The 57,383-nt window shown below is 38.6% G+C and overlaps 4 protein-coding genes and 1 long non-coding RNA gene across 6 annotated transcripts; 3 read left to right on the forward strand and 2 right to left on the reverse strand.

The window, feature by feature from the left end:
* Positions 1-9,804: 9,804 nt before the first annotated feature.
* kcna10a (potassium voltage-gated channel, shaker-related subfamily, member 10a) lies at positions 9,805-12,090 on the forward strand. Its single transcript, XM_077711613.1, has one exon. It carries the CDS (start codon positions 9,832-9,834, stop codon positions 11,563-11,565), a length of 1,734 nt encoding a protein of 577 aa, XP_077567739.1. The 5' UTR covers positions 9,805-9,831; the 3' UTR covers positions 11,566-12,090.
* Positions 12,091-14,954: 2,864 nt separating this feature from the next.
* On the reverse strand, positions 14,955-22,955 carry LOC144192397 (uncharacterized). Its single transcript, XM_077711516.1, has 17 exons — positions 22,811-22,955; positions 22,613-22,718; positions 21,908-22,072; positions 21,735-21,842; positions 21,145-21,237; positions 20,076-20,218; positions 19,559-19,659; positions 19,308-19,465; positions 17,765-17,905; positions 17,445-17,677; positions 17,309-17,374; positions 17,026-17,235; positions 16,774-16,834; positions 16,463-16,693; positions 16,264-16,378; positions 15,245-15,367; positions 14,955-15,124 (listed from the first exon to the last, which is right to left on the reverse strand). The coding sequence occupies exons 1-17, from the start codon at positions 22,853-22,855 to the stop codon at positions 14,971-14,973; spliced, it is 2,253 nt and encodes a 750-aa protein (XP_077567642.1). The 5' UTR covers positions 22,856-22,955; the 3' UTR covers positions 14,955-14,970.
* Positions 17,041-21,305, forward strand: LOC144192774 (uncharacterized). The gene is made up of 3 exons (XR_013325461.1): positions 17,041-17,888; positions 19,305-19,400; positions 20,092-21,305. It is a non-coding gene; the product is annotated as an uncharacterized LOC144192774 (long non-coding RNA).
* A 27-nt stretch (positions 22,956-22,982) lies between the features above and the next one.
* On the forward strand, positions 22,983-25,294 carry ube2t (ubiquitin-conjugating enzyme E2T (putative)). Its single transcript, XM_077711626.1, has 7 exons — positions 22,983-23,184; positions 23,416-23,525; positions 23,765-23,834; positions 23,929-24,034; positions 24,115-24,213; positions 24,627-24,710; positions 24,981-25,294. Exons 2-7 carry the CDS (start codon positions 23,417-23,419, stop codon positions 25,095-25,097), a joined length of 585 nt encoding a protein of 194 aa, XP_077567752.1. The 5' UTR covers positions 22,983-23,184; position 23,416; the 3' UTR covers positions 25,098-25,294.
* lgr6 (leucine-rich repeat containing G protein-coupled receptor 6) lies at positions 24,880-55,518 on the reverse strand. Of its 2 annotated transcripts, XM_077711370.1 has the most exons (18): positions 54,830-55,518; positions 42,014-42,085; positions 37,504-37,575; positions 36,504-36,575; positions 34,032-34,247; positions 33,851-33,922; positions 32,892-32,960; positions 32,359-32,430; positions 32,173-32,244; positions 31,747-31,815; positions 31,065-31,136; positions 30,142-30,207; positions 29,988-30,059; positions 29,257-29,328; positions 28,969-29,094; positions 28,661-28,815; positions 28,096-28,176; positions 24,880-28,006 (listed from the first exon to the last, which is right to left on the reverse strand). In XM_077711370.1, exons 1-18 carry the CDS (start codon positions 55,048-55,050, stop codon positions 26,760-26,762), a joined length of 2,898 nt encoding a protein of 965 aa, XP_077567496.1. In that variant the 5' UTR covers positions 55,051-55,518; the 3' UTR covers positions 24,880-26,759. The 2 variants fall into 2 exon arrangements, with proteins under 2 accessions (XP_077567496.1, XP_077567516.1); XM_077711390.1 differs by lacking the exons at positions 36,504-36,575; positions 37,504-37,575; positions 42,014-42,085; positions 54,830-55,518 and adding an exon at positions 35,421-35,520.
* Positions 55,519-57,383: the final 1,865 nt, after the last annotated feature.

A 57,383-nucleotide genomic window follows, 5' to 3' on the forward strand; every position in this document is an offset into this window, starting at 1 on the left:
TGACTAATCTAGTATTAATTACTAGTAGGCAGTGACCAATGAGGGCTGGACAATGGAGGGTGTCACCCCAACACTCTCAGCACATTCGTTGCAATAAGACTAAATAACAATAACATTGTGTGTGTGTGTATTTAGACATTATGTATAAATATATTTCCTCATGTAATTGGGTGTATATATACATATGTGTATGTGTATATGTGACACTTTGATGGGCAATTTAGACTATTCAATCAACATAGAATGCATGATTTTGGGATGTGGGAGGAAAGCAGAAAATCTTGAGAAAACCCTCTAAGGCACACACACATCAATTTTTTTTATCACCATTATACCTATATATAAAAACAATTAAAACACCTTTTTAAATCATTAGTAATTTTTTGGACTGCTTATTGTTACAATAAAAAGAAACAAACCAATGGTACTAAATGTTTAAACTTAAAATTGATTGCAAAATACTAAATGATGTACAGTACATGAGCCTTCCTATGTCCTGCTGTATATTAAATTGTGATTTATTCAATTACATGACTGAAAAAAGGCCACCATATCATTGTAAATGTAATGTAGTGATCAAATGTGCTAGTGAGGTGGTAAATGCTGATTTCCAGTATAACCACATTCATGCAGCTTTTCAATGAAGTGTCAATTTCTTTAAAGCAAAGCTGGTTCCCCAGGAGAAACCTGGCCTATTTATAAGTGCCCACGCAGAGGGAAAAAAAAAGAAGAGGGGAGGGGGATTGTCATGAATTCTGTTGCAACGGTGGAAGCCCCCCTGACTGTTGTGTTCTATTTATAGCAAATACGGCTCCCTGTTGACAGGGAATGCCTCCTCTATGCTTAAAATGGACCAAAGGCTGCTTCAATCTGACATTTGCTTCTGCATTCTAATATATTGTTCAAAAGAATACTATATGCAAACAGGTTGCACTGATAAATGAGGGTGGGAAATACAAATATGTAGTGTTAGAATAGAAAAGGGTATGTCATCATATGACAGTAGAAAAAAAAACCTAAGACGATTTCTTAAGAATGTTGATACCAGTATACTACAAAAATAACAATTACATTAATATAAACAATAATACTAATGATAATAATATTGCTCTGTAGTAGTTAGGCTTTTAATGAGAGCCAGAATAGCTCTTGTGTGGTCAGCTATTTGTTCTGAAAATGTACACCACCAGTAAATTTTGTATTTTCCATAAAAGGTCAAATCTTTATTTCTCAAATTAGTTGGAGAAATTAATAAAATTATTATTATTATTATTATAAATTGTAGCTTACAGATTCTTTAGCTTTTTCATAAGTCTTTCCTCAAGGTTGCCTGCTCCGTAAATGTTATAGTAATTCACATTTTATTGGATCATGAGGTCACCAGTGGAATAAATCAAGAATAAATCATTCCATTTTTTTACGCCTGATCTCTGCTGCTCCCAAACGGCCAAGAAGGGCTATGCACATGTATTATTTGTTGAACGTGATCTACTAAGTGCCATTACATTTCTTTAAATGCCAGGTTTCTTATTTTAATAAATTAGGAGTAGTATCACATATAATTTCAATTTCATAAAGCACAGAAAATCCAGGGGCATGTTAGATATACGTGTACTATAATAAAAAAGCTATTTGTAAGAATAACAACACCTTTTCTCCTTGGCAGATAAGCACTTGGCAATGGAGAAATATGCTCCCTGTTGCATCAGAAAAAGACAAGCTAACAAACTATCTTGACATTAGCAATGACATTGTGAATATACAGCATAGTATTTTATTGCAAAAATTAAATGAGGGCGTGATGCTACCTACAGTCTTCTCACCTAAGAGTTTCAAATTGCAGCGAGGTTAAGGTATGAGAGAAACTCGATTTTAAAATAAGCATACATGAAAAATATTATATAAGCGTATATAAATTGTACAGTGTTGTACTTTTTGTTGCCAACAGGAACAGCTGGCCTGCTTAGTTCAGTCTGGAGGTCTGGGTGTGAACTTGTGCTAGGTCAGATATGTAAAGAGCTTGACCCATAACATAAAATTTGAAACTTCTCACAATGCCTTTCTTTTTTTCTTTTAAGATACAGGATACAGGGTAGCATTATTTGTGGAGGTGTTAAAAAAAATGAGTGTGAGGTATCAGCGATGAATTCATTTTATAGTTTAGATCAGCGGATGTCATCATTTTTAGTTCAACATGGGCTATTTGATACATTGCTTTGATTGGCCGATAAAAATGCATGTGACTTTATTATTAAACAATGAATCATATGACATTTAAAAAAATTCAGATACTGTTTACAACTAAAATAGAGATATATAACCCTTGCATAGAGTATTTCCATTTCAAAAGCAAAAAAAATGGTTCCACTTTCTGCTTTGTGTCCATGTTCAAATCATTAAGTTGTTGTTTGATGGAAGTGAATAATTTTTATTTAAATAATGTGAAGATAGGTCATGAATTTTTAGCCACCACAGGGTAGGGCCTACCCGGTAGGCCCTCCAATTCGTAGACTTCTGCTAGCAAACACCAGCAGAGTGCAGCATCTCCTAAATATATGGGACCCTGAGATCATCTCAGATCATCCCTGAGAATCGGCCAGCAAAAATAAGGGATTGAATATGTGCCACAAATCAATAAGTAGATCTTACTGATGCAAACAGTTTATGAAAACCTTCTAAAATCAGAACTGTGAACATATTGGAATGTAGAAAAACAACCTCATTGTAACCTTTTAGATTTTCTCAATAGGACATTGTGACAAATTACGCAAGTAAATCCCCGGCAATGTGAAATATTATTACGAATTACTCTGGTGGATTCATTCATTTGTTCATCATCTGTACCGTGCAACCTGGAGCCAATCCCAGTTGATTTTGGGCCAAAGGCAGACTATACTCTAGACCGGTCGCCAGTCAGCCACAGGGGACACAGAGGCAGACAAACATTCGCACTCACAATCATACCACCACCAAGCAGGAATCGATCCCACACTTGCCCGCACCAAAATCAGACGAGTTCACCACTACACTATCATTTAGCTACTTAAAAGGATTTAAAGATTATTTATTTCAATAGATATAATTTCTCTTTTACTGAGTTGTATTATATAGTGACAATTATAACATTTAAATGTTCTTTAACTGGAAAATCCAAGGTGCAAATTGCAGTTCTAGGTTTGTAGAAATGTAGTTAACAGCATTTAGGGTCTAAATGTAAACAAGAGAATTGCATGAATAATTATGAACGATTGATTGAGCGTGACAGTTTTACTGGTCCAGCAAGTGTATTGCAAAGTTTGTATTGCAGAATGACTACCGTATTTTCACGACTATAAGGCGCACTTAAAAGTCTTACATTTTCTCCAAAATAGACAGTGCCCCTTATAATACAGTGCACCTTATAATACAGTGCGCCTTAGTAATACAGTGCGCCTTATATATGGAAAATGTCTTTCATTGAGGGTGCGCCTTATAATGCGGTGCGCCTTATAGTCGCGAAAATACGGAAATAGTTTGAAGAATTGCTGTTGTGTAGAGCAGACTGCAAAATTATTGCAGTAAAATCAATCACATTTTGGATCGTGTGAGTTTTAACATAAAGCAAAGTTCTTTTGGAACCAGTCGTCCAATTATGCAACATATGTTTCTATTTATGAGAAAGGAGGCCTGCACTTACAGAGTCTCCATGAGAAATTGGCAAATGGGGGCAATTTTTATTAAATATGTTCAGATATCTGCTCAGATAATTTAATGAATTTGATTGTTTTTTAGCATCTAGGAAAAACTGTCAACCGTTTTGATGATAATTGAACCCACAGGACTGCCATGAGATACAACAAATGCAATTGTAGCTTTGATTTTTATTTACATGCATATATTATCTGTCAAAATCCCTTCATTAGTTTAACCTGGAGAACAACTACAAAGACATTGTAGAAAGCCCGTCATTGCAAGCTACACTATAAGTGGGTAGACTATTTCATAAGATATATTCAAGAACTAGGGTAAGTAAAGGTACAAAGTAAATGGTCCGTCTTACACAAACTGAAAAAAAAATCAAATACTCAGAACAACTTGTCCTTAGAAATCACAAGACTAAAGAGGAAGACTGGAAACCTAACTTCTTTTCATCAACTGGAGCTTCATTCATTAGCATTAAAAGCGTAGAGAAGCCTAAAGTCCTCCTGCAGGACATTCCCCCCTTTTTCTCAGAATTATTGCCTAATTTCCATTGTTGTATTTCAAGTGGTGACCTTATTATCACAGAGCTGACGTAACATGTTCCTACTCCAAAGGGATGTCATGGTAAAAGTACTGTTCTTAGATGGAGAATTATTACCATTTATGGTTATCATTTCTTTAGAATGACAAAATAAATTAGAAATACAATTTTTCACCTTAACCGTAGATGAGAACCAAAGAGTCATTATGATGGAGTGCAGCCAAGAGAGCATGAGGGAGCTTACGACAACCTTTTTCTTTTTAATCCCCTTCCGCTCTTCCTCTCTTTCTCCCCTACTCTCAGTTTGCGACCCCATCCCATCTTTAGCCTCTGCAGCCCCCCGCTCTATCGCTCTCTCTCTCTCTGACTTGTTTTAATCTGCTGCACAGTTGTTGTTGTTTTCTTTTTTTTTCATGTGGCGAAGACAAGCAAGGAATTGGCCAAATAAAACGTAATAATGTTGTTGTTATATCACGATGACATCTGGCCCCTGATTGACCTACAACGGCCGGCGGGGGGTGAAGTTGTGCCGTTGGTGCAACAATGCAAGCTGTGGATGTGCTGGCTGGGTCCAGTGTGCATTCAACATGCCTCCGGTTGGGCCTGGAGAGCCTGGAGAACCGCGCCTAGGCTAGGAGGGTCAGGCACTTTTAAAGGTGGCAATTGAGGTAAGGCCATTCTGTGATTTTTTTATTTATTTATTTATTTTTTTCCCATCCTCACAAATTTTCTGCATAAGTGAAACATGTGGTACACTGTGCAATACTTTGAAGAGCAATTTCAAGAAACTTGGATAACACTACACCCATGCACAAGTGATTTATTATTACCTAATCTTGATCACAATAATGTCCTTTTATTGCAATTTATACACAACTTTTTGTGTGCTTTTTTTTCTTTCAGGTGTTGTTGATTTTTATTATCATGTTTCCTTTATTATTATTGGGGGTATTTTATGACAAGGAAAATGTTTTTTTTTTTTTTTTTATTGCTACATTTTTATGGCGAGATCATTTGAAAAAGCTACTTTACTTACCCAGCCGCACGATGACCTAGTGGTTTTCACGTCTGCATCATAATGCTGAGATAAAGGCTTCAATCCAGGACTTTGCATGTTCTCCCAATTTCTGTGTGGTTAGGGTTATTTGCTACCAAAAACCAATAAATACGTCTTTTAGGTTTTTAAATTTATTTTTGTGGGGAAAGCTACATTGAGGCTTACCAGGGGTGGAAATTAGTGGCGGTGCTACCGTATGCCCCCAGTTTTGTGGCATGGTGGGTCATAAGAGCTTCCAAAATTAACATAAAATGATCTTCAGAGCGATAAATTTGTGTTTTAGAATTGAATCCTCTATTTAAAAACTCACTAAAACATACCCCAGCTTGTCCACTCATGAAACGTGAAAATCAATCCAATCAGCAGATTATTAAAGAGTACCCACACTTGCGGAGAAGAGTCCAAAATAGACAAAATACAGTAGTATGATCATTTTAAATGCTATGAAAAAAAATACTTTAGTGCCACTATAAGTCCAAGAAACATGGGTGTGTTTTCCTAAAATGAGCTAAAAGTTACATTCAGGTTTTGTTGTTGTTGTTTTATTAATTTTATTTTGAAATTTATATTATTGAACATTAGAAAATATGACCTAAAAAAACACAGGTGGCGAGGTAAAAGAGTTCATATTTAGTCCGATTTTACTATTTGTGTGCGTCTATGTGTGTGTGTTATTGCTTTATACATGATTGTGTGGCACCTGGGATTAGTGTAAAAGTCATTCCAGATGGCTATATTTTCCCTGTCTGGCACAAAAAGTGGGCTTCTGGAAAATAATGTAACATTTCTGTAAATAAGACAGGGTTAATCGCCTTTGGGGAGGTGGAATGAGGGTAGGAATTGTGTTTTCCCAGTCAATTAAGTCTGTTCAGAATAAAATATTGGACTTTATGGCTTGTAAATGTTTCCTTTTAATGGACTGGCAAATGATAGTAATCAATTGGGGTTTGTATTCTTAAAAACTGCACAAAAAGGAAGTGATGGGAATAAAAATAACTGGTTTACAATAAATTCAATTACACAAAATTTAGCACAATGATATTTCTATTCCCATATCATTTGCATGTCCAAATTATGGACATGAAGAAGATGAGTAGGCGTCTTCTATTTGATACTTTAAGATGTTTTTCCAACCATTTCTCAGACGGTTGTTTCTGTGTCTGAGTGAGTGCATATTTTGTGTGTATGTATGCATGATTATGAGTGTGTGCGGACATGTGTGAAAAGGCCAAAGACGGATTTTGGACCCAGCTGCCGTGCACAAGAACTTGGCCTGGAGCCTTTAGACACACCCCTGTCAGCTTGCATCTTATAAATGCCTCGGGGAGACTGCACATGAACAACATATGTGCTCTACACTGTATTGGGGGAAACATTGATGTTCTGCATATTATCCATGAAACCTAACAAAGTATTTCTCAAATGGATGCTATGAATGAATTCCCCTTTAAACGTGGATGTGGATCTGTTGTGGTGCTTCACTGTCAACTTTTTACCCACAGGATATTGATTTAGTCCGTACTGCTTGTCCTCACAAGGGCCGTGGGGGGTGTTGGAGCCTATGCCAGCCAACAATGGGCAGGAGGCGGGGGTCGCATGAATCGTTTGCCAGCCAAGAAGAAGGGGCAAGGAGATGGACAACCCTTCACTCATTCCCAGGGGCAACTAAGAGTGCTCAACCAGCCTAGCATGCATGATTTTTCAGATGTGGGCAGAAACCCGAAAACTCGGAGAAAGCTTACGTAGGTTGGGGGAGAACATGCAAACTCCACACAGCAATGTCAAAACCCACCAGGGGTTTAACCATCAATCCCATAGGTTTCTGCATGTGGTCCGTACCAGAATCAACCCTGCAGCACCAGATAACATCCCTAGAGGGACAATTTCACCTTGCTCAGCCAAGCAGATGTAGCAACCTGCCTCAAAAGAGCTTGCCTCAGTGAGTTTCACCCTGTGGCCCTCACACCAGCTTTCACAAAATCTATGGAGCGACTGGTCAGCCAGCACATTTGAACTTGCTTCCCTGCAAACCTGGTCCTCCTACTTACAAGATGCCATTTCCACTACACTCTAACCCAGGGGTGTGCAAACCAGTCCCGTGGGTGCAGTTTTTTGTTCCAATTGATCCAGCACAGATACTTTGACTAATGAGATTTCTGCAGAAAACAAGAAGCACCTGACTGCAATCCACTGATTGCACTTGAAGGACACCAGTTTGGTGAAAAGGTGTCCTCATCATGGGGTGGAATGAAAGCCTGTAACTACCGTGGCCCTTTGTGGAATAGTTTGCCCACCTCTGCTCTAACTCCGTGCTGTCACACCTGTGGTGAAAGAACACATTTTCCTGGATTCTCTTCATTGACTTCAGCTCGGTTTTCAACGCGGTCATCCCATATTAGCTGACGGAAAAGCTGAGATAGTTCTAGGTCACTATTAGTAGTCCATATAATTGAATGGGTAACTATACCCATCTCTGTGAGTATAAATAAAAGCCCCCCCAGGGCGTTGTCTTAACCTCCTAACATCCTGCTGTTCAGCTTGCTCATCCATGACTGCAGTTCCAGGCTTAGCACCAAGAACATCATGAAGTTCCCACAAAATGAAAATACTGTTGATTTGTGATTTTAATTGAGAATCTAAGCTGTAATGATTTAAGTTAACATTGAAGTGTTTGTCTTATGAGCATGGTCAGAGAACTAATTGACATATCTCATTGTACTACTGAATTTTGATTGATTCTGATGTCTTCTAGCTGCTAAAACATTGACACTAAACAACTGTTCAACTGGTGGTGTTTACTCTGAAAAATAAATCTTTTCAGAGCATGTGTGTGTTGAGGCGTGTTTGTGTGTGTGTGTGTGTGTGTGTGTGTGCGTGTTGAGGTGTGTTGAGCACTACTATTTGTGTTTATCTGTGACTATCTCTGATGACTAGCTGGCATCTGTGTTGATCTGACAGAAGAGATCCCCCAGCTTATGGCATGGTGCTGCCCAGCCTGCATTAATCCCAAAAATCTTATCCAAAAATATCACCTCTACCAACTAATGTCCAAAGACAAACAACCTAACAAAAACTGGAGCGTGCACATCAAGGTCAACCACACAAGCAAATATGTGAGGCATTTTTTTTGATGGGCAAATACCTTACCTCTGCATGCACTAAACTGTACTTTATTACAAACAGTGTGGGACTCATATTGATAAATAGTTTCTACCACAAGCATTACTACCCGATTTTGGTCCATACATAAGTGTCAGTGCTTCCCTGGTCAACCTCTGTTATTATCCTATGAAGATGATCTTATTCCTACTCCCGAGATGGGAAAGAATATGTACTGTAAACTGTTTTAGATAACAAGTTGCAATTTTGGACCTATATACAATACGCACATCTGCTTTGCCACAGAAGAGTTGGCTTGAGCTAAGCTAGATCTGGGTGAACATCTGTTCATGTTAACACACATCTGGTGAAGTCACAGGGGTTAGTTCACTAAAATGTGATATCTCTCAGAGCAGCATGGGATACCATATTTAGGGTTGATGCTGTATCTCCCTCTATGTGAACTCACATGAAGTGCAGGCTATTATCTTTGGGCTTTCTGTCTTATCAACTTGCCATGTATTAATAGAATGGCAAGAATAGACAGAGCGGCAGGCCTTCGCATGTCCTCCATGTGACACCTGTTTTAAGCTTTCGCGACATAAGTTCAAGGTCATGCTGTTTCTTCACACCTAAATTCTCATCCATATGGCAGTGTACCTTTGTCTGGCAACCTGACATGTTATGGCCCTTTTTCATTTTCTGTTCTCTTAACCTTCATACCCCAGCAAACCTTTAAAGAATTGAATGGATGGATGATCACATTATCAGCTGTCATCAGTGAAATTTTCATGAGCTGTTATAATAACAAAAGCAATATCTAAACAGGGTTTGATACTGTGATGTATCAAACGGACTAGGACACACACTGTTTAAAAGGCCATTGAGGTTGTTTAGGCATGGTCCTGTTACGTGGGGAGTCGGCTTCCTTGCATGCCAATGTGTTTTACAGTTTCCACAGTGGTATGCCACTGAGGTTTGTGCATTAAGGAATCTGACATTTGATCGTTGAAAAGCTCTGCTGTTGCCATTGAGAGCTGCGCTTTCTAATTGTTCGAACAATGTGGCGCAGTATGACGGAGAGTCTTCCGCATCCCTTGTTAAATTGCGCAAAGCTTAGAGGTCACTATAAATATAATCGGAAGTAATGAATTGATATTTTAAAAAAGGAATGGTCGGACAAAAAAGGAAGGAAGATATGTGAGGTGACTACATGTACCCACCACATGCACATTAGCAATAATAACACGAAAGGATTAAATGGTCATTCTGAAGTTTGTTACATTTATATTGAACAGACTAACTTACCGGGCTTTCCATTCCGCAGGCTTGGAAGAGAAGACGTCTGTATGATTGCCTAGCAGATTTGACGTTATCTGCTGACAGATCCACTCATCTAGCATCTGCTTATTTGAGCCCAGATCCTGTTGTTCTGCTTTGCTGAACTGGAACCATGGACATGGCACTCGTAGACTTTGGAAGCCTAGATGACCTTGACGTTGGCCTTGAGGATGAGGACACTTACAAGGATGAGACCATGGCTCTTACTGTGGACATCCAATCCCCAGATCACGACATGGCAGGCAGCACCTATCTACTGCGAGCGCCGCCTATTGCGACATGTACCCCATCCAGTCCGGTTCCCTCGTGCATGTGGGAATCCACCTCCTCAACACCCCTGCCATTTTTACAAACACTGGAAGTTCCCCACTCCCCAATGCTCACTCCAAGCCTAGAGGGCAGAAGTAGTCGCTCTAGCATGCTCTCCAACTGGAAGTTGCTCCTTAACAGTGAATGCACGAAGGAAAGCGAGACAATCTTCAGCCAACTTGCCAAGGAGTGTTGTGAAGACATTTTTGTCGATAAGAGAGGGCTGGACGATGGTGACCAGAAAGTCATTATTAACATCGCCGGTCTTCGCTTTGAAACTCAGCTCAAAACATTGGACCAATTTCCTGATACACTACTGGGAGACCCTCAGAAGAGGATGGACTATTTTGATCCAATGAGGAACGAATATTTCTTTGATCGGAACCGACCTAGCTTTGACGGGATTTTGTATTACTACCAGTCTGGCGGCAAGGTCAGACGTCCAGCAAATGTTCCTCTGGACGTGTTTGCTGATGAAATCCTATTTTACGAACTTGGGACTGAAGCCATGGAGCAATTTCGCGATGAAGAAGGATTCCTTCGGGATGTTGACATACCCCTGCCCGATAATGACGTCTCCAGACAATTCTGGCTGCTATTCGAGTATCCAGAAAGCTCCAATGCAGCTCGGTGTGTTGCACTGGTGTCTGTGCTAGTCATCGTCATATCCATTCTGATTTTTTGTGTTGAAACCCTTCCGATATTTCGAGATGATAATGACATTGTCGTGCCCCAGGCCATAATGCCTCGCAACCTATCGAGACTTTCCGCTTCTGTGGCTCCACCTGATGTCATCGGTTTTTCTGATCCGTTTTTTGTTGTTGAGACGGCCTGTATTGGCTGGTTCTTCTTTGAGCTATGTGCAAGATTTTTGGTCTGCCCAAGCAAAAGAGATTTTTTCCACAATCTTATGAATATTATCGATATCATATCCATCATCCCTTATTTTGTCACCGTAGTGACGGAAATTATCACAAAGCCAGAAGAGAGCTCTGGACAGAATATGTCCCTGGCTATTCTTCGGATTATACGCCTGGTCCGAGTGTTTCGTATTTTTAAACTGTCCCGCCACTCCAAGGGGCTGCAAATCCTCGGGCAGACCCTCAAGGCCAGCATGCGAGAACTTGGTCTACTCATCTTCTTCCTCTTTATCGGGGTTATCCTTTTCTCCAGCGCTATATACTTTGCTGAGGTAGACGAGCCTAACACACAGTTTGTCAGCATTCCCGACGGTTTCTGGTGGGCAGTGGTGACCATGACAACCGTAGGCTATGGGGACATGTACCCCATCACTTTAGGCGGCAAAATGGTTGGGACTTTGTGCGCCATTGCAGGTGTACTGACCATTGCTCTACCCGTTCCTGTCATTGTCTCCAATTTTAACTATTTCTATCACAGGGAAAATGAAGCTGAGGACAAGCTGTCCTTGGAAAATGCTGTTGAGCGAGCCATAATGGTGGACATGGGTATAAAACAAAGGAGCACAACCTCACTAAATAAAGCCAATGGAATTTTGGCCGTTGACAGAGAAATATAAACTGACGCCGTATTTAGAGATATTATAGTAATAGATCATAGTGCACATTTACTGCATCAACTAAATAATGGTTGGACTAAATGACTTCCTATTATCCAATGTCATCTCTGATTAACATTGTGTATTTGGGTCTGATTTTATGCATTACATTCGTTAGATCAAGCTATGTATTGGAATAGAAATTCACCATTTCATCCTCTTAGTTGTTGCAAACAAGGGATAATGATAAATGCAATAGTCTGAAAGTCAATTGGGAAGAACTACAAAGTAGTAGTGCTTTTTCCGCCCGAATGTTGCAATACAGCGCTTTCCTCCTCACTTCATATCAGTTATTTTAATTGTATTTTTTTCAACGTTGAGCGTTGAAATCATTATACTTAGTGTTAAATTGTGTTAATTTTTTTCTGTTGATACAAATATACAATAAAGACTATTTAGCAGGTAGATTTTCAACCTAGAAAAGTTTCAATACCATGTACAAAAATAAAATCTCAAAACATTCAATAAACTGAATCATACTTTGTAGTTAAAGCATACCTTTTCTTTCTTCATTAACTCATTCATTATTTTTTATCATCAGTATTGCAGCCATTTTTTTTAATTGTGAAAAACAATCATTTCATAGGATAGCCTCCACCACCCCCGCGACCCTTATGAGGATAAGCGAAATTGAAAATTAATGAGCGGAAAGACTGGTCAACCTTTGTAAATTGAATCCTTTCAATTTTGCAATATAGCAAGAGAAACACAGGTCAGCGTTAAAGAAAAAAAAAAGAATCAAGAAAACCCACTGGTAATTCCAATAAAATAATTACCAAGAATTTGACACCGATTATAATTAAAGGGCAATGCATTAAAAGGAAATTCATAGTTGAGAGCGTTGTGGGACACTACCGGAACATATTTTCACTCCTTCGTTACTAGCAAAATATCCTCAGGCAGTGCAGGTCACAATGTGGTGCAGAAAGTATGACGATGATCTGTTTTTCTAGTACGTTGCCTCATTTCTGAGGAATTGGAGACATTGTTGTTAGAAATGCGTTGTAAATGAAGAGAGTGGTGTAAGTGATACTTACTATATAGGCATTGGGACTTATTTCTAAATATATAATACATGTTGAGGTAAGATTAAGATCTCACAAATGACAATAACAAATTTGTGTTGGAGCAACATATGTGACCTTGTAATTGGTCACTCGTGAAAACATTTGCTAAATCGTTCAGCCTATGCTAGAGTTCAGCCAGGTTTGGCCACATGGCTCAATATTCGTCAAGCCAAGAAATCCATAAGCACGCAAGAAAAAAAACAAACTCATTCACTAAAATATAAATGGCGTTCTCCAGTAAAGGCTCACATCTGTTTCACTCTACTGATTGCGTCAACTGGATTAACAGGCATTATCTCCATCGGGCCTAACAGATTGCCCAACTTCAAGACAGATAAATCAACAGTCATGGAAGGTCGTGAGCATTTTGAGATTCCCAATGGTAGACATTTTTAACAACCTGTTTTTTAGAGTTTGTATTGTTTTATGTTTTTGTTGTTTTGTGGTGTTTATTATTTTGTTTGTTTTTTAGGTAACACGGTGATCAAGTGGTTAGCTTGTCAGCGTCACAGTTCTAGAGTCAAGGGTTCGATTCCAGGTTGGTCCTCACTGTGTGGAGTTTGCATGGGTTTTCTCTGGGTACAATGGTTTTCTCCCTTTTCCCAAGTAACATGCAGGGTAGGCTGGTTGACACGGAATATACATGGAAATACACGGTAACTCTTGTTTATTATCTTTTATCATTATTATTATTTTCAATGTTCCTTCACACAATGTACCGCCAGATATAAATTCTGACTGAGCAGTAATGATATGTATTTACAGCCTCTGTCTGGTTTTAAAAGCAGCTGCTTTGTGGCCAGATCAATGGCTTTGTGCAGAAGAGCAGGAAGTTTTTAATTCATTAGGAAGGGATTTTTGTTTTGGCTGTTGTTTCCTTGTGTGTATATTTGTGCGTGTATTATCCGTATCATCCACCCACACGCTTTATATAAGAGGATCTGCGAGCAGGTAATAGGCCATCTGTATAACATGGGGATAGATATCAAACAGACTGCTGCAAATCGGTGCCAACATACTCATCCATCAGACAAGGATAAAAAAAGGAGGATTGGAGCAGAATATTTTTGGCGGTAACGTGTAGGAAAAGCTATTAATTCTGAATGTATGAAGAGGATGGGGGGAGGCTGGATAGTGCTTTGCCATTCTAGAACAATTATTTTCAAAGTCACGTCTCATTGAAGTCCTCTTTTCACCATAAACTGGTTAGTGGATATGGAATTCATATATGACTTCTCAAAATACAATTAACACACTAGTTCGCAATGGAATTAACCAATGTTTGTAAGTTTAATATTTGCAATGTGATTTAATGTTTTCATTCATTCAGTCATTACACAAGACGCTTATCCTCGCAAGGGTCATGGGGGTGATGGAGCGTATCCCAACCACCCGAAATTGGTTACCAGTCAATCACAGGGCAGATCGAAACTAACAACCATGCACCCACACATTCACACGTGTGCAAATTTTTGGAAAATGGGAGTATCCGTACAAAATCCAAACACAAATTATACAACAAAAAGGGATTGGGACCATTTGTGTTTCAGTGCAATTGGTTTATTGATTATTATCAGGTCTTACATGACATCGCAAATCCAACTGCCCATATATAACAGGAAGCCACAACATTAGTATAACACATAGAAGTTCAAAAAAATATTTCACCAGGAACTGACGGATGGAGTTTTGAATTTACTGTAGTTATTTAGAGTGCATTCTGTTTACCTTAATGCTTAAATTGACCAGCGAGTTGCTTGTCAGTAAACAATGGTTAATGGTATGTTGTATTTTGAGAATCAAAAATCAAAGCATTTACAACGATGAATTGAGTGGATTCAGTCATATACCTATTCACAATGCGATCATGACTTAAAGGACACAAGTTAAAGAATAAATGTATTTGAGAGAACATAACGAGAAATATCGATATTGCAAATTATGTACAATGTAATAATTAAATGAAGTATTCCTTCAAAACAGTTGCATAAAAAGCTTGTGTTATGACTATGTGAGCACATATTCATTCATTCATTCATTTTCGGAACCACTTTATCCTCGCTAGGTTCACGGAGGTTACTGGAACCTATCCCAGCTGACTTCGGGCCAGAAGCGGTGGCCAGCCGATCGCAGGGTACGTGGAGACGGAGAACCCTTCACGCTCAAATTCATACCTAGGGGCAATTTAGAGTGTTCAATCAGTCTACCATGCATGTTTTTGGAAACTGGGAAGAAACCGGATTACCCGGAGAAAAGTCACACAGGTCCAAGGACAACATAGTGACAATCTTCTGGCATTTTACAACCCCCGCAATGGAGGTATGGCTCGCAGACCTCCACATCTGACAGTTTCAGATTGAGCAGGAGAAGGAAACTTGCGATTTGGAGGGCGACTTTGCTTTTGTAGGACCTCATTTTGAGTTTGTTTCAATGGCTCCATAACAGACAATACACTGTGAGGCAGATAAGAGCAGATAGAATACAATAAAACACATCGGTACAGACTGAAATTCAGAAAAAAATGATCCCTAAAAACTGCCCAAGCGAATCATTCAATCAATAAAATGGCTAACCTGGCCTTCAGGTTCTTCTTGAAGGTACTGATCATTATGCCAAAAAAGAAGACTGCCAACTGTCTCAAGCCGCACCAGGTCCAAAAAGCTCGTTCTGGAGCCTTTTTGAGCAACACTTCAACACTGTCGGGGACAGAAAGTGGAGAGCACTAGTTAAAGAAAGTGGATCAATGTGGACCAATGCTGAAAGATGCTGTTGTTGTTTTGATTTACAAAAGGCAATTCATACATCACATAGTAACGACTCAAGTTTAAGATAGGTTCTACATACTAGCACATACCCGGGGGGCTCTGGTTAATGTGACAGCAGTCTTATGTAATTCCCCTTTATTTTATGACATTATGTTCTCAAATTGTGGCTGTTCTTGAGGGCCTGTCTCATGATCGAACATAGGCAAAATAATTTACTGTACATAGTCCGGGTAATACTTTAGGACTCTCTGTCTTCTGAGGTCTTTTTATAATTGATTATGGCCTGAAAACTGTGTGGGACAAATGAGGTCAAAGGCACAACCAGAGCTCGTTTCCTTCATTCATTCATTTTTTGAACTGCTTCTCCTCACAAGAGTTGTGGGGGGTGCTGGACCATATCCCAGACAAATTCAGGCACCAGGCGAGGGACACCCTGAATTTTAGTGTTCAAATAGCCTACCCTACATGTTTTTTAGATGTGTGAGGAAACCGGAGTACCCAAAGAAAACCCATACAAGCCCAGGGAGAACATGTAAACTCCACACCATGAGGACCCGCCTGGGACCAAACCCTCGACACTAGAACTGTGACTCTGACGAGCTAACCACTCTTCCAACGGGCTGCCTGGTAAATTAATATAATTATATTAATTTAACCTTTATTCTAATAAATTTATACTCTAAAGTTAGTGTCCTTCATGCAGTACTTTTTATTAGTTTGTTCTTAAGGGTGCTATTTTAAAAAAAGCATTCCTCTACTTTTAAGTTTTGTCACATTCTGGTGAATATGGTAATTGTTGTGAAATGTAAAGGTGTTCAATTTCTTACATTTGCGTCGTCTCAACCAAAATCTGGAATAACAACATCACAGGGAGCATCAGGTAGGTAAAAGATCCAGAGGGCCCCAGCATGCTCCAATACATTGTCACCTGGCCCATCATAACTGCATGAAAAAGAATTAAAACAAATGAACGCCTTGACTGGAATGACTGTTTATGTACGTGTAAGGAAAAGATGGAATACATACTATTCTTTGCAGAGTCAAAAGTGAGAGGCAGTTCTGTAACCGTCAGTTTTGCAGTTGAAGTTTGATGTTCATCAGAAGCCATCATCTGCCTGCTTTTGCTGTCTTGAAGGGTCGTAATTTCATCATCATTTTTATTCTCTGGAGATGTCTCTAGCAATGTTGGTATTTTTGTGCAAGAATACTTGTCAAATCCTTGGGACATCTTAAACATTTTCATGTTCGAGGCGAGTTCTGAAAATGAGAGGGGAAGGGGGCTTTTACATAGGACTCAAATTTGTGTTTGCTTCCAAACCAAGGTGTAGCTGACCCACCATTGCGGAGAAGAAATTGATAAGCATCTTTGTAGCCACTGTGATAGGCTTGTTCCACAGTCTGAATGAAGAAGAGGAGATTTGTATTACGTGTTAATAGTTTAACATTAACTGCAGGGCATGAATTTAAATCAGAAGGTTCAAAAGGAAGAAAACTATTGTGTTGATTAGTCACATTGGTAAAATAAAAAAGAAAAAAAATCAACTCATCACTGCTTTGAGCAACAACAAAAAACATTTCTAGAAGCTCACCTCCAGCTTGTTGGGGTAGAGAGCGTTCAAGAATCTTAGACCATTTGCCAAATTGCCCTTCAAAATTAGTCCGGTCACCACCATATCCATCATGCAGGGATTATCAGACGGGCAGATATCTGTCTCTCCAGAAAATGGAGAAATTGTCAAAGTCTGATCGGGTAGTGCTAGAACTGGCTGTATTCTGCTGAAACCTCCATCCATATAGTGCTGTAAGATAGAATAGTATTGTAGTGGCATACGAAGATAACACCGCCATTTTTCAATGCTCTTAAATACTCACAACTCCATTCAAAGAAGGAGGCAGCATGCCGCAATATCCCGGAACATAGCAGCTACAAAGCAGGGCCTGAAGTTGAGAAAAGCAAATTACAATGTAAAACCTTATTAAATCAGTGACTATTGTACTTTTACTTCACCTGTATGACATCATCTTTAGACTGGTATTCTGTTATAACAGTGTACTGGCCATTATCCAAACGGGTCATAGCCACAGCGAGACGCCCATTTGAGAGGAGATGTGCATCATTCGGAAGGTATTTGTGCAATACATATTTTAACCATTGCAGAATATGAACAGAGGGGTTTAAGGGTCCAAGTGCAGAGTTCTTCATCACTTTGGCAAAGTCCAGCACCTCATTTCGTATCGAAACTGCGAAAAAGATGAGGAGATAAGTACAAAAATCATATCCAGACGTACACAAAAAGAATATTTATCTAGAAAGACAGAGCCACTTACTCAGGTCTATTTCACAGGCAACAGCAGCAGCGACCAAAGACCCTGCCGACGCACCGAGGATCCACGGTGCCTTGTTCAGTATCCACGGCGCATTTTGTAAAAAACACTGAGCAACACCCAACTGGTAGGTTGCCAAAAAGCCTGATCCAGAAAAAGAAATGGATGAAGGTGCCTCCCGAAAATTAACGCTGGAGATCTCAAGTACCATTTTAAGGCCGCCAGTAAAAGCCTATTTCAATTTTAATCAGTCGTTCGAGTGTTGCCTAAGAAATGTGTCCGTCCCAAAGATGTTACCGGTAAACTGTGTGAAGAAGGTTTTTCAATGATGCCTTTTAAAAATATCTCAATTAGCCATAGCATGTTAGTTAAGCACATGTGATACTTCCGCGCATACAACACTCTTACTGTTTACTTGTCTTTTAGTTTATTCCCCTGAAAGTCATTGCCATGTGATACCATCACAGGAAATGTCTAAATTTCATTTAAATGTACAAACTTGGACAATTTATTGGCGAACTTGACCCAATATAAACTTGGGGTAACAGATGTCCCTTGGAGGTGTGATTGCACAACAGAAATGATAAATGAGCCTTTTCATATGTTCCAGATATAGAAGGGACTGTATTGAAAGATCCAGAACTTTAAAACCGAACACTATTTAGAGCAACTAAATGGACAAATGTAAACCTTTCTGTATATATTTTTTCCTATTGAGCAAGTAATAACTGAGATGCTGGGCTATTTAATCAAAAAACAGATACAACATTCTTAATATAGTTAAGTATTATTACAAAACATAATACTTCCTGTATATACAGTGTTCCCTCGCTTATCGCGGTTAATGGGGACCGGGACCACCCGCGATAAGTGCATTTCCGCGAAGTAGGGATTCCCCTTCAAAAATGTTTAATTTGAATTTAATTCAAAAAATATATATATTTTTTTATTTTTATTTTTTTTACCCCCCTGTATACGGTACACCATATAGAATACGGGTAGAGAGAGTGAAATTCATGTTATAACAAAAAACTGTAAAATATGTTGTTTCAATGTAATATTTGTATATATATTTTTTTTTTCCCAAAAAATATCCGCGAAGCTCTAAGTCCGCGATAGCTGAACCGCAAAGTAGCGGGGGAAACACTGTATACCAAAAGTGTAAGAATATTAATATTGGATTCTTTTAAAATATCAACAAATACCAATTAGAGTAGTTTAAATCTCCCATAAATAATGGAATTATTCTTTCATCATGGTAAAAGAAAAACAGTAAAACAACATGCACACAAATTTTGTCTTGCACAGATTTGGATATTTATTAAAAAAATGATTGCGTGGAGGTATTGAAATGAGTAATATTGCTAATAATTAATTGCTGTGCAAAATAAATCCTACAACATTTGATATATTTCTTACAGGAATCATCACACACATATTTGGCACTGTTATCATGTTTATTGTCCAAATAATTGACTTTAAACGAAAATAATTAGTTGATTGAAAATGGCTTTTGTTGTGTCTTTTTTAAATCATGTCACAGGACCAGTTGGTGAGAACTCTGAAGAGCTACGATCAGGAGAAACCTGAAAACATTCTTTACTGAATTCAGAAGGACTGCCAGCTGTATCGCGAAGGGGTGAGTTAGCTGGGGATTCATTGTCCTCCAGGTCTTTCCGTATCTCTTGTGGTGTTTTCAAAAACCTAAGTGTTCAAAAAAATATGACACAAACACTGAAGTTGTGAATGGCATGAATTGAAGATGAAACTGCGTGACAAAATGAAGGAAAAGGAGACCTGAAGAGCAATCTTTGTCCTCGCTCCTTTTTGATGATGTTAAGTTTAGAATAATGCCTCAAAGCGCGAGACATTTTTTCATAAGTCATGTTATCACGGTTCTGTAAAAAACACATGCACTCATTAGTGTCACTGACAAGAACTTTGAATATATTTGAATTTATCGTATATTCCGACTACATTGTGCACTAGACTATAAAGTCACACTTGACTATTTGTCTTAAACCCAAAAAGTGTGATTTATAGTCTGAAAAATACAGTATTCGTTTCATTGTTTCTTAATTTTTTTATTTATTTATGGGTATCATCATAATTATGGTGAATGAATGTATTAAGTACAGAAGCTGAATAATAGAAATCCTCTACAAGCAGAATTTTTAGTGTCTAGTATATATACCATGTGAGGATAGGTGGTAGGGAAAACTAATGAAATTCATATATATAGGTGCAATGTACATTTTTTTGGTGGAAAATACAGACTTTAAGTGTGGTCTACAGTGAAAATTATGTAACTTACCTTGTGGTGACCCCAGAGGCGTGCCAAGCCGTTCGGATCAACAATTCTGAAAACAAGACTGCCACGGTCCTCCCACCGGATATATTCTTGGTAATGGTCATCACACAGCATTTTATAGACATAATCATATAGTAGCCTGCACTCTGATCCAATAAACAGATAAAAAGTCAAATGAAATGGGAACAGGTCGCATATTACCATAGCACACTTTTGACTGGTACAGAGTTTTGGCTGACTGTTTCAATTACTATTTTGGTGCTACTGCATTTTAAATGATCTATTTTTAAATTTTGCTTGGATATTGATTGATTTACTCAATTTTTCCATTTTTTTAAATACATTTGGAATAGTTCCATGACTTATGAGTGTGCTAATTTACATTTTTCATGTTATATGTAGACGCTTTTAGTTTTTTTTTGTATTACCTGCCTAAGAATTTCAGCAACAGGTAAAATTTCAGTATAAATTTAAAGAATATATGTATATATCTATATTAATTATTATATATTTATTTTTATAAATAAACCATGCTCCTTTATAGGGACACTGCCAACATTTTGTGACTATAAAAAACAACTTTATTTCGTTATCTACTTGTTTTTATCAAACTGAGCGTTTTAAGGTGAGTGCTTCAACTCACCATTCGAGCAACTCTGTATTGATGATACAATTCTGAGTCTCATCATTAATGTTATTTGTCATGTACAATAATGTGCATCTACACTCTGAAAACAGTGTAACAAATGTTGATCTCCTGTTATAAATATAGATTTAGACAAATTTTCTTAGTATAATGATTGTGAAACTACTGGCCTTCTTTTAAATGGGATTTTTTTCCCCTTGGTTTGGCTTTTGCATGTGGTTTTATCTTTCAATAGTCTCCTTGTGCTTCCCCACACCATATGCACGTACATGTTTTCTTTTTTGATTGGATAATGGTCAATTGGTCATTGATAAATAGATTTTTTTTTCATCTCAGAAAAAAATATGGGCAAAAAAGATTATTTAAGCACAGCTTTAAATTGTATTGACTATAAGTGCTGTATATTATGATGAAACTAAACGTTACCTGGAAGGCGACCATCGGCTTTGTGCATTTGTGTTTGAGATTTCACTTGGGTAGTCAAATTCAGAGGTTCTTCTATGAGTCTCTCTGTCTTGTCTTATTTGTGGCAATATGGAAAAAAGGAGAAGCAGACAGAGAGGGCCAATAGTCATTAAATGTCACAACTACAGCTGAAATTGAAGCACTAAATGTTGCAGGCATTAAAAATGTGAGCAGTTGAATGAGCATGAATGAAAACCACCTTTTTTTTTCTTTTTGTCAATTCACCATTGACATGAACTTAATGCTATTAATTAAAAGTCCAATCTGGTATACTTTTGCACACACATGGAAGTTATCAATTTTGAATACTAAACCACTAAGAAGGGCATATTTTTGACACTTTGGTACGTTGACCAATTTACTGGCAAAAGCGTTAATAATCGAATTGCTTCTGTATTTCTTAAGATGATGGTCTGCATTTCAACAAAAATGTCAAGAAAAAAAAAACTGACAATTGTATGACTAATTAGGGATGAAAATTCCAAGTTTGCCCAGGAATTATTAGTCAACTATTAAATGTTGTCATATAGCTGATAAAATGCACATCTAACCTTGTGTGTTATTCGAGTACAGTTGCAGGGCTGCTTCAGTTTTAGGTTCAGCGACAACACTCCTCCGTTTGTTTATCACACACTGTAAGATCTCATACAGAACATCACCTGCGGACAACCAAGTGTTACTTGTGAAAGAAATGGGTGGATGAAAAGCCAGTCATGGACGCTACCTGAGTTGGGGCAACGATGTTTAAAGTCCTCCTTAGTGAGAAGACACAGAGCTCGGCCATTCATCTCAAAGCATATGTCCTCAGGCTGCCTTAGTGAATATTCCTTGTGGGCCCATTGGAGCCAGAGGGAGACATCAGCCTTATCCCACAAATATGGATTTATTCCTTTTGGTGATGAACAAACAGAGTTCATTTAAAAAATTAAAAAATAACTAGGTACTTTTGTTCTTGTACATGTGGGTGCTTCCATAATTGGAGGAAAATGTGTTTTTTTAAAGAGGGCATCACAAAACAAACAAATAAATACATACAATAAAATAAAAAGGGTGACCCGGTAGCGTGTCGACCTAACAGCTCTGGGTCCTGGGTTCAAATCCAGGTCGGTCTACCTGTGTGGAGGTTGCATGTTCTCCCTGGGCCTGTGTGGGTTTTCTCTGGGTACTCCGGTTTTCTCCCACATTGCAAAAACATGCATGGTAGGCTGATTGGACACTCTACATTGCCCCTAGATATGAGTGTGAGCGTGAATGGCTGTTTGTCTCCTTGTGGCCTGCGATTGGCTGGCCACCAATTCAGGGTGTTTCCCGCCTCGAGCCTGACGTCAGCTGGGATAGGCTCCAGCACCCCCCGCAGCCCTTGTGAGGATAAAGAGATTCGGAAAATGTGACGAGATGAGATAAGTAGTATATGAATACCCATACTCACGTAGCTGTCCCGGAAGATGCCACAGGTCATCATATATAGGAGAAGCAACCTGAAGGTTTTGGGTTCCATGAATTGAAGAGGAAGCACCTGTGTTTTGATCTTCTTCCTAAGTAAATATATCGATATATCCATAAAATAATCACGGATGACAGTTTATCTCCCAAAACCACCTTCACTCGGTGCCCCAGAGAGACCTACATTTGCCAACTCTGACGGGGGTGTGTCCCGGACTGACATGTCCATTTATCAGCCTCCAATTTCAAAAAAAGGTGAGCTTGAATGAGAAGTACAACTTCAGAGTTCAACCCTTCCAGGAAATGAAAAGTGAAAGAGCAATATAATCTTAGAGCGTAAATACCCGGAAAAAAAGTCGCGACTCTATACTTTGAGCAGTAGATGGCGAACGTGTTTATCTAGCTGGTCAACGCACTCTTTTACGGAACACGAAGAAGTACCGCCAAGTTTAAGATTGAGGGGGAAATATAAACAGAATAGCAGTTTTCCATACTTGTCACTTCTTAAACTACCGAATAGAAGAAAATACCAAGAAATCGACAAAAAGACCGATACAAGTAAGTGTAGTTTTGCATCGAGAAAGATGTGCGTTTACTTTTAACTACAATTTGCTACTTTTAGACGCAGTTGTTGGAAAGCGGCATTTAGCTAACCAATTTTAAGTTAGAAACTGTTGTTTCTTTCTGGGTCAAGTCCTAATAGTTTGTGCATTGTGTAATTACATAGTAGAACATGTATTCTTGCCAGATATGCACATGTTTAATACGAGTTGGCATTCCCTTTTTTAGTATGCAAAGAGCCTCCCGTTTGAAGAGAGAACTTGACATGTTGACAAACGAGCCACCACCGGGGATCACATGCTGGCAGATCGAGGATCACATTGATGAACTGCAGGCTCGTAAGTAGAATTTTTAGCCCTTAACTTAAGTTTTCCCATCATTGCTTTGTCATTTTTTTAAATTTAGTATTCAGTTGAACTGTGACGATACAACCTATCACCTTTCTTGACCTAGTGTTTGATTATAATCGATGATCATAATTTTAATAATATTTATCCTAACATAAATGTCACTGAATTTAAAACATGGGTGTGAACTATACAAAAGAAAACATACTTTTTTCCCCTTTGCTATGCAGAAATAGTTGGTGGTACAGAAACGCCATATGAAGGCGGTGTCTTTTCCCTGGAGATCAAAATTCCCGAAAGGTAATTGAGATATGTAAACGATTATAATGCTGCCTTCTCTTCCCAATGCAATATCCCTCGTTTTTTTTAAATTCCTAAATATTATTTTTTATAGATATCCATTTGAGCCACCAAAAATCCGATTCTTGACGCCGATTTACCACCCAAACGTTGATACCGCTGGACGTATCTGTTATGAGGCTCTCAAACTCCCTCCAAAGGTTAGAACAAAATGGACACAATTTTTTTTCCATCTGCTTATAAGGATTCCAAAATATATTTTGTGTTTTTTTTTTATTAGGGAGCCTGGAGGCCCTCCTTGAATCTTCCAACACTTCTCACCTCCATTCAATTTCTGATGGCTGAGCCAAATCCTGATGACCCTCTTATGGCTGATATAGTGAGTTATATTTAATTATATTCTAGTTCCAGTATCGCTAATAAAAATGGCACTACTGCTACTCCTTGTATATTGTATCAGACAATATTTCTAGTACTGGTGTATATACTGTCCGTATATGTGCATGAATGGGTGACTCTAAGCCTGTGCTTTGGGAATAGATCTTTGTTAACATATAAATATATATATATAAATATTTTTGAATCCTCTCAATAACAGGTATATAATCTCATAAATTTAAAGGAAAAGTGACCCATCTGCCTCCCTAAATCCTCCCCCTTTTGTGAAAAATCTATCCAATTTATGCAACGTTAGTACAAAAAATGACAACACCAAAGATTCTCCTGTTGCACAGATAAAAATGCCATATACAATACATTCCATTTCATTTACCATTTAATTTTTATACACAGGCATCAGAGTTCAGATACAACAAGCAGCTATTTACACAGAAGGCCAGGAAGTGGACTGAGAAACATGCTGTTCAGAAGATGAAGGTAAGAGTAAAAAAAAAAGTCCTTCAATTGTACAGCAGGCAAAATATTTTGTTCATTGGAAACAAACCGGCTAATTATGATAGGAAAAAGATTTGCACTACTTATAGAACAATGAGCAGCTTTTTCTAATGATTGTGTGGTTCTATTGGTGACACAATTGTTCTCTTGGGCAACTCTTAATAACATGACACAACTGTTTTAAGCAGAAAATCTATTTAGTACGATATGATAGGGTTTAGTTTACAAACTGTAGTACATTTACTTTTTCAGGGATTTTCGGACACCAGTAAGAAAGACTGTATGTCAAATGAGAAAGAACCAACACGCAAGAGAACATTTCTCAGTGCTATGGAGGAGCCAAATGAGTTAGCAAAGAGAACTACCTGATACTTTCAATCTTTGTTGCTGCTTCATATTTTTACATATTTTTGAATTATTTTCAGTGTTCCTATTGTTGATAGGATGTACATATTTACATATTTCTATGGATTGATTGTGTTTTAAGAGAATACAGTGATTGCTTCATAAAGCATTGAGGGCTCAGTGGTTGCTGTACAGAATAAAGCTTGTTTTATTCAAACATATTTTTCATTTGTATACAATAGTATTTACAACTTACATAGCAACATGATTTTTTTTAAACTGAATTGATATTTTTTAAAAATAATATATATTTGGTGTTTTATCATTGGAAAAGAAACATTTAAAATCTATAGTGACTCAATATTAGGGATGCACAGATACCATTTTATTTCAGAGAGTACTTTGATTTCAGTATTCACCAAAACAAAGTACTACTGGTACTTGAATAAAGTGATTTTCCTGCAATTATAATGATGCTGAAATGTGTGATTTTAATATACATTATATGAAAACATGATGCAATGGCTTTTTTAGAACATATCTTACAAGTCGCTTAAACCCTCTCTGGAGTAAAGCCGACTCAATTTTAGATAACATTTAATTGCATCATTCTCTGACAGTCTTGCCTCAAAAGTCTTGAATAAATGGAATTCTACATTCTTACCCCGTTACATGTTTCACTTTATTCTGGACTTTATTTTAAGATCCAGTGGCTTTTTGACATGTTAGCTTAGAATTGTCACAAGTGTCCTATAATGAAGCAATTAAGAAAGCATTGTGTGATCTTAATTTCTTTCTTTACATACTATTGTTGGTGTTTACCACTAACAATTAGAAATTGTACAGATATGACAGAGGAGGAAGACTCGGTGAATGAGCGTGACACCACAAGACTTCACCTAAAACTGGCAGCGGTGCATCCCTAGTTAATAATGTACTAGTTCAGAGGTAGTTACATTGCATATAGTGTACACATTGTTGGTCTACCCTAAATTTTTACAATAAATGCTAAATCCCAACCACACTTAGTTTTTTTTCCCAAGCATAATTTGTGGCGTAGACATTCAATATTTAACACAACAATGTTACTTACATTAATTTGTTGCACACATTTGAAATTGTTAGCTTAGTCTGGTTAATGACTCGACATCCTTGACAATGAATCCCTTTTATATTGTCGCGTAAAATGAAAGAACAGATAAAAAAATATAGTTATTTATAGCCAGCAATGTGTATTTTGGAAGTTGCATTCCATTGGTCAAGTTATGTTTCGATATATCATTTATACATAGAAATCTGTTTTCGGATATCTTAAAAGGCCACCAGGTTGCAAGTTCTCCAAAGTTTTTTTAATTGTAATAGATGACTCAGCTTGTACTGGATCTTTCTTGAAGATTTGCAAGTTTGTGACTGATGCAGTCCAATGGATAGCTTCCTAAAGTGTCATTTTCATTTGGATATTGGTATTTTCATTCCTTATTGCAGAGGGAACCTCTTGTTGCCATTTCCATTTTTCAGAGGAAGCCTAGCGCTTATTGCGTCTCAGAAGAACTCATCAAATAAGTGTGCACTCATTAAGGGTTTCCTAGAGGATTTGGACTGCAGATTGGTTTTCCTGCCACTGTACATGACCTGTTTTATGTCTGTAACATTTCAGCTTTTCATGCAGTCAAATGGCTTGGTAATTTACGGATTTTGAACAACAGAATTAACTGAGGTTGAGTGATGCATCAGGCAATTGTTGCAGGAACTTTGACTCAAAGCCTTCAGACATCTTTTGTCGTCAAAGCTTCCCTGCTCTCTCACTTTGTTTTTCCCTCTGATAATGGGTGTCTGGCAAGAGATTAGTGGAACTGAGGAAGTAGAAGAGCATTGAGAAAATCGAATTGGATCAGTTCGAGAGTGTATAGCAGAGCCCCTACTGCACAAGATTTCACCATCAGTCAGCGAAAGCTGTGTTGATGTCTCAGAGTAGGAGCTCTTTTCCGTCTCCACAGAAACCAATGAGTCTACAGTGGGGTCACGTCGAAGCTGAAGAGGTGCTTTTGGGCAGTACCCAAAAAAATACTGGTAGTGATGTCGCGTGAAAAGGAGGAAGAGTAAAGGATTTAAGCAGGCGGGTAGAGGCTGCAGAAGCAAAATAATTGATTTCAGCACCTCCTCTCCAAGGGATATGAAACCCAGGAGTGAGCAGATAGACAAGAAAGCTACCGGTACGTACAAGAGGCCATTTGTGAATATCAGCCAGGCAACATGTTTGATCATAGCACAGTCCCACAAGCCCTCACATTCTCCTCTAAGTAATTCCCAATATAGTCGGATGTATGAAAACGTTACTATAAGTAGGCACAGGGTGTTCATCATGATAAGCACTAAGGGAAAAATTAAGGCAGATGGTAACTGAGAAGATGAAGGTGGTAGAGGTGTTGGTAAGCAGAAGGGTGAGGATCCATATTCCCCAATTCCAAGCAATGGAAAACAAGCTAGGATGACTGATAGAAAGAGACATAAAAGCGCGAATATACGGACACTTCTCAATGAGGGTGACTTCCCATAGCTGCGAGCACATGTCACACTCACTCCACATTGCACAGCTGCCAACATCAGAAGCAACACACTTGCTTCGGAGGCAAGCACCCATACCCATCCTGTTGCCTGACATCCAAGGCCCCCTTGCCAGTGGCCACCATGGTGGCTAAAATCTCCCATTGTTAAAGCATCTACAAGAGCCAAGGTACTTGTACAAGCACCTGTTAGCAAATTTGAGGCACCCATGCATGCCACTGTGAATCTTAGTGGTGACAGAGAGCAGTTAGAGTTGAATAAAGAAACAAGCATCAGAGAGTTCCCCAGCAGAGACACCAAGGAAATGGTCCATAAGCCAACACGAACCAACCAGCTTCCCATCAGAGAGTCACAGGGACGGAAAGGACCTGCGGCACAAAAACAACCCCAAAACAAATAAGTCTGTAGACTAACATCTTTCAATGGATCTCAACTTTAGTGTTGAACGTTTTTCGACCTGGTGATGGCGTACACTGGACACTAGTGTGAAGTTTAGATTCTTCTAATTCCAGCTGGAATTCCTCCAGATCAGGGTCATCTGGAAACAAGTGGGACAAAATTCAGTCCTTCAGAATCAAAGATACAATATCTATATGATATTTATTATTATGTTTCGACGTGCAAGTCCACCATGCAGTTTTCATTTAAACAGTTTAATCTGAAGCTTGGCCTCCCCATACAGAGTTTTCCTTTTCTCCCAGTGCCTGCATGGGTTTTCTCGCAGTGCTCTGGTTGCATGCTAAACTGATTTAATTCAATGCCCAAATCCGGTCCTTGGGGGTTCTTATCCATCCTGTTTTCGATGAATTTTCTTCTCCAACACAGCTGAATCAAATAATCAGGATCATTATCAGGCTTCTTCAGAGGTTGCTGATGTGGTGATCATTTGATTCAGGTGTGTAAGAGAAGTGAGTCATGGAAAACAGACTGTGGATGGGAACCCTTGAGAACCAGTCTTCGTGACCCTTACTCCAAATGGTTTGGAGTGTGTATGTGTAAATGGCTTTGTGTACATTTCTTACATTGTGTGTCAGTGTGGTGTGGGTAAATTGCAACAGTTCTCTTGTGAATTTCATCATCTGTGTTACTTTGTTCAGTCTCCCATTGGCTAACTGTCTTGTAGTTATCGCATGAGCCATATACACAGCACTGGTAGGCATACGGCATCTCAATCACCCTGTACCAAGACAAAATATGAGACATTATTGACACAACAGTTGCACAGGGATGTGATTAAAATAGCATTAATGTTACATGAGGCACATGTAGCAATTTAGGTAATGTTTTGTGTGTGTGTGTGTGTGTGTGTGTGTGTGTGTGTGTACCTTACCTCATGTGAGGGAATTGATCGATGCCAAAGGAATCGTACAATTCAATGTTTCCTCTGAGCTTGAGGTGGGTAAGACCCTGCAGACCTGCAGATGGCATTGAGCTAAGCCTGTTTTCTGTCAGATCCCTAAAATGAATAAAGAAATCGTCAGGTAACTTTTAAAACCTGCACAAAGATGCGCAATCTATTACTAAATGCTCAATAACAAGTTGTTGTCAACCCATTACGTTAAAGGTAAACAGAAAAATATCATTAACTGATTGATATATTTTAGCATCTGCTACTCACAATTTGACCAATGAATGCAAAGAGGCAAAGGCATCTGCATGGATCCACTCTATCTTGTTCCAGCTCAAATCACTGACAGAAAAAGAATTATAGTTTGAATTAGTCATTGTACTGTATGCCTCTTACCAGTAGAGGTCAGTAAAGCAGTAACTTATTACATATTTTTATATATCTATATATAGAAATGAACAAACTTTAAAGTCTATTTCTTTCTGAATCGTCACTACTATCTTTTTCTATGTCTGGCCACCGTAGTTTTCATTGTCTTGGTGCCGTAGTTAACTGGGATAGGCTCCAGCACCCCCGTGATGGTCATGAGGATAAACAGTTCAGAAAATGAATGAATACGAAGCAAGCTTGCACAAAATATCCACTTAGTTGGGTCTTTACTTAGATGATGCATATCCAATTCAAAGAATGTGCTTCCCAGCAGAAAAAAAACGTGTTTAACAATTACAGGAAAAACCAAGGAATTTAATTTTATTAATTTTATAATAGTAGCAATAAAATGTCAATATTCTTCAAAAGAAGACAACATTTCAGTCAGTAGGCATTTTTAAATGCTAGAACTGTTTCAGACAATCAAATGCAAATGTTTCAGATTGTCTGCAAATGTTCAAGATGTCCGTTTTATTTTTAGATTCTTGGAGCAGCCATTTTTTACTTGGGGGCCATTTATATAAAAGCTTGTTTTTATTATAAAACATGTACAAAACAAAAGTTGGATTTACAGTATTTTCAAAGAGCTGAGCTGCTGGAAGGTGCTGGACTCTAGCCTCGTGATTTGGTTATGCTGAAGACCTCTGTTGAGAGAAATGTGAGCCATTGAGTAAAAATATGATTTTCGGATTATCGTTTTCTGGGATTGTCTTAGTTTACACTCACATTTCTTGTAGTTCAGAGCATTTGAAAAAACTTGACAGATGATGTATTTTGTTGTGTGACAGCTCCCTACAACACAACAAGCAAAACACAGGATACACTGCTCTTAGTTTGACTTTTCGTCATCTTCAGTTTTTCGTCTCTATGTATGAATGTACACTGGTACCTCTACTTCTGAAGTTAATTCATTTAAGAGGCGGTTTCGTCATTGCATTTTACATTAAAAGGCTCCAATCCATTTCATAGTTCCCAATACTACCCCTTAAACCCTTTAAAATCTCTTAATTTTGTATGAAATATGTGAGAATAAGGGGGATAAATATCATTATTTATTGAGGCATTAAAATGGATAAGACATGGAAAGACATTATCCAGTATGTAGCAAATTGAGGTTGGGGGTGAGTGAGGGATGAGGCAAACGTTTGGCAGTTGAGAAAACATGATTAGGTTAAGTTTGGTGAAATATCGATCTAACAATGATTGCCTTTGACGACTTTTCATAATTTTCCCAAAAACTGAGGTATGCACCGACAAATTTGGCAATACCATGACTCGTGAACACTTAGCTTTCTTTAGGCTCATAATGAAAAACAAAAGTTGAATTAACCACACTTGGAAACCTGCACAAAATCGCATGTTAGAAGTCAAACATATGCAGCTCACTCTTTGCCCCAATGGGAGGCCTGTGGTGTGTTGGGATCTAGCTAAAGGGAGAGCAACTCTGTATCATGCCAATACAGAATTGTACAATTGTAATTCTATTTTGGGAATGTTTGAATTTTTTAGACTTCACGTTTAATCATTCGAATTTCATTTGTATTTTGAGATAATGTTTTCCCATTCGGGGGTTTATCAAAGCCTGAATATTTCGTATGTACAGCCATTAGGAAGTAGAGGTACCACTGTATCTGTGTGCGTATACTTACAACACTCGTAGACTAGGCAGTAGTTCACATAGATCTAGAGGGAGAGTACTGAGTCCCGCCTGAGTCAGAGTCCTAAAGAGTGAGCAAGACAATTCCTCTCATTATTGTGGGAGTGCAAACAAGTATCAGCTTTTTCCAATGAGAGTAATTTTCTCATATTTTAAACTGTCTTTGACAGTCCTTAATCTGTCACATTAGATTTTTTTTGTTTGTCATTGCCAATGTCCCTCCCACTGTTTGTTTCAGATTCATCACTCGACTATTTTATTTTACCATACCATGTAGGGAGTAAATAAGTCTCATTCTTTAGGTAGTTGGCCTTTGCTAAAGCTCAAAGTCGTATGTACTCTTTTCATTATATTTTACTGTTTGTTCATATGGCCATGCAAATACCACAAGAAAAAAAAACTTCAGGGATGGGATGGCGTGCTTAAATCAATATTGATGAGTGAGCAGCCATTCTTTTTTTAACTATACGAGTCACAATTTAACCACCTGTCTTTGTTCATGAGGATAGGACAGCAAGTTATCTCTGGCAATCCAAATGTATGTAACCACTCCTTTTGTTAATGATTTAAACTTGGTGCATGTGCCATTTTAGTTATCCGGTATGTTGAAGCTTCTCCTTTTTAAGTAAATATAACTGTGTTTTTGCAAGTGGTTACTCAAGAGAGACACTCACAAAACTTCCAGGCTGGTGGTTCCTTTCAGGTCAGGAAAGTTTTGAATTAAGTTTGCTCCATTCAGTGAACTGAGAAGAAGAAGAAAAAAAAAGAAAGATGTAGTATCTGAAAAGTGCTCACTCTCACTAGTACATAACATATGTTGGTCCACTAAAATGTCTAACAGCTCATTTTAACCATTGCACTTTTCATCCAACATTAATACAGGCTGTTTTGGCCGTCTCACTAGACATCATAAGTCACCCCATTCAACATGCTCTTACAACACACACTCTTACCACATCAGGTCACAACACAGCAATATGGTAATACAACATAATTCAGTAGACCATTACATGGCTGCTCTTGCTACTTGGATCGCACAATGATTTAAATTGTGTTTCGGCCAACTAAATGAAACCATTTTCTACTGACCGCATACTTACAGTGTGTGTAACTTGGGTAAGAACTGGAAGGCAGATTTACCCACAAACTGGATGGGGTTCTCATAAAAATGGCTGCAAGAAAATAAAAATGGTTTATGTAAAAGGTAGTTGCATATGGTTTAAGCTGTCTACTGAAAATAGGCCTATAGCTTTTCATGTAGCGTTAAGTAAAACCATTAAACTCACATGGTTTGGAGCTGAGGGTTTCCCACAAAGGCCCTTTCGGGGATTGCTTTGATATTGTTGTTATGGAAGCCCCTGAAAATTAAAGTCAATATACAATATCTATATAGTTAGGTCGTCTATAAATATGGATCTGATTTGACTTTGTGGGTGTGGCTCTATGCTTGTGTGACAGTGGAATGTCATGTTGCACCTGCCATCACACAGCTGAAAAACATTTTGGGGTACAAGAAATTCGAACATGAACACGTATGCTGTTTGGATCTATGACACGTGTGTGCTGTGGAACATCTGCTGAGTTTAAGTGAAGATTGCGTGTGTGTGTGTGTGTGTATGTATGTGTGTGTATGTGTGTTTGCGTGGGTGTGTGCCAGCTGCTTTGGGCGAGAGAGATTGTATCCGAGTGCCACATTAAATTCATTTAACGGGATTAGTGGGGATAAAACAGCCACGATAGTCATGTTGGGCAGGTGTTAGTTTGTGTGAGTGTGCGTGTGTGTGTGTGCGTGTGTGTGTGTGTGTGTGTGTGTACGCACAGTTCCTGCAGCTTACTCAGTGTCCTGACGGCCAAAGGGAACTCCTGAAGATCATTGTAATTTAAATCCCTATGAAAAATAGATAAACATCAAGTTGCCATGGTGGAAAAAATATTTGTAAAAATTCAATAGATCTTTAACCCACAGGGCATGGAAATCATACTTTTAGTATTTACTGATTAAAGGTCTAATCCACCTACTGGTAATATAAATGTGCATTAAAAAGGACATGTCATTTTCTGTAGGATAAGATGAAGGATTTGACGTTTGCTTGATCCTTGCAATCATCTTATAATTTGGGTCTTATTGCTTTCCCAACAAACTTGTTGCTTGCAGTCAATACTTATCTTCATAATCCATCTTTTGGGCAGTAATCTAGTCATTCAGTTTGTTTGTAATAGATGTGTAAACACATCCAAAAACCCACACATGCTTGTATTCAGGCTCATTCCGAATAGGCTCATAAAGTTTTAAAACCGGATTAGTCTGAATTTATGATCATGTTTACTCTACCGGGTTAACCTTTTTCAAAGGATTATTATGTGCCTGTTTTATTGTCAATGAATTTTGGCTTTTAGGAGTACAATAAGTCGTTTTTTGCTGCATTAAAAACTACCAAAATGTGACGAGAGACACTTTCAGAGTTAAGAGGAAATTCATGAAATCATTATTGTAGTGAAAGCATTTAACATTACAACCATTTTAAGACGTAATGTTTCACAACTCTACTGTGTAATGTGACCTGCAATCTAAACGGATTATGTCTTTCAAGCATAAAGTCAAGAACTGAAACCCAAGTGACTGAGTGAATGATTGAAAGTAGCTCATACATTTTCAATATCCCTATAATCTTTACAATCTGACAAAACCGGCAAAGAGAAAATGTTTTAATTGAAATCAACCAATATTTTGGGTCATGAATGTCTTTAAATATGTAAATAGTTGGGAAAGATACTCACAAAGTTTCCAAACTGTGTAAACCTTCAAAACATCTCATGCCCATGATCCGAATCCTGTTGTTATGGAGATGTCTAAGGAAAAGAAAACATAATCGTTGTTGTTTGCTTGTTGATGTTTTTTTGATATTTTTTATCATTATCACCTCAAGCAACAGGACAAATATTAATATTCTGTACTTACAGTACAACAAGTGCAGAGAGGTTAGCAAATGCGTAGTCTGGAATATGAGTGATCTGATTGAGGGCCAAGGTCATAGCCTGAAGGGAGGGTAGATCAACTAGGGCAGTTACTGGGATCTCAGTCAGGGAATTGTCATCCAGCCACAGGTGTCTTAGAGCCCGAACCCCTCTAAAGGCACCAGCAGGTACTTCAGACAGGAGATTAGCATCCAGGCGTCTATGGAGTTAGAAAATGAGCCTTGTGAGTTTTTTATTCTGGTTTCAAAATGCTTCAAACGGATTCAAAGACTGTATTAATGAGGATTTTACAGACTCCACTCTACACAAATGGTGTATTCCGTGCGACAACAAAAAACCTGAAAATTGTGTCTAGTTTCACTAGCACAGGCATGTACAGTAGATCCAAATAGGATCTGTCACAAAAATATCTATACAAACTTGCAGTCTTTGGTCTAGTCAAGATGACAGAACTTAACGAAAAAATGATCTTCTTAAAACCACTGGCATGAGCATGAAATTAAAAGGGAAGAAATGCACCAATGCATTTACACTACCCAGGTTGATTATTGCAATGACATCCTAGTAAGATATAATATTCAATAACAAGTTGTATGGCACTTTGTGATCCCAAAACCATTAAATCAATCATTTAGGCAATGAGGCTTATCAAAGAGTTTATCAAATCATGCCCCCTCAAACACCTTCAGTCGTATTAAAATGAACAATTAATTGAAATGTGGTGGGGTGGTAAATCATGCCCTACTATTTTTCCATTATTTTACTATATTAAAGAACTCATAATCAATGTAAATTACTTGGCATCTCACCGATAAACACTTAGTTTTCATCTAAACTCCCTAATCTATCACTGTGATTCTTTGAGGCCGGTTGTGCAGCACCTTGTGTGCCCCGTCATGCCCTCTAGGCTTCACCAAACAAACAGAAACATCAAAGAACAATCTGGATTTAAATTCTCAACTCAGGTCTTTCCTCCCCAGGGATATTTTCCACCAAGGGGAGGGAGGCAACTGTATACACTGGCAAATCTTTCACATGACATTTTCATTGTCTTTGTTCTTTGAGCAGTTTTTCCTCCCCACTTTCTGCTATTTTTATCCATTACCTCGTCCCTCGGCATTCTGCGTGGACATTGTTTGTCCTTGACCAAAATCACAAGATGAAAGCTGCGGAAGACCCTTAAACCTTCTGGATTGCTCCCCAGGGCAAAATGATAATTGTTCCTGAGTGGACCTGCCAGGTCTCCTCCAGAAGGTCCAGTCAGAATACTAGGAATGTTTCACAGAAACCAATAAAGCAGCAGCTATTTCCTGTCCATTACATCAAAGTCGGGAGTATGATTATGGGAATGTGAGAAAGAACATTCTCTTACGTGGCCCAAGAGTTCTTTGAATTAGTTTCCTGTCTGAATTCCGGATGAGCACAATGCAGTAGTTGTATACTTTACTGAGTCACTTTGGAATACAGTGTTTTTTTTTTAATTAATGAGTTCTATGGCACGAAAAAATAATTATTGCAATGAAGTAGATCTTGTTTTTTGATCAAGGCATACTTTTCTATGATCTTTTTCTTTAATTTTTTTCTTTTAATCATGTGTTTCATGTCAGTCAATGGCGCCGGCAACGTCTGCTTTCCAAAGTTTTTTTCACCTCAATCATCCTGTGCTGGTCTTATCATTACTTTAATGACAAGATACTTTTTTTTCTATGCAGGGATTTTTTTGCGTAGGTGTGTTTCCTCTTGTATTGAAGCCAGCTCTAAGGGAAGTGATTGTACTAAAGACCACACACAAACTTGCATCGCACATTGAAAGCAAAGATAGCTAACTGAATATTGACACAAACCGACAAACAATTTGGCTTTGCAGCAGAATATTTAGAGATGTGTGAATAGGTTTTTTTTTCAGCAGAGTTGATTACGAGTTGTAATGTTCAATTATCTTTTTTTTATGAGTTAAGCTCACAATAGAAATGTGAAATTTGGCTTCACATATATGAACATTAACACAAAGCAGGCATGTGGCTTTTATCTACCATATATTGTTATTAGTGGAGACACATGAAGACCAATGTCCACGTGCACACGCAGACATACAATACGTAATAACACGCATACGTTGATCTGATAGATGAGACAATTGAGCCACTAAACAATAATTAGCAAACGGATAGCAGTGTGGGTGGTGCAAGAGAATAAAGAAGAGTGGAAGAGGAAGAGTGGGGGAATTAATGGAAAATGAGGTTGTTTCACAGCTCATTGGAGATGTTCTCCCTGGCCTCCAGTGTCTGCTGTTACCCTCATGGCTTCCAGATGCTACCATGAAGTGCGTTTACACGGACAGACTCAGACAGCTTCGTATTGAAATCAGAAGTACTTAAGCTGGTAGTGAAGTGCGGGTTGTGGCATTTCTTTCTCGACTAAATGAGACATGTTTATGTATGTGTGTTTAACTCACAATGAAAGCAGGTTGGGTAGATTCCACGGAGCATCATCGGGAAGTTTTTCCAGGTGGTTGTTTTGTAGCATTCTAACAGGAACACATAATATGCATTAGTAGCTTAAATAACTCGTGATGAACAAATGGTGAGGGCACATAAGTCATTCCATTATGATGAGAATCGGAACCAAATAGGACAAGGTCAGTGAAGGTAGAGGAAAGTAGAATCTCCTTGGGTGGGCTGTTGATGTCATCCTCAGAAGAAAATAGCAATGAGGAAGTGGCAAGGGCAAGCAATTGAGCACTCAATTTCCCTCCTCTGTTTCTCTCCGAAATTTGTATTTTTATAGTTAAGTGTTTTTTGTTGTTGTTTATGTTAAAATGGGACTATGAGAGTTTGACTGCTTTTGATGGGCAGCTGCAGATGAATCATGGGGACGAAAAACAGTTCTGATGTAGTTAATTTGGTTAGTAAGGAAATATTTGCTAAGTCCAATCTTGACGGTCTTTGTGAGTATTCATTATTTAAACTGCAGTTTTTAGACTGGTGTTGCATACATGTGTATTTTTGATGAGATTTTATGAAATATCTGTGGTGCAGTTTATAGTCAGAGCTGTGCTGTAATGCAGAATTTATGGTTCTCGTGAAAGTTTAAAAGATTCGCCTTGTCTAACACCCACTAAAGATGTGGCCACATTTCATAAGGTTTTGCCTGACTCTGGGTATTCATATTTTTCGAATGTAATTCTTGTGGTATTCAGGGCTTGCATGAAATAGGTTCATGGTGACTACTTTGCGACTTCTTGTAATCATGGTGGGTGGCACACCTAGGAGGTCCTTGAAGTACACTGGTGATAGTGTGAGTGGTGTTTACCCCCCCCAAAAATGGCTGAATTATTTCAGTGTACTTGCTATTATCAAGAGAGCAACTTCTCACATAATAATCTAAAAAATAAGTATGGCAAGAAGATTAAAAGCTATAAAAATCACTTCTGAAAGGAGGAAGAAAATACTCACAAGACTTTAAGATTGTGGAGACCCTGGAGTGCGTGGGCTGAGATATATTTCAGTTGATTTCCAGAGATTCGCCTAGGGGGTAAAATACAGATCAGAATGTGAGACAAAAAGCACATTACAAGCATAAAGTGGATAAAAAAAGTTGAACCCCATAAGGAATGTGATGCTTTATACTTTGTTCTGTACTTTTGCATTTGGGATCAAGTGCTGCCTGCCATGACTTCATCTTAAGGCTTTGGAGTGAGTGTTGGGCCACTATGCAAATAATATTCCATTCCTTCAATGTGGTTGCTATTGGACTCAAGCACACCCTGAAACCTTAAGCAATCAAAGCGAGGCGTGATGAGTGAGTAATGTCTGATTTTAATGTGACGCCGGTTAGCTCTGCAAGTGCTGAAATAAAATGTGTCCCTCTTTTCCCGTGTACATTTATATACGTACGAGAGCCATACGTGCTAAGGTATGGCCCTCTCTTTGCATATGTGTGTTGTATGACAGCTTGTGCTATTTTCCATGTCCTTGATTTAAATTGGGCTCATTCTAAAGAGCCTTGAGGTTCAATGGAGAAAAACCACACACATTCATAGAAGCAATCCAATCAGCTTGTTTATCAAACACAGCACCTAATGGTCACTTGTGAGTGTGTATAAGATGTCCAAATAAATAGCGTTGAGTCCAACAGTATAACTCTGAAGGTCAGAAGCTGGAAGCTCAGTTTAAACAGATTTGCGCTTCACAGCTTGAGACCACCCAATTTGGTTAAACATGAACCCACACGTTACATGTTACACATTGGCATCTTCTTTCTCGAATTCTTGCTCTTTAGTCAGTCAGCCTCATGTCTTGGTGCAAATCTAGTCGCATAATGATAGAATACTGGCTCCCCCTTCTAAACCTCCATCAGCACTATCACTCAGATGGTAACAGACAAAGGCTCGGATCCAATAGTTATGTCAGTATTTGTCAGGTGGACGAAACGTGCTGGCGAATCACTCAGATTCACATTTACATGCCAATTCTCACACGCTTGAAGTGTCTGTTCATGAAGACAAATACAGAAACAAAAACATGTGTATATTATAAGGTGAATGATGGATTGTCTGCAAAGTAACATTGGCTATTTAGCAGTAAAAATTTCAAAGGTGGTTTTTGTTTGCTTATTTATTTTTTTGAATGGCTGACGTTATGTTGCCAAAATAAATGCCAACATGTACACTGTTTATATACTGTTTATATCTATGTATAGATATCTTTTGGCTGTCGTGCATGTATTTAAACGATGCTGTGAAAAAATATTTATCCCCCTATTTGAATTCTTTGTTTGGAGTTTTATACTCTTCATTGAGATCACTAAATATCAGACTCTTAAACATAAAATACAGTTTTTAAATGAGGATTTTCATTACTAAGTGAAAATAATCAATTCAAAATGATGTTTTCCAGTATAGAAAAGTAATTATCCTCATGTTAAATCATAAATGACTATGGCTGATTACATTTTTTTTTAAAATTGAGTGTATTTTCCCCTAACTAAACTATAGTCTTTTCACATTTAGACACGTTTAATCAAGAAAGCACTTAAATATAACCCGAATGACACATTAAATTGGCTATAACTTGTCTAAAAAATAAATAAATAAATAAACAATCTCTATTTTATGTTTACATTTCGATCAGGACCTTAAGTGGACAAAATTTCCACCACACATGCACGCAAAACAATTTAAGGCTTCTTCATAGCAATTTGTACCCAACCAATCTGTGTCATTCGATGCCATCAAGTGTATAGTTGTGGGCTTTTAGTGCACCAAGTGACTATGAGTTAGAAATGGCCAATAGTATTGCCCAAATGTGGTGATTTCCAAAACAGTTATGTGGCTCATCTTATATGGGCTAATTATTGGACTAATGGGTATAGGCATGTACAACTGTTAAGTATATTCTGTGTCTGTAAGGGCAGGGAGAGAGAGAGCGAGAAAGACAGCTATACAAGACATTTTAATGTATTATTACATCAAAAGCAAAGGCGGGTAGTGAAAGCGTGTTTTGTTGGCATCGATGGACTTCACCAAATCACTCTTTGGAGTTTCCATGACATCAGTCTGTTTATATATGTGCATATGTACATATGGGTGAATGTTCCGCACTTTAGCTTTCATAATCATTCCAAATCAATCTGACTGTAATGAAAAGCGCCTTGCTCTTGTCAAAGCATTGCCCCAGCTGTTTTTTCTTTTCCTTTAATTTGATTTCAGGATGGTTTGGACTCCTGTTGGCCCTTGTGCTTGCATAGTTAAAAAAAAGCCTCAGTTTTCACCCCAGTGAAATGATTTTATGGGATTAAATAAAAAGTACCATGTTGATTTTATTATTTTACATTTTTCCAGAGTCAATATAGTTAGTTGACTACCTAATTAGTTGACTGTAAGCCAGAACTCACACTGGAATATAAACTGTCGGTGTCAACGTTATATAATAGGATTTTTACACCAAAATACATGTACATAACAAACTAAACCTGTACAAATCCATACATTTGATTCACTGGACCATAAAGCGCAAGGTTCAAAATTTGGAAGGGGAACAAGTAGAAGGCTTATCGTCTGAAAATAATGGTTTCTGAATTTAATTTCAAAAAATGTACATTTTTATTCCAATAAATGTGACAAAGCCATAGTGATCATATTCGATTCTGGTAAAAGATTTTGGTTTGTAGTGTCTGTATTTACAAGCACACAGGCATGCACAACCTTTCACACCTTTTATCCATCAAGTGAAATTTGATCTCTCCTTCTGTTGAGAGGTCCGGCCTTTGGGTCAACCACTTAACCTGGCATTAACCTCTGGATTTATTGTGATAGAATTATAACTCTGAAAACTGTCAAAGGAATGCATGGCATAAGAATTTTCTAGAAAAACAGGATCGGTGAAAGAAAATGACATGAGAAAATGGGTAATATAACTTAATCAAGATGGTTTCTTTTGCATGTACCTGAAGGCTTAAGAGGGCCGATAATGTAACGTTCTAGTGTTTTTAATCTTGCTTTTTAACATTTGAAATTAGTTCTTGTTTAGGACAGCTCCTCCCATATAATCTGAACATTGAAATATATATGTAGTTGAGTAATTCCATAATCAACTCAATCCCAAAAATGAAATAAATCTCATAAAAATATGACATATGATCATTAATCCAAAAAAGGTAACAAAACGGGCTGAACATAACATTAGCATCCATTAAATTAAAATAGATTTAATGTCTGTTATTGAAACGGTCTATTTTGTGCTTCTACAAAACCAATATCTTTTAAATTTTAACTGTGTGTGACCATAAAAGTGGGAGAAAAGTATCTAAAGAAACTTATCTGCAATAGATTGCGTGCTTTGACATGAAATTAAATGGAGGTATACAGCGGGGAGGCAGATCTAAAGCCCAACGTAAAACCATTTATCACTCAACTAGTCCCGACATGGTTACTTGTCTCTTGTCTCTTCTGGTGCTATTAGTAAATCCAGTGCTTGTGCAGCAGACACTTTGTCACCCTTGTCCGGTTGTGTTAATATACAGTGTACCTTTTCCCATATATAATCACAATGGAATAGTAAGTTTATCATGTATTGTCTCTTTAGTATGTCCTCTTGTTATGTATATCTTTCTGCTTTCATATGGGCAGTATTTCACCATTTCACCAGAAGTTAATGTTTAGCTCACCAAGTAGGCTATTCCACACTCCTTTTTCAACAGTGTCTATGTTTTTTTTTTCAGGAAGCAGTGAAGAAGGTACAATGGCTCTTAAAACAAAACACATTTGGTCCTTTTTCAAAGTCAGTACTGTACTGAGTAGTTTGACTTAAAGACACAATTGCGATTGTTTTGGACTGAGAAAACAGATGGTGCTCCGACCAATCTTCTTCTCCCTCTCTGTCATCGATCACCAAAATTCTTTGCCAATTTTATGACAAAGTATTAGCCAAGTATTATAATTTTTTGAACGGAGACCTTAAAATTGTTATCTTGTTAACAGGTAGACTGCAGTTGGCAAATTATTTAATTCCTAATTAGCCTATTGGCTTCATCAAGGGCGAAAATAAGTCCCACATTTTTTCGAGACAAATGAAAAATTGCGATAAAAAACGCTCTTTGGGGACAGGCCAAAGCTTTTCTAATCATGTTTGTATGGCTGCTATGACTTCCTTGTCTGCATTACGAGCAGCTGTAGAATATGGGGTTGTATTGGTGCGCAAAGAACCTGCTCAACTAGAGTTAAAGAGAAAATATTCCTTCTAAATGAATATCAGGTTCCTCTGAGCACTCATTCCAAGGCTCACTGGGCTTTGCTTTAGGCAGTCTCTCAGTGGGAGAGATGAGAGGCAGACCGGAGTCATCAATCGCTGTCGCTGAGGGGAGCACATATCAGCCGCTGAGGATAGCTATGACTTTCTTCTCATGTATGAGTTGTGACTCTCGAAGTTTATTACCTAAATATGAGCTGAATGATTCCATACTCACAGTTCTGTTAACAGGTGTAGTCGGTTGAATGCTCTTGGCTGGATATCGCTGATGTTATTCATGCTCAGGTCTCTAAAAAAAGAGGAGTGGTAAACAACAGAATGAGCATATGAATCAATGCACAGGCAAGCGTATCAGTGGTCTTTGAAGATTGTCAGGCCGTGTAAATCATGCGCCGAGGAGCCGTATTTCACGTTGTGATCAATCATCCACAGTAAAGAGTAAAACACAGAGAGGATGAGCGGTATGTGGTGGTTAAAGGAGGAGGAAAGGGAAATATGGGAACATTTCATCAGTGGACCCTTCTTGAGCAGCTAATTTCCTTTCTCCTTCCTATTAAGCTTTTCTTTTTCCAGATGTCTCACTCTCTGATCTGACCCCTTTTTCTCATACCTAGCTCCATCCCGTTGCTCCTTTTTTTCCGGAGACCACATCGCTCCAATTTTTGCACATTACTGTAAGGTAGACATACTCCATCCCTCTGAATTTCTGACACACTCTACAACTAAGAGTTTGTTGGGGGTGAATGTTGACGCAGCTGCGGTTGCTGAGGTTAAGGAGGGGCATGTTCAGATGTTCTTTCCCCGTATGCATGCACACCCTTTGCAACAGTTTGAGATTGTGCACTTTTGACAGCTTCTGTCTCAGACTGTGCAAAAAAACAACAACTCTTAACTTTGTAACTCATTTATTTAGGTCCCTTTAATAAACATCTGTTGTCTTCATTGTTCTTGGGGTATTAGTCAAGATGGAGGCTCATAATGTGTGTTTCTTTGTGTCCGTGATACTCACAATTGCTGGTGGTGCCAGACCACCAGGCAAGCAACTGTAAACTGTGCTCCCAAAAGCCCCTAAAATGATTTTTTTTACATGTTAGCTGTTTGTTTGTGATGTCAGGCAATTTTGACTTGAATGGATTGACCCATTTGTATGATTTATATTTAACTCTAAAGGACAGTGGGAAATCATTCACACAAAACCATTCTTTGGTTTTTGCCTTATGAGCTTGCAATGTTTTACATATTCTTCTGCCAAGGGTTAGGTTTGTAATTAAGTGACCTTTTTATAGCCCAACTGAAATGTAATATGTTCCTTTTTAAAAGCCCCAGAGGTCCCTGCTGAACAGAGCTTAAAGAGGTTCAAGGTGTCAGTCAAGGACACTTGAAATGGAGGATACCTTCAGCCAGTGTTAGTGGAAAGTTAGCTGTTTCTCTAATGACGTTGTGTTGCACGTCAAAGAAGGCCATCCATCTTCCATTTGCACTAATTACATTACCATTATTAATCTTAACTTGGTTGTTATTTGTGTTCCATTCTTACGGTTTAATAAGTCTCGGAATCGTTTGTAATATTCTGGACTGACATTATACCCTTATGTTGACAACTCAAAGTGTAAATGCATCTTGACAGATGCTGGGGATTGTGCCATAAAAGGTAGCAATGGGCCAATTTATAAAAATAAAAAATACGAGCAGAAGGCTGCAAGCCTCAACAACAGACAGATTGCAAATTGCTTTGAAAGTGCTTTTCTGCTTTCAAATGGCAACAACAGACTCTGATATAACTGATTTGAAAAAAAAAACAGTTACAAGTGAAATTGTGCGTACAGAAAATGTGATCAGATTCAATTGTAATTCATGAGTAAAAAGTTGAACCCTTTTTTCAATCTGGAAACGTTTCCATTTGTGCAAAACCTCCCAACATAAGACGTTAGTCTATTTTATTTTCTTGTATTTTTCTCAAATGCTTTCCTTATTTTTTCTTATCTTTCTTATTTTTCGTGCCATATTTTTTCATTGTCAATTTTTTATGGCTCGTCTCCCATTGTAATAAAACCACACTGCTTATGTAATATTATGATTACTTGTTAAGGGTGATTTTTTATTTATTTTTTGTATTTTTACATCCCAAAAACGAATTTAAAATGTACAGGGTCACCATCAGTGACAGTAAGGACACATGCTGTTCTCCTGAATGGCATAAAATACAAAAAAATGATCAAAACAGATAAAATTTTCAAAAATATTTCTGAGGCATCGTTGAAGAAAAGCTTAACGGCATAGACTTTCCTCGGCTTCTGTCCACAGCAATGACAGAATAAATAATCTTCAATGGGGAAAATGTTTTGTGATAAAGACACAACAGTGAGTCATGGGGAAAGGTTGAGTATGGCTCAGTTTGGTTCTGCTCTCCAACAGGCTCGCTGGGAAGCCGGAGAGAGACACAGACATTTCTCCTCTGCAGGCCAAGGCCTCTGCTGACAACTTGACGTATCGTTGGAAGGCGCTGTGCTATGGCTTGTTTTTAAAATCAAATAACAGCTGTGGCTTTTTTAAACCATGATAATTATGATTGATGACTACCACATGTGCATTGTGTCGGCTGGAGTTGTGACGTGCAGATATTTTCAGCGCGAGTAAATGGCCGCAACAGAAAATGAGAAAGCAAGAGTTTAGATATTTTGCCGTCTCTGCAGGGTAAAAGGGAATTTTACCCGATTGTTGCTGGCTGGTTGTGCATGGTGTGATGTCTGTCGCATGTTTTCACACCCCATTTTGTTTTCCACTAAGCCTGCAGATGTGGTAGTTATAATTGGTGATTATACTTTGCCGCATCATACATGGAAAAATTATTACTTTGTGGACTTGTGTTTCAAAGGGTCTGTGGACAAATGGATTTATTGCAGTTTTTCATGTTTTCCTGTGAATAATTCAGATGGGGGGACTTGTTGTTTGTTCACAGCATCGAATAGGAAAGTAAATTTGTAGAGCTGATATTCCCTTGGGGAAAAAATCTTTCAACTGGCATAGGCACGCAGGGAATATCAGACCCTTAGATGTCTGCCTAATGCTGAATGACGATCTTAGACAAGGAGACATTTATTCATCCCTACAAGCAAAATCTGTCATCCTGTGTTTAAGTACTTTAGATAAAACATCCTTGATGCATCGCAGCCATTCTGATTTTTGGATCAATCCTTTAATATAAGTCTCTGTGCTTATATGTATGTTTTTCAAAGCGGTATAAAATGCAAGAACGTGCAGAACTAGATAGTTTATAACTTATTGAGCAGCCATGACAGTCATGTCTGAAGGGGGAAATTTCCATTCATTCTAACTGGGCCCAATGTGGATTTTGTTTATGCCTCTCTCACCATTACTTCCCATCTCTGTTTCAGATTTCAGCCAGAGCATGGAGTTACATTGACCATTTTTACAATATAATGTGATTTATCTTCTTCCCATTTAGCCATCAACAGGATCACTGAAGTATGTTATCAACTCTTGTGATCAAAGCCCCCTCTGTGTGTGGGTGTGAATGTGCCCCTAGCTCCATTGTAGACAATTTTCAATAAGTTGGCTTTCCTTGACAAGAGCAATGATTATGCACAACAAAACAAAACAATGTGCCACACGATATGAAAAACAGCTGCTCTGAGGTTCACCTGAACTATATCCACCACCACCACCACCACAATCAGGATGCACACGGGCTTTTTCTAGTGTGCATGACAGACCACCCTGCTTGGTGAATATGTTCTCAGATGAGAACAAATGGGATTATCACGATGACATTTGTCTCGTGTTGGACAGGGGGTAGGAAGATGGACATTTTTGGTTGATTATTAAACATTGTTTCAAAGCGCAAAAGTTGAAAGGATGAATACTAATATCACCAAATCCATCAACAAATTTCTCAAGTTTAAGAGGAAAATGGAAAGTGTACCATGCTTTAAGTGTGTTATGCATTTTTTTTTATTATTGTTTGAGTGTAATCGCATTTGTTGCAAAAAGGTTGCATCAGCACCTTTTTTTTCATGGGCGTTGTGTCCAGATAACTGCAGTATGACGATAACCTTCAGCCTTGTTTCACTGCTTGCATATGTTGGAGTGAACACTTCAATTTTGATGTTACACGCATGTGCACTGTGTGTCATGTCGTAGTGTTTATGCAAGGAAATATGGTGTTTTCTGGGGGTCTTGTGTGTTATGCTTTGATGGCAACTTCTGAGAATTTTTTTTGTACTAGAGCCAACATTTTTTTTTAGCTGGATAGCCTCATGTGCGGCATTAAGAAGTAAAAGTTCTTTTAATGTTTTTTTTTGTCGAACAGTGGTGACATATTACAATTGTGAGGACGAGTAGAAAAATGGGCCAACACGTATAGCCACATGTGAATAAGATTGGAATTAGAATGTCCATACTGCATGAATGTGTCAGATATGTGTTCTTTATGAGCAAAAAAATCGGTATTTGGGAATGTAGCCAAGGTCACCACACACATTACGAATGCCATTGAGCTTTCAAACGACGGCCAATCAGAGCAGAGTTGAAATCAAAATATTTATTATGAAATTGCCTCAGATAACTACTAAATTAGCTTGATTCTTGGCACTTTCATCGTAAATTATTGTTCAACCGAGTTAAATAGCATCAAAGTATATTACGGAAAAACTTTTATAACATTTCCGTTTTAATCTAACCAGCAACACTGATCTTAAGAAGCAAATAAGTAAAGGTGTGCACACCATATTACAGCTTGCAATTATGCATTCAAAAATGTCTGTCAGCATCTTCATAAAAACATCAAAGCAATCAGTTCAGATGCTTAGTAAATGCTAGAGGCAACATCATGTCACTGCCAAATTATAAATGTTCTGTTGCCTTTCATCTGAACTGATAAGTATCCTGCAAACTGATGATCTGTTAAAAATGTTTAAAAAAAATATATACTTTAATGATGACTATTAAAGTGACATTAGTATCTGCAATTAATGGGACTGGTCCATTGGGGAGACATTCTTCAGGTCTAATTTCAAACATTTAACTACATAATTAGAGATAATATTGAAAACAACATATGTACAGTATATACAGTTTGAAGTTTGTCCCTCTTTTTAATTTTGGCTGTCTGGGAATTTCATTTTTAAGGTATGATTGTATACCAGTAGGTGTTTGTTTATAGCAACGAGTTCATGGTGAACCCCACCTTCTGCCCATAGTCGGCAGCTCTAGGCTCCAGTACCCAACCCCTCTCAAGAGAAAAGGATAATAGGTGAATAAAAAATTCTTTTGTTTTGTGCATGCAATATCAATTGTGTCAAAGCTCTTGGCATGGACACAAATATGCTGTTGCCTTCGGGAAGTGTAATTCTTCATACACTTATACAATAGAATCTAATGAAGGCACAAACCCATCTCAATTCATTATCTCATTTATTTCTGAGCTTCCCAGAAAATAAATTATATTACCTTTTTCAGTTCATGTTTTCAAGTCAACAAAGTTCTGGCTAAATCTACAAGTTTTTTCTCCCCTTCGAGGCAAATCTCCTGCAAAGAGGCTTGGCTATGTAGATGGTTGGAGGAACATGTTGACTAGATCCCTGCCTCCAGGGCAGGAGTTCTGTATTTGCAACGCTTTGAAGCCACACCTTGGCTGTTTTGTTCTGTAACCATGGCAATAATGTTTGCTGTTGTGTCCATCCAATCTCTTCAACCCAGTCAAAGCCAGGTTAAGAAAGAATCTTTTAACTCGCATAATATGACTGTTAGGGCGTATTTAAAGTTCATAATGCGCACCTTTTGAGCTGGTTTGAAGACAAACCAGCAAACTTTGCTGAGACATTTTCTTCTGGAGCCATAAGCATTATGGAGCAGGATGTATGGTTATCATTGTAGCTACTTCTGTACTTTTACCCTGCTCAGACCGTTTTGTCCAATAACTGAACGACGCGTACACATAGGCAAGTTTGTTGTCAAGTCCTGAGACACTTGTGAGAATTACAATGTGAAAAGGAATCACACTGAAGTAAAAAAGGATCCTTTGTATTTTGGTCAGAGCAAAGGAGGCAAACTATGGACTTTTCTGGTGTGAATACGCCCTTAGTCAATGCTTGGGATCTAAATGGCTCCATGTGTTTGAAGATGAGGTCAATGAATATGAGTTTTACAATTAATTTTTAAGTGGACCAACCCATTTGGCTTCCAGTGACTGTCGTGGTCACACGAGTTTACACGTGCACGCGCGCCATTCAAGAATAGTGCAGGAAAGAGGCTCCGCAGCTGTCTTTCCCCTCCTCCTTCCTCTTAAGATGGTTTCATCCTCCTGTTTTCTTTCTCTTCTGGACTTCCTGGGAGGGGTATGCTGCCCTTTGTGCCAAACTCTCTTTATCAGGGCTTCTCTTATTCACTTCTGTCTCTCTTTTATGGGCTACAAAGCGCAAGAGAAAGGACGAGGAAAAGTCTTTCACCTGAACAAGAATGTCCACAGGGACAACATGGATACAAAAGTGCACAGGAAAGAGATAGGAGGTAAAAAGAAGAGATAAGGCAGAAAGGGGAGATGTGCCCTAGTGTTTTAGACTCTTTCCCGCCCGTTGTCATTTTGGGGGATAGTGACAGGCAATGCCTGAGAGGAGAAAGCGGCTGTTTAGTCTAGGGTCATGTCATGGGAAACCCATTAATGCCCTTTGGGAAGTCTTCATATACTAGTAGATTGCACACAGGGCACAAACACACTCTTATGTCCACTTCTTGTCTTCCCACACATGAGACAGAGAGCAGTGGGGTGAAAGGTCAAGCACTTCAGTAATGGAACAGGAAGTGTTGGAGCAGTGTGAGCTACACGACATACAACTGCCTGCGATATGTGGACAGGACTGACAGGCAGCTGTTGTGGGTCGGCAAAAAGAGCCTTCATAGTTCATTATTAATTTCCATGGTCTTTACATGACATAAACTATATACTATACTCTGCCTCCCCTTCTAATAGCTTGTTAAATCAAAATGATGCCTTAAAAAATTGAATTTATAGCACATGCTTTTTAAAAAAATATCTATTGCATCCAAAATTCTAATATACATCCATCACAGTGATACTATGTCCAAATATCCTGAGAGCACTTCTTTAATGTCGTGTTGTTGTTGTTTTTTCCCCTCAAATTTGATGCATTTTTCACACTCAGTAAACTTGGCACCAGAACTCAGTGTTAAGGGCTTACATGAAATCCACTGGGTGGAGAACAATCATTATCATTATGATTCTCCTACTGTAAGTTCCTATAGCTAGGCTACATTATTTGGACGGCACTGAGTCTACGGTCTTGAATGACACTCTAAGTAATGCCAAATATATAGATATTACTAGGACATACAAAATGGAGCCTGCCTTGATTTGGCTTCTGAATTGTGCGGCCATATTGAAGCTGTACCGGATTGAAAAAGTGAAGGAATCTGTGATTTTGCCTTGTCAGTTAGTTAGTTTCTTGGAGATATCTTGCAGTTTTACATTCAAACGCAGATTACGACTGAATCCACCACTTTTAATTGTATTAGGCCTCTCTAAAGTCAGTTTATATACACAATTTTCACATTTTCCCAATAATACAGTGTCCAGATGTTCCTAGGTTAGCCCAAAGAGTTTTCCTGGTGTGTCCTGAATTGTCCCCGGCTGGGCACTCCTCTTGGTCGGAAGTGCCACAGCCCAGTTGGCAGCCAAAAAAATCTGAATCACTGTCAGCCAAGAAAGGTCACAGAAGATTCTATTAGACATATGTGTGCTGACGGAGAAGTGTGTATCAGAATGTTCCACGTTGTGTATTTGTAATTCTAAGAGAAAGGATAGTGTATCCATAAAGAAAGGATGGTACTGCGAGTGGAGGTCTGACGTGGCAGATGACTAGTATAGTAGAATAGCACAGGTCATGTATCGGGCAGCAAAATAGTAGTGAGATGTGATGTAGGTGTGAGAGGAGTTTACGGGGAAGGTGGGACAGTATCCCAGCTCAGCTCTGAGCCCCTTCTTCTTTGCAGAAGTGATGAATAGGCTGACAGATAGGTTAGACATGAATCGTTATCACCCGTGATGTCTGCAGATGACCTCGTGATCCACAGTGGAAGGAGCAGGTGGTTAAACATTTAGAAAGGTAGAGCTATGTACTGCACAGGAAAGGAATGGAGTCAAATAGTACAAATATTTGCATCATTAACGGGGTGGAGGTTGGCATCCAGGTAATAATTTTAACATTATTACAGATTTCAAAGAAAAAAAACAACGTTTTTCCTCTTGAAATGGGTCTATTCGACTTTATTTTGTACATTCCATTGTTCAATCGCTTTTTGTTTTTGTTAAAAAAAATGTTTCCATGTATTAAAGCCTGACTGATTAATTGAAATCTCAAAGGACCAATTGGTTTTAACGACAAAAAGGAAAAGTAAAGTGTTTTAAAAAGGTCACTTCTTTTCCTTAATGTGTGGTTGGGGTGTGAATCTTGGTTCCTGTCAATGGTGGTTATAAATATTTAGCACGAGGAAGGAAGCTGAAACATTTGGAACTTTGAAAGAGTGTCAGATACTGGTGAAAGTTTGTGCTCTGTCTCTTTTTATTCTTTATTGAAAACAGATTTCAAATCTCATTAACTCCAATTTACTTCTTACCTACTCGAAAACATTACAGTTGCATGTGGCAGACTTAGTTTACAGGTGTATTTCTTGCCATTGGCGGTTCTTGTATAGGAAAGCAGTTAGGGACATTTGTTGAATTGCTTGTGTCCAGCAAAACACAATAGTATCTCTGTATTGGAAAAGTGAGAAGTACAGATTCATGCAAGCACTCGCACGCGCAAACATTCCCATGAATTCCCAGGCCTGGAAAGGGGCACAATTGGAATCTGGGCCATGTAGGCCTTCAGAATTCTCTCAGTCAGGGGCACCCATCATCCTCACGTCACAGACTGCACATTCCAAGCCCCCATATCATACATGCTTCACGCTACTATGCCTCTCTGAGTGCATACACTTTTGTTTTACACTTTATTGAGACCCCATAAAGAATTATGGAGCTAAATCAAGACCAGAGTATTGAATGCAAAAATAGCTTTTGAAACTGAAAGTTTAAGTTTTTTTCTTCATTGTTTTAAAAGACATAACACCTACCAAAAAATACTTTTTTTTCAGTTTCTATATCTTTTTTTTTCCAGAGAGAGATTTTCTGGATATTGCTACATCGTCCTGAAAGACATTTTTGGGGATGTGTGATTTGATGTTATACAAAAACAAAGAACAAACCTTACACGTTTCGTTTTAAAAATGTAATACTTTTCTTGAATTTTGCTCCATGTATTTTATATACATTTCCAGACTACACTATCATTCTTAAAGGCAGGTCAAACAGAAAATTCATCAGATTGCATACAAGATCCACACATACACAATAAGATCACGTAGCCACATCCTCACTCAAATTCCCTTTAAGATGCCATGTTGTGATTGAGATCCTTTTTTTTTTTTTTTTTTTTACCGCAAAGCACAGTGTGGCTACTGTCTGCTCTCTGATTACCTCTCCCCTGGAGAAATGTCATTGTGTCCATTATGTTTCTACCTGCCCTCTGTCCCTGAGAGACATTTAAGAGCTTTCCAGGTTGATGTCAGGAAACCACAAGCCGGAACACTTACTGCCCACTCCTTTCCAACACCCCTCTGGCACAAATATCAAATTTCTCCGGCGGAAGTGGTTGTCATGTTCTCTCTGTGAATCTATAGGGGAAAGTTGTGGAATTAATATATGAGACGGATGCATCCGCTTTTTGAGGAAGGAAGAACCAAGATAAATAACGGAAGGGTAATCTTCCTTCCTCTTCTTTGTTGAGGCATGCGCTGCTCTGTCTGCCATTTTTTTTGGATAATCAGAGGTGTGCTTTTCTTTCTGATGATTGTAACCTTGTCCGTTTTGCACCTCTTTGGACATTGGGGAACTTTTCATACCATTATAAATATATTGAAGTAAATTGTGTTGTGTGTTATGTTTTATAGTGGAAATCTGACACTTGTCTGCAGCTGCTCTAAGCACGTATAACATTTAGACATTTCTCGTATATGAAAGCAATGACTAAGGAACAAAAGGTATTTCGCCAAGGGCAAAAAAGGCTAGTAGTCATTGTTTGGATGGAGCCAGTGACACTGATGTTGGAGCTGATAATGAAAGGGGCCACAGTTGACAGTTTACAAAATACACATCGTTTTCTTTTTTAATCTTGAATTCTTTGGGGTTTTCCAAGTCTGATACCGCAAACAATACATCCCAATTCACCTCAGTCTCTTTCACTGTCTGTTTTTTTTTTGTCATACTCTTTTTCACTCTGCCTGTCTCAGACATGATGTTTATAGTATGTCCCCCCAGTCACTCATGATAGGAATCATTCCATCAAGATAATAGCTAAATGACACGCACTCGACAGTTTCATTTACTGCCACATCATAGAGGTAGGATGGTATCTACTTGGAGTGTATGCGTGAGTGAGTGCCTGTGCTCTCTATGGGAATTTTCAAATGTTCTACAGTCATGCTTCAATTTTCACCTCTCTTCTGCTCAGGTTTTTCTTCCTCATTCTCCTGTTCATTTTATAGTCCTGCTTCATTTCAACTGGCTGGAAAACATAATTCCCCCAGCATTCTGGGTGGTCTTCAAATACGCGTGCGTGTACGTATGCACGCACACACACACACACACATAGTCTATGGTTTTCATCTGTGGTACTGTACCAGCTACAGTTTCCATTAAAGGTTCACCACTAGCAGAAAAAAAACAACAGCACCTAATCACTGCTCAATTTAAGTCGTGGACAGCCTCCGATTTACAAACGTTCACTTCATGATGAAAACATTCTACTTTTGGTGAACGTGCTTTAGTGTCGTGACAACTTGAGCTCACCTCGAGACCTCCTCCTATATTCTATTCATCTACGGTATGCCTTTAACGCCAACGTTTGATGTGGTTTCTGTGCACGTACTCCTTAAAACCTAGCACACACGCAGGTAGGCGCTCATCCCGAGGCTCTTTTTTTTGTCTTTTATCAAAGAAGCAGCCTTTTCATGTGTCTCACATGACAGCTCATTCCATGCATGGCCTGCGGAAACAAATTTCTGCAGAAATCTTAACTCTCTCTGCTCAGGTTTTCTTACCGCAACATTTGAATTCCTCTCCAAAGTCAACCTGCATAAGATGGTCCTGGACTGATTACAATTAAAGTGTACATCTACCTGTTTACCAAGGGCTCGGCCAAGTGTGCAAATGTACAAGACGTGGGGTGAGGGTTCTATAGCTCGATGCGCCCCGAGTAAATACTGTACAGTTGGGCACACTTTCAAGTACTCTCCTATGACATAGCTGGGTGATGTCATACAGTTTCACAGCCTGATGTGGACCAGGATCATGTGGACTGTTCCCAAGAAAGTCCCGGTGACCTGCGAACCTACACTCTCCCCTGCGGCTGATCCAACCTCTAAAGACGGAGCTCACTTGTCAAACTTTATAGTCTTCCTTAGGTCAGGGAGTACTTGTGTTTATGTAAAAGCTAGGTGGGGAGGAAGGTTTGCTTATGATTTGATGTTTATCACCAAAGCAAAATGGCAAGCTATGAATCTCATTGCAGTGCAGTGTTTTCACTTATGCTCTCACTGTCCCCTCAGCACCATCCTTATGCTTGATGGTTCTTCTCCTGTAGTAGTGTGTGTTGCTGTGACTGTGTGTGGGCATATGCGGTTGGTCTCCCAGTTTATTTATCTTGTTTAAATCACCCCTCAAACTCACTAATTGGTCCAGTTCCAGTGTTAGGTAATGAAGGGAAATGAACAATTACTCTTATGTTTGTAGTGAATGATCTGCGTTCATGGGTGTATCTGTGGTGGTGTGTATGTGTGTGGCTAAAGGCATGGGGTGGGGTGGGGGAAGAGGTTTGCAGAAAGATCCTCAGGTCATCACTTGTGAGTATGCCTTTCTCCATGATTCCTGGATGAATTTTGACCTGTGGCTTGCCAACGAATATAAGAACTCTGGAAATTGGATGCTTGCATCACAGATGTGGACTTAAGCATCACTCATGCAGAGTTATCCATTGTATCCTGCCTTTGTCCGACATTAGTGTTTGATCTTTCCTTACCTCCTTGGAATTTAATCTCCCTCGCTGTTTTAATACTTGTACATCCCTTTGTGAGTAATTGCTCCATCACAGTTTCCTGGATTTTACTTCACCTATCAGTTATCATGACTTTCCTCCAATATGTCCTCAGAGGCCTATGTCGAAAAGCAATTTGAAAGCTTTGGCAGCTTTGTCAGAAGGTCTTTCACATTCTTTATTCCCCTCTGCTCTCACAATTAGACACTCCTGGTGGGGAGCTGATATTTGGCCTGCTTATAGTCATATTTAGTCATAATTACATTACGTCTCATGCTGGAACCTTTCCAAAATGTACATGCAGTATTTTTGGCAGATATGCACCTTTCCACAACTTTTTATAACTATCCCTTGCTAGATCAAAAAAGTCAAAATTGACCAGCAGTTAAATCCCATTCCTTTCAAAGTAGATATATTATATTTTCATTATGGGTTCATGCACTACATAACTGTTCTATCAAGTGCAAGCACAGAATACTAACTGTCACACACACACACACACACCATCCTTTAACTGGTCCCCAGTTGGTGCCGAGAAACCTGACACTGAAAGAAGTGCTCCATTCATTCTTTCTTCCTTTTAGCAATCAACACAAACACACTCAACGTTTTTATCAACAAACTTCAAATGCATCCAAGTGTCGCCAACCCCCACTGACATTTTTCCCCAACTACAAATTTATGAGACGTTGCCTTTGTGTGTTCAAAACTATGAGATGCACAACCCAGCTCAATGACAAAATAGTCATTTGAAGGGAAGCGGAATGTCCCAGTAATCAGCCGATAACCAACCCGAACATTAAAATAAAGGAGGGAAGAAGAAAAGGTAATGAACCAGTGACATTTTTCCAGTTTATATTACTTACAGGTAGGTGGTGAGAGGGCTGATGTTGGTCGGTACAGACGATAGTCCCAGCTCGGAGCAGTCCACCATGAAGAAGATTGCGTCTTGTTCGCACTGGCATGGTGATGGGCACAATGTGGCTGCTGCTCCTTGTCTTTCCTGCATCCGATCGTGGGCCCAAACTCTAGGGGTAGATGCCCCTACTCTCTCCATCACGCAGAGAAGCAAGAGCACAGGTAACATGTCGGAACGTCCACCTGTCTGCCTCTACACCTGTTTTGGCTACCCGTGTGGCTTAATTTCTTCTGGTCTTTATGCTGTGGCAGTTGATGGAAAAAAAATGAAATGTGTCCTTCCTTAATCCCTCACTTTTATTTATTAATTTATATATCATAAACGATCCTATGCCAAAGAGAAAGACAATCTTAATTCTTCAGGAACTCTACAGTTGCTGCTGTCACAACCTCTTCATAATGCTCATTCAGTCCCAGATTTATTTCTTTTTAAGTTTCTAGTTTTCTAGTTTCGAACCAATAAGGCCCCCAAAACAAATGCACTACGTCTTCCCTTTTCTCTCGTAAATATATCTCGCTCTTTTGCCTCCCACTCCTTACCTATTGTAGAAGGAGCGCATGAGTGGTGAGTGAGCGCCTCTCATTGGCCCAGAATTTAGGGATGGGCTGGAGCATCTGTAGAAGGTGGGAGGGGCCCCTGAGTCTGAAACTCTCCCTCTCTTTCTCCCTTGCTTTGCCCTGTTTTATTTTGTTTGGAGGCTCAATGTGAGGAGAATGAATGAATGTTTGGGGAAGGGGCACACATGAGGTGGGGGCAGGGGCCAGTACAGTTTGGTGTGAGGCAAGAGGGGACCATAGAAATGGAAGAGAGGGACAGAGAGGGAGCGTTTATAGCTGGAGAAACTCCTTGGGACCCCGTCCGTGGCATGAAGGCAGCATGGTGTGTTTTGGCTGTTGTGTCAAAGTTAGATGAAAGGAATCTGAGTGTGACTGCTCGGAGGAAATTGCAATTCTGACACTTCAGCGCCCTTCTGTCACTAGAAAGATCAGAATGTGGGGTCTCATAAATCACACGTTCTCCAGTTTCCGCTGCTGGATTGTTGGTATCCTGGACTCACAGGACGAACACTCGGATGACAGCACGTGTGCAAACGCATATATATTATTATTGGATAGTGGAGCTTCCAGTTTTACTGTCGGCAAGCCAACGAAAATGGCAGGTTTTTGTGATGTGAAAATATTAGAAGGAAAAATTAATTTCATATGTTTTTTTCAATGTTAGCGTCTACAACACTGTTTCAAAAGGGGAATATTTTCATGAAATTAAGTAAAGGCAAAAGCTGAAATAATAAAGCTGTACTCACTCTTAAAAAACGCAATGGGGTTCCATTCAAAAGCGTCTTAAATGAGTGTCAGTACACACACCAATGGTTGCTGCTATGGAAAGTGCTTTGGTTAGTACCAAGTACATTTTTAGATGTTCAAGGATGTTTTCTTTACATTTTCTTTTCTTTTACCAGAATCCCTGGCTGTTTTTATTTTATTTTATTTTTTCAACATTCTGTCTATATTGCCTGAGCTCAAATACCAGTTAAAGCAAAATGACCCGAGGCTCCACTATGGTTCACCAAGGTCGTTTCTTTGGTTGTCTGCTACGTGGTGCTTGTCTTAACACATTTCCCAATGTGTTTTGAAGATTTTTACCTTTTCATCTTGTCATTTTCAATATCACAAACTTCAAGATTTCAATTACTTTTCTTGCATGTTGCAAAAATCTGCTCTTTTGTGTGCCGGAAGATGTTTTTCATTGAACGTGAAATGTAATCACCAACACAGGAAATTGCATAATCAACCTTTGACATCAGTGAATAGAAATTTTATTGGCATATTTAAGAAAAAAAAAACTTTTGATTACTTTGGGGAGATTACTTTGAATCCGAAAGAAAATAAAGGCATTTCACTTGTACAAACAGACAAATACTAAGCTAAAATGATGAGACAGATTCAAAGAATTTGACCTTCCACCTCAGTAAGAAAGTAAGATACAAACAATATACAGTAAAAGAGAAGAAAAATAACTTCCTCTCCTTAGTTTTTTTTTAATACCTCTGTCCCATCTCTATTTCTTTCTTCCCTGCAATTCACCAGAGGCTCAATAGTTTCTCATTAATTAATTAACATTCCTATGTCACTGTGTTTTCTGAGGGTCCTTTGTTACAGCCCCACAAAACCTCTTTCAGAGCACTTCTTCACATAGTCTCTCTCGTGCTCTCCCTCTCTTTCCCACTCGCTGGTTGGTTCTTTTCTTCCGCTTTGTAATGGAATGTCTGTTTTTGCTCCCTCTGTCTATTGTCATTTTAAATATGCTGTGTGCGGCGGTATCAAGTGATGCTTTATGTGCGCTCTTTTACAGCAAAGCCCTTTGAGCAAATATTCTGACAGTTCAAAGCCAAGCGAGCCTTTTGCATACACATGCAAACACACACAGTCCTCATCGCTGGTGTGCACAGACTTAAAATACTGCATACACCTGCATGTTCTCCCACTCCCTGCACTCTCCAC

Source organism: Stigmatopora nigra, chromosome 1 (assembly GCF_051989575.1).
Source record: "Stigmatopora nigra isolate UIUO_SnigA chromosome 1, RoL_Snig_1.1, whole genome shotgun sequence".
Lineage (NCBI taxonomy): Eukaryota > Metazoa > Chordata > Actinopteri > Syngnathiformes > Syngnathidae > Stigmatopora > Stigmatopora nigra.

What these genes read in the sequence shown, in the direction of transcription:
- kcna10a (XM_077711613.1), top strand. Translation starts at nt 9,832, where the DNA reads ATGGACATGGCACTCGTAGACTTTGGAAGCCTAGATGACCTTGACGTT.
- LOC144192397 (XM_077711516.1), bottom strand. Translation starts at nt 22,855, where the DNA reads ATGGACATGTCAGTCCGGGACACACCCCCGTCAGAGTTGGCAAAT. An exon ending in GCATCTTCCGGGACAGCTAC is followed by an intron (nt 22,073 to 22,612) that starts GTGAGTATGGGT and finishes CATCACCAAAAG; the next exon opens with GAATAAATCCATATTTGTGG. An exon ending in TCAATTTCTTCTCCGCAATG is followed by an intron (nt 16,694 to 16,773) that starts GTGGGTCAGCTA and finishes TCTCATTTTCAG; the next exon opens with AACTCGCCTCGAACATGAAA.
- ube2t (XM_077711626.1), top strand. Translation starts at nt 23,417, where the DNA reads ATGCAAAGAGCCTCCCGTTTGAAGAGAGAACTTGACATGTTGACAAAC. An exon ending in GAGATCAAAATTCCCGAAAG is followed by an intron (nt 23,835 to 23,928) that starts GTAATTGAGATA and finishes TATTTTTTATAG; the next exon opens with ATATCCATTTGAGCCACCAA. An exon ending in ATGCTGTTCAGAAGATGAAG is followed by an intron (nt 24,711 to 24,980) that starts GTAAGAGTAAAA and finishes TTACTTTTTCAG; the next exon opens with GGATTTTCGGACACCAGTAA.
- lgr6 (XM_077711370.1), bottom strand. Translation starts at nt 55,050, where the DNA reads ATGTTACCTGTGCTCTTGCTTCTCTGCGTGATGGAGAGAGTAGGGGCA. An exon ending in TTACACAGTTTGGAAACTTT is followed by an intron (nt 32,961 to 33,850) that starts GTGAGTATCTTT and finishes TATTTTTCATAG; the next exon opens with GGATTTAAATTACAATGATC. An exon ending in GATCAATTCCCTCACATGAG is followed by an intron (nt 28,816 to 28,968) that starts GTAAGGTACACA and finishes GTCTTGGTACAG; the next exon opens with GGTGATTGAGATGCCGTATG.